The sequence below is a fragment of the Panthera tigris genome, chromosome D3 (assembly GCF_018350195.1).
Source record: "Panthera tigris isolate Pti1 chromosome D3, P.tigris_Pti1_mat1.1, whole genome shotgun sequence".
Classification (NCBI taxonomy): domain Eukaryota; kingdom Metazoa; phylum Chordata; class Mammalia; order Carnivora; family Felidae; genus Panthera; species Panthera tigris.
The window spans coordinates 87,012,194-87,084,282 of NC_056671.1; the positions used below are offsets into that span (position 1 = coordinate 87,012,194).

The following is a 72,089-nucleotide window of genomic DNA, read 5'->3' on the forward strand; positions in this document are numbered from 1 at the left end:
ATGCTTTTAAATCAATGAGTATACATTAAAATGTATAAAGATAGTTTATAATAAATATATTGTCCTAAATAGTCACTTTAGGAAGGATCAGGAAAAAAAAAAGATGCAAAGGGGATTATGCTATATAAATACCCTAAAATACTGTAGAAAATATTAAAATTTTGAAAGTTAAAAGAGTAGTTAAATTTAGTGGAAGGAAACAAATATTTATGAAGAAGATAAAATAGGAAAGATAGGAAGAAATGTATCAATTAGAAATAAGGCAAAGGAGGGGGGTTAGTGTTTCTTTCAGGCAAAAGGAAAAAAAAAAGCAAAAGTAGCTACCACTCAATAAACATTTAAAAAGACTGGAATTTTAACCTTGTCTAGAAGAACAATATTATGTCAAAGTGGGAAGCCAAATTAGAGTTATGTCACAAAAATCCTGAAATGAAATGTTTAGTTATCAAATTTTTACTGAGTGCCTTGCATTTTTCTAAGCACTGGGGATGTAAGAGTTAAACCAAAGAACAAAATTCTCTTTTTGTAGGAGGTCTGTGCTACAGGCTAAGGGAAATGTGGAGAACGAATAACAGAAAATAATTGAACAAGTAAAATGTGTGCTTCTCAAGATGCGATGCCAGTAATACATCAGGAAAAGAAATGGTGATCTTTGAGTCTAGTAGTAAGAGATGGGTGATTTAAAGTTGAATTAGAGATTAAGAAAGGTCTTATTACAGATGTCATTTGAGCAGAAAACTAAAGGAAATGAGGGAGTGAGCCCGGCAGCCATCTGTGAGAAGGGCATACCCCATATAGTGAGTGTACAACCCAGGCCAGCATGTCAGGGGCAGAGCGGGGAGGAGAGAGAGGTAGAAGGACAGGTTACTGGAGCCTTTGGAAGAACGTTGCAATGAAGTCATCTTTGCAGGCCCTGCACTGTCAGCACAGGGCCTGTCACGGGGCACAACCCCACAAACCGTGAGATCACGACCTGAGCTGAAATCAAGCGTCAGGTGCTCAACCAACTGAGCTACCCAGGCACCCCAATTTCACATTTAAAAAATTTAATGGGGGCGCCTGGATGGCTCAGTCGGTTGAGCGTCCGACTTCGGCTCAGGTCACGATCTCGCGGACCGTGAGTTCGAGCCCCGCGTCGGGCTCTGGGCTGACGGCTCAGAGCCTGGAGCCTGCTTCCGATTCTGTGTCTCCCTCTCTCTCTGCCCCTCCCCCGTTCATGCTCTGTCTCTCTCTGTCTCAAAAATAAATAAACGTTAAAAAAAAATTTAAAAAATTTAATGTTTTATTTATTTTTTTTGAGAGAGAGAGACAGAGTGTGGGTGAGGGAGGGACAGAGAGAGAGGGACACACAGAATCTAAAGCAGGCACCAGGATCTGAGCTGTCAGCACAGAGCCCCATGTGGGGCTCAAACTCAAGAACCATGAAACCATGACCTGAGACGAAGTCAGAGGCTTCACCAACTGGGCCATCTAGATCCACTCCCCGTCCCCCAAATTCTACATTTTTAAAGAATCCCTCTGGCTCATGTGTATAGAGTAACCTGGGGCATGGGGGACAGGGAGAAAAGGCAGGCAGAAGCAAGGAGACCATTTAGAAGGCATTTGAAACCATCAAAATGAAAAATATTGATTGTGAGCGATGGTGCAAAATGATGAAGATCTGCAAATATTATGGAAACTGAACTTCATATGGACTGGATGTAGATAGTAACAGAAAGGATTCTTCAGAGGTAAAGTTTTTTTTTTCACCTGAGCAATTATCGAAGTGGAGTAGTCCTTGATAGAGATGGAGAAAATTAAAAAGCAAAAGAAAAAGTTGGCACAGTAGATAGAGAATATGAGAACTTTCGAAGATCTGTCATATACCCAAGATGTGATGTTGAGAGTAAATACAAAATACAGAGTCCAGTTAAGTTTCAACTGGAATCATAATTTGAGAGCCTTCAGGGCCTTTACACTGATGGTAAGAGATGAGCTCAGCAGCAACAGAATAAGTGTAGAGAAACTAAAGAAAATGAGCATGGACTGACCTACTTCTCTAACTTCAGATATGCAGAGATGAGGGTACAGATACCAAGGGAAGCTGAGGAGGTGGGAAGAAAAAAAGCACAGAGAGAACAGAATTGGGAAAATCTTGTATTTAGAATGCAAGTGAGGAAAGTGTTTCTAGGAAGAAAAACACAGCTGACTAATTCATTCAAATGCCTTCAGGGATATAATGAAATGAGGCCCAGGACCGGCCACTATATTTAGCAGCTTAGGCCACTGATGACTTTGAGAAGACCAACTTCAGTGGAACGATGAGGGTGGAAACGCGATTGAGCAGGGTTCGAGAGAGAAGAGGAGGAAAGGGAATGTGGGCAAGGAGGCCACTCTTGAGTAGCACAGCTCTTTGATACGATAGAGGGGGGACCGTTCTTAGAGAAAGGCCCTCCTGAGGCAGGATGAGACAGAGTTTAGTACACAGGTGGGAGGGTTATGATTCTATAGCCAGGGGGACCACATTTCTAAATCAAAAAGTAAAGGCAAAGGTGCGGTTAGATGAGTATGTGTGTGCTAGAAATGTGGCTTGGTCCATTCCTGATAATTTTTATTTTTTACATGAAATATAAGGCTGAGAATGCCAGGAGCAGAGATCTTGAAGTCCTGAACGGAGAAAAGATATGAAGAGCTCTTCTGTGAATGGAGAGAGCTCAACACAGGAAGTTAGACTCACGGATTCAAGGTGGTGCTGTACTTTTCTGTGTATTTTTCTGTAGACATGTTCCACTGTGCTGTTTTAGTGAAAGAGTTGGAGAAACATTAGTCCCACCCAGGGTGATTGCCTTGCCAGGCAAATAGGATGACAGAATTGGCAAGGAAGAGAGTGCAGAATGCGTGCACCACAGTAACTGAGTTGGTGAACTTTGTGTCTACACTGGCCTGAAGGAAAGCCTAGTCACAAGACTGAAGGAGAACTGAGAAAAGATGGCGGAATAAATGGACTGCAGGTGTCACCTGAAAGCATGTTGAAGTGAAAGTAAGAGGCGGTCCCCTGGAAAAGTTGGAAAAGGGGGGTCACAGGGAGGGAGACATGACATTGTAATTGTGGATGAGATACGGCTTTCAGAAATGACCAAGGTCTAGGGCATGCCACCGGAGGCAGGGGGATGGTGAAGTTCAATGGATGACGCATCAACCATCTGAGGGATGGTGATGCTGGAGTATGGATGGTTCGGTATTGAAATAACTACAAGTGAAGGAGGAGTAGAGCTAGACAAAAATAAATGGAGCCAGAAAATCAGATCTGTGTTGATTGTAGGATAGTGTTGAAGGGTGAGGTAAATGCTTTCAAGAAAGAATAGTAGGCGATACGATTTTATAGCACAAAATAAAAGCTAGATGGTTTGAAGGAAGAGGGAAAGAGCACGGTTTGAAGCATCAAAGTGGAGTGAGGTGGACACATACCACAAACCCAAACAAGTGACTCCTGAGCCTGGAAATACATGCTTCTTAGAGAGGTGCAAGGATCACACCTTAGGGGAGAGTCAAGGGGTCAGAAAAAGAAGACAAAGGGAATGTTGGAAAAAGAATTGCGGGGCGCCTGGGTGGCTCAGTCGGTTGAGCATCTGACTTCAGCTCGGGTCATGGTCTCACGGTCTGCGAGTTCAAGCCCCGCATCGGGCTCTGTGCTGACAGCTCGGAGCCTGGAGCCTGCTGTGGATTCTGTGTCTTCTTCTCTCTCTGCTGCTCCCCAACTTGTGCTCACTCTCTCTCTCTGTCCCTCAAAAATAAATTAAAAAATGTAAAAATAAATAAAAATAAATTAAAAATAAAAAAAATAAAATAAAATAAAAATAAAAATAAATTAAAAAATGTAAAAAAAAAGTTGCATGCTCCACTGACTGAGCCAGTCAAGCACCCCAATATACTTTCATCTTTAACCTCAAAAACTGACCTAGTGAAAACTGAGTGTGCTGCTGAAATTAGACTGACTGACTCTCTCTCTCTCTGTCTCTCTCTCTCTCTCTCTCTATATATATATGTATATATGTATATATATATATACATTATAATTTGTATGATATAAAAATCATAATTGTTTCCTATGTTCTTACTTAAATGGAACTGTATGGCTATATAGTCATAAATGACACAGCATATTATTGGTAATAGATCAAAATGCCCTACTATTTTCTAAGATTTCAGCACTAAAACATTATAAAATTAAATATTTAAGATATCTTTTTTTTAAGTTTATTTATTGATTTTGAGACAGAGAGAGAGCACATGTAGGAGAAGGGGGAAGAGAGAGAGAGAGAGAGAGAGAGAGAGAGAGAGAGAGAGAGAGAATGAATCCCAAGTAGGCTCCACAGTGACAGCACAGAGCCTGATGTGGGGCTTGAACTCGCGAACTGTGAGATCATCACCTGAAATGAAATCAAGAGTCAGACCCTTAACCAACTGAGCCACCCAGGTGCCCCCAAGTTAAATATTTTTAAACGATTATTCATTTCCAGATTCTTGTGCATCAAACTTCTAGAACAGAACCCTAACAAGAGGGACTTACTCGGCATATTTCGACACCAACAAAATGTTATCAGTAGGTATCATGAGTCACTTTTTCTACAAAGCATCAGAAACTGATGTCTTTAGCTTACCATAAAAGCTCCTATGTGTAACAGTCGTGAATTATAGTAAATCCGAAATCATGCTTACAAGTTCAAATAGCATTTCATTTCACATGCAATGTCTAACAGGTGTTGTTCAAAGTGACACTTGAGTACTACTTTTTACAAGGCTCCTCAGACTGTAGCATCTGGCAATATATTATTTCTAATTTCAATTTCTCAGTGGTGCACTTGGAAAGTACCTGAGTGACTGTCTTCAGATGAACATGGCCCTTGTGTCAAAATAAAAGTTCAGGCTGTAGAAAATTACAAAATTATGAAGCTCCTTATAGAAAACTGATCTTTTTTTTTTTTTTTTTTTTTTGCAATGCAAATAAAGAAAACAATCTTGGTGTTATTCATCTGTGTTTGAAATCCCTTTGCATTGCAGTAAAGTGTTCCCTAATTGACTGGTAAATCATTCTATGATCAGTTTAGCAAATTGTTTCTCTCTCTCTGTCTGCATTTTTTTTTCTCTGCTGACTCTGGGGAGCATTGGGCTGTTTTATGGTAACTGTTCTTTTATCCTCCTTTTCAACTGAACTGCCATAACCCCTACATCAGATAAGTAAGTTCAAAAGGAAAACAATAAATCTGTGTATGTGAATGCAGATGTTCCTAGAATTTAGCAAATATAACATCCCTTCTACAGTATTATTGAATATGAGACTTCTTATTAGCAACTGAAAAACTCAAGCTTTCAAAAAGCCTTTTTCCCTCCAGAGAAAATTGAAAATAGAATTTTGCAAATAACTAGATCTAGCTTTACAGTAATTGCTCAGACCAAACCAGGGGCTACACTGTTACCAGCACAGCTGTGAGGCCAGTTAATTGTATAAAAAAAATCAGTTACAGTAACTGTAAAACAGTTTAAGGAGAGAATATACTTTAAGCTTTTTACAATGCTATTATGTCATTTGGTAGTTATAGCTATAGTTAATATTATTCCAAACATCTAGATCCGGGTATAATTATGAAGCTCATTTTTTACTAACTGGTCTGTTCATTTGCTTCCTCTTCTCCCTTTGTTGATGCTTTTACCAATTACCCATTCAGGCATTTCCTGTGTGTGCCTTTTAGAGTGACTTTGCTTGCAATCTCTTATGAGTTGATTCTTCTCACTGTGTCATCAATTATGATTGCTTCTCTCTTGGAGCTCATGGAAATTCCCCAGGGACTTCTGGGGGCCCAAAGGGATTCATCTTAGGGTACACCCTGTAGTTTTACATTTGGGCAGAGAAGCCTTCGGATCATATTATCTAAACAACTTCTGTCTATTCCATCTGAAAGAGCAATTCACATCTTTTGTTTGTTCCTCTTTTTTTCGTTCCTCTGTGTCACCTGCACATAGCTGTTTCCAAATCCTTGAAAATTCATTTTCCCAAAGCTACATTTAAAACAGTGGTGCTGATGCCAAAGGAATCATATCTGGCATATACCTTATTGCTTAATATTTTCAGCCTTTCACATCTTTTATATGCCACTTCCACACATTCATTCTCTTTATTAATTTTATACTCACCATTGGAAGAGCTGCTGGCTGAGGGAGCTATTGGTATGAATGAAGCATTATAAAATGTTATTATATTTTATTATTGCATATACTGTTATGCCAATAAACATATTGAAAGAAAACTATTGGTGTTTAACATGTAACAAATTCCCAGCATAATGTTATTTGAAACCTTCATTTAATGCATGACTAAACCTTGTTTCATAGACACAGAAGATTTGAATGAGAACCAGCTCAATTTTACTTATAATAACAAAGATGCTCTCATAAAAGAGGGATGTTCCATTTACTGCTTGGACTCATGTCTGTCACTGGAATGGAAATAATAGCTTCATGCATAAAAACACAAGAGGGGGAAGCCTAGCAGGGCTATAGAAATTTAATTGCATTAAAATTCCTATTATTTTTGTATTTTTAAATAGTTTGTGTTAAATTCCTCATTTTTCTGCCTGACATAATTCACAAATATGAGACAGAGAGTATTCATATGGTTCAGAGGCGAGGCTTAATTATCTAATATTTTCAGTTGCTTTGAGATCACTGATACCTGATCACTTTGTTGCACTTTCGGGGTGGAAATGAATATAGTGTAATTCAGTGATTCACGTCTGAGATTACAAAAATCTTTAATCTCTTTGTAGGGTTAGTGTTGAGAGAAGCATACAGAGATTTAATCATGTTAATCTTACTAATCAATATCAACGACCAAGAAAAAGTCAAACCCAAAGTAGGGTAGCAGAACATTACTCACTAAAGCGAACGTACTTCATATGCACTCACCTTTTGTACACTATCCTTTTAGCTACTGTTAGTTTGAATATCCATTCATTACAAATGTGTGTTTTGAAATTTCGAAATACCATCTAATTGCGAAAACACTGTGGGTACATTTTGAGAGGTTGGTAGAACTCTGAAGATAGTTTTTTGTAGCAGAGAGGTAAAGCAATTTCACTATATATTTGCATGTTTTTCTCTGTAGTTTACTTTGTCAAAAATTCCAGATTTCCACTTCCTGAGGATTGTATATGATTTCACTATGGCATTTTCGTTCTTTGGGTAGACCGTAGGTGCAATGTACCTGAATCTGGTTGGAGGCATAGAAACTTTCCGGGGGGGTGAGGGGGGGGGGAATTCTACAAATCAAAACCTGATTTAGGTAAGTTCGTAGGAGCACTTCAAAGAAAAAGGAGTGCTTGGCATCCATGGTAATTCAAAATTTGGAAACATCTAGTTATTAATAAGTATGGACATTTAAAAGACCAGCGAATAACATCTTTGTCTCCCCTCTTCTGATCTGAGCTCTGAGCCAGTTGGGATACGAGACAAAGTCTGACAAACTCAAAATATTAGCTGTGTTAAAGGTGAAACTAGATTGCAGGATGTGGCTTGACTCTGATGCAATCACACAGTTCTAAGAATTCTTCCGCTGAATTAAACTCGTTCCCTGAGTCCCAGGAGATCCACACAGACTCTGCCTTCCCCTGCAGAGGAATGGCCCATCCTGGTGACTTTCCCTCACAAGTTAGCTGAGAATGCATCCAAAGGACACACGTACCATGAGACTCCGGGGATGGTTGGGTCAACTCTGCTCCATTCCTTCTCCGAAACCCACCTGCCAGAGAAGTGATGGTTCTTCCCCAAGGGAAGGGTGGTTGAAAGATGAAGAATGGAGCTGTAGCTCAACTTCTTTCCATGGAAGAAGCATGAAGAAAGGGGAATAGATGTTCTTCCCTCCAAATGGGTTTTGTTTTGTTTTGCTTTGTTTTGTTTTGTTTTGTTTTGTTTTGTTTTGTTTTGTTTTGTTTTTGGCTGCATTTCTGGAGCATCTTGCCCTTATTCCTGGGAGCCCACAATTAATCAGCTATTCTCCTGGCTTCAAAGCCACCCTTGTAAATGTGGTTTTGTGACACCAGACTTCTGCATTGCCAGTCAGGGCTAGGGTTCAGTGAAGGGCGACGGCAAACCAAGGCAGAAAAGGAAATTGCTTCTAGCTATTTGCCCTCGCTGGCGTTTTCTTGAGGGCACCAACCAGTGCTTCCCTTCCATGGGGGCAGCGGAGGTTCACGCGGGGGCATCTGAACCCACTCCACAATGTCTGCATACTCCTAGAGCCGGTCTTTTCACCGCTCAAGAGACATCAGCACTACCAGGAGGTCACTGGCGAGGCCTCCTCAGCCCCCTTGCTTCCCTTCCTCTGCAGAGCCTCCAGGATCAGCCGAACAGCCATTTTCTCAGAGCTTCCTGTGAGCTCCTTGATGCCTCTCGTCTAAGCATCTAAGTTTAGCAATTTCACACTTACTCTAGGTGTGGTAGCTGTTTTCTGCTTTGTTCCCATCCTGTTCCCTTAATCTCTTTTTTCCTTCTTAGTCCCCTCGTTAGCATATTTTTGTGCATAATTGACTATCCTTTAAGTTAAATTCTACCTGTTAACATAATTGATAGGGTTTATATGTCTCCTGACTAGCCGTTGGCTATTACCTTTGTCCATAATAAGTTTTCCAGTATTCGGGACAGCTGTTTTGGTTTCCTTTTCTCTAGGATTCGTGTCTTGGTTTAGCATGATGCTAATTTTGTGGAAAATGTATTCCTGTTTGTTAACCTACTTCCTTATATGAGACCCTGATGATAACAAACACACGGCAAGTTGGAATGACCATTGCAGAGAATTTTGAAAGTGCCACACCCATTATGGCAAGCCTATACTGCCACAGTGGAAGTAGACTCAGAAACACATTTATCGTGTGCAAGACAATATTAGGGAGGACCCTTGGGATCATGGCTGTGCAAGAGAAGGGAAGCAAGAATGGGCAGTGGGAGAAGACAAGATGTGATGTGGGTTCTCCATCTTGACCAGCCATATGGGCTCTGGGTATCAATTGATCCCTTGGAATTGTCCCCAAATGAGCTGATAGGACCTTTTATCGGATTTAGGACATTCTAGGAAGGGGGTGATTTTGTGAGCTGTCTCTCTGCAGCTGAGGTAATCCCTTGGGGGATGTCAATTAAAGTCAATCTGAGGTCAATGGCAGGAGGGAGAATGGACCAGAAGGTAAAAATATGTTTATCAGGAACTGTCATCCTTAGGTTGGATATTGCTGAAAGTTCACTGCCATGATGGCTTCCAGACTAGGTTGAACGTGGGGGCTGTTGGAGGCAGAAACACTAGGAGTCTCTGAGGGGCTAAATTAATGTGAGATGAAGAGGAAGAGTGGGTTTAAAAGAGGCTGTTTAGCATTTAGTGATGGACGGTATGAAAGGGAAGAGAAATTGGGAATATAAAACTGATTAAGTTTGTAGCATATATGATAAAATGATACTATAACCATGAGTAGAAATTAAAGAGGGGGCAGATATAGTACACTCTATTTGGACAGACACTTTATATTTGAAGTAACGGAAATAAATCCCACTGTAATCCTTAGACACTTGTGTGCTGGGGCCTGAAAATAAAATACAATTTCAGGTTATATGTGGGAGGTATCCACATGTGGTAAAAGTTGAAGCCATAGGACTGGATGAAGACACTCCAAAAATATGTTTAAAGCGACATTAAAGATTGGCAGTGATATATAATTTTATTGGCTCATTGGACCATGTCAGCAAAAACGTCTGATATTTTTTTTCAAAAGAAGATGAATTCCATTTGACATAGACACTTATTTTCTTTTGTGGGACAATGGGATGTGGTAGCAGTAGGGATGGAATATAAGCAGAGACCAGACATTAATTCTTCTTAATTGTCTTCGCATCAGTTTCAGCTTTATCCATCCTGTAAGAATATTTTCGAATTTGGATTTTTATCATCTAGAATTTTCACACTCTCTTCAAATTTGTAAACCCTAAATTTGATGTGCATGTGATTCATTTCTGAAGAAATATCTGATAAAATATCGAAAATGCCAAGGTCAGCCCCTCCGAACTGATACTCATTTATTATTATTATTAATGATAAAATGTTGGAATTGGAGATAATCACCTGTCACTAATCAAATTATTTTCTTCCATCCACTATATACATATCCATTTATCCCACAGTCTATTATAGAAGGCTTCGCTATATGAGGTATTAAAATGTAGCACATACTATAAATCATAGGCCCTTATCTAAGATTATTTGTTTCTTGTGAAAATATGTTGAACCCAGTGATTACAGCTTCCCTGAGTGCCCACACCCCATCACTATATTTATTCTAGAAAAGACATATACTCATTCCTTCTGCAAAAAGCAAACACTATACATGCACATTAAACTGTAGCTCTGAATATTTGTTATGCCTGTTTTTTTCAGACAAGGCTTGTTATGTTAGATGGCATGCACACTTTAAAATTTTTTAACACAGTCAAATTTTAATCCAGAAAAGGTACACTGATTGGTACACACTTAATCAGAGAGGCCCAGTCTCATTACACATGTGCATGCAATTAAGCTGTAAGCCATAGCAATTAAAAGCAAGAGATCTAAAGTTAGATTTCCCGCATTTTAGATTTCCCGCATTTGGATCGTATTTGTTAGTTTTGCAACCTTCAGAAAGTTGCTTAAGCACTGTGTACCTTGATTTGGATCATGTGTCAAATGGGGATAATGTGCTTACCTTTGATACTTACTGTAACATTCGAATGAGCAAATAAATGCAAGTCCTTAGTAGGATACCTTACACTGAGAAAGCACTCAGTAAGTATTCTGTATTATTAACGATCTTAACATTTGCAATATAGGATTCTACTGTCTGAATATAGCAAAATCTATCCAGTCTAGGTTTGATGAACATTTGAATAACTACCAATATGGGACCTTTACAAATCATGCAGCAATGGAGATCATACCCTGATGCTTCTTTACACGAATTTCTCTAATGTATGTATCTATAAACAAAGTAGATTGGTTACAGGTTATATATATCTTTGTTCTTATTTAAAATGATTTTCTGAAGTGGTTGTACTAAGTTGCATTCCGTCAGCAATATATACAAATTCTTCACAAATCAAATATACTTCCTTTTTATTCAGTCTCAATTTTGTCAATTTACTGGGTGTGCAAAGATACGTAAGGATTCACCACTGGGATTCTCAGAGAACTGAGCATTTGTTCATAATGTATTATCGTTTGGATTTCTTCTTTTGTGAAGTAGGTGTCTAAATATTTGCCTATATTTCTCTGAGGCTGTCATTTTGTTTTTGGTTATTAGGAGTTCTTTAAATAGTCTAGATGCCAGTCTTCTTGATTGTATACGTAGCAAATATCTTCTCTCGTTCTGTGGCTTGTATTGCTAGAGGTTGTCTTTTGATGACAGATTTGTTTATTTTAATGCTTCATAAATTTATTAAAGTTGATTTAAATAAATTTGGTTCCATAGTTAGCTCTCTTATTCCAGGAATTGGTGTTTATATGTGGTTTGAGATAAAGGCCCGATATATTTTTTCAATATAACCAATTCTCCCAAAATGTATTGAAAACACTAAAGAAAATAAGCAAAGTGCAGCTTCATGCAGTAACTGGGATAAAGCTGAAATGTGGGCTCTCAAGTGGAATATATATATATATATTTATATATATATATATATATATATATATAAATATATATGAATATATATAAATATATATATACATACATATGTATATATATGTATAAATATATATATTTAAATTATAATCTATACACTTAAGTTTGCTGTATGAATAGATACAGTTTTAACTTGCAAATTTTTAAGTTTTTACTTTAAGTTCTACAATCTACATCTTGTTTTTGTTGGGGGAAAAAATGATGCGGTATAAAGCTGTCGATTAAAATTTCTAGTATTTTGAGATTCCAGTGTGTTTTACAAATGAATAGAATTCCCAATCTATTGTAATTTTAAGGGATATTTTTCATATTTTATTTAAAGATTTTTTTTTATGTTACAATGCGGGGAAAAATACCTTTTACATTTGTTATATTTCCTTACACTTTATGACATCTGTAGTTTTAAAAGTTTCCATTTCTTTTCTTGAATTTTTCTAGGTTCATTATCTTCAGAAAATGACTTTTTTGTTTCTTGACTTTTTACATTCGTACCTTTAGATACTCACCAGTTGACTCTCTTCTTTGGGCCCCTATTTTTAAATCCTGTACAGGTCTTTGAATGTGAAGAATATGAGAGTAAAAATCAGTTTTTAAAAGGCACCTTATATATTTTGATTGACAGATGTTGATTGGAATTAATATATTTTTCAAGAAATTAAAATAATGTTAGTCTCATGTTCAAAGTTTTATTTGTATGCTAACATATAATTTATTTAGCTCCATTTAAATATGTATGGGATATTTACAATATGGATTTTTATAAATCATGTCTGGTTGTATAAGCTCTTACATTCTTTTTCACTGGGAAAGTTCTAGAATCCTATTAAAATCTAGAAAATACAAATACTAATATTTCTCTTTTAGATACAAATATAATCAATTATTGTATGGTCTAATTTATATAATAATTTTTTTTTTCAAAATTAGGAGTACCTGTGTGGCTTAGTGGGTTAATCATCCAACTCTTGATCTCAGCTCAAGAGTTTTGTTTTTTTTGTTTTGATTTTTTTTTTTTTAAGTAAGCTCCATGCCGAACATGTAGCCCAATGTAGGGCTTGAACTCACAACCCTGAGATCATGATTGAGCATCATGATCTGAGCTGAGATTAAGAGTCAGATGCTTAACCAAGTGAGTCACCTAGGTACCCCACAGCTCAGATCTTTATCTCAGAGCTGTGAGTTTGAGCCCTGTGTTGGGCTCTGTACTGGGTATGAAGCCTACTTAAAAACAAATAAACAAACCAACAATCATATATTCACTTTTCTGAAATTGAAGATGCCTTAAAGTGTTTAACATTTACTGATAAATAAATGGATAGGAATAAAGTATTATTATTTAAACTAGATAGACTTATGTTAGAAAAATATAGCATTTAAATGAATTTTTTGGAAAATTTGCAAATTTATCTCATTTATACATTTGGCACCATGATTTCCACTTCCAGAGATATTGTGAGTCATGAGACGTGAAAAACGTCAAGCTTTTTCTAACTAGGCTGTTACACATAGTATTCTTTCTAATTGAAAATTTACTCCTAGAAATCTTCCCATAGCTTAAACCACTTCTGGTTTCAAGTTTACCATAAATTGTATCTTTTCAGAAAAAGCCTTTCTAACAAACATACATAGGATTTGTGTCTTCACCCTATTTATTATCATTCTATTACACATGTATTGAAAAAAAAAAAAAACAGGCTTTGTATTAGATTTCCTAAAGTCTTGCTCTTATCTTAGAGGTCAAACTTTTCTTTTCAAGTGGTTTCCAAAGTAAGAAAAAAATTTCTCTGTCTTAAAAAGGAATTATAATGGTAACTGACCTTTATCAAGCATGGCCTGTGAGGTAATTACTAGGTACAGAGGGGTAAACGAATGGGGTAGGATTTAAACAGGAGGTTGATTTCCAGGGTCAGCTCATTCTGGAATCCTTCTAACAGTGTTGTATTCTAACTTCAAAATAAACACAACACACATGTGCAAAATTTCCACGCAAACCTGTGATTTTAACTTTTTAACTTAAAAGAGTAGATGTCAAGCTTTTCCCTCTGTTTTTTCTAGAAGTTTTGTAGTTTAATGCCTAATATTTAAGTCCTTAATCTATTTTCAGTTGATTTTTTGTGGATAGTGAAAGGTAGGGATCTGATTTCTTTTCTTTTGTTTCTTACTTTCTTTCTTTTTTTTGGATAGCCAGTTTTCCCAAGACCATTTGTTGAAGAAACTCTCCTTTTCTTGTATATTCTTTGCACCCTTGTCAAAGGTCTGCTGACTGTATTGTGATAGTTTGTTTCTGGTCTCTCTTTTCCTTCCATTGTTCTACATGTCTGTCTTTATGCCTGTGTGGTATCGTTTTAATTACTGAAGATTTTTTTATATATTTCAAAATCAAGGAGTGTGATGTCTCTGACTTTATTCTTTCTCAATATTGTGTTAGCTGTGAGGTCTTTTGTGGTTCCATATGAATTTTAGGATTATGTTTGTACTTATGTAAAAAAATGCCACTGGGAATTTGATGAAAGTGACATTGCATTTGTAGATTGCTTTGGATAGTATGGGCTTTTTAAAAATATTAATCCTTCTAATCCATGAAGAAAGGATGTCTTTCTATTGATGCATCTTCTTTAATTCCTTTTATTAATGTTTTATAATTTTCATTGTACAAGTCTTTCAACTCCTTGGCTTAGTGTACTCCTAAGTATTGTATTCTCTTTGATGCAATTAAAAATGGGAGTGTTTTCTCAATTTTCTTTTTAAAGTTTATTTATTTATTTTGAGGCAGAGAGAGAGGGAGAGAGAAAATCCCAAGCCACCTGTATGGCTTGAACCCAGCAACCTAGAGATCATGACCCGAGTGAAACCAAGAGTTGGATGTTTAACTGACTAAGCCACCCAGACATCTCATTCTTAATTTTTTTAAATTGTTTGTTTTTAGTATATAGAAACACGACTTATTTTTGTATGCTGGTTTGTATTTTGTGACTTTACTGAATTCATTTATTTTTTTGACCCATTGTTTTATTTTTACCACTGTACTAAGAAAGAGAAAGGGACAGAGAGAGAGACAGAGCGCGCGCCATATCTCTGCCCCAAAGTCTTCACAGGCTTTCCATTTCACTCAAAATATAGGCCAAGAATGTATGTTTTTGTATAACACAGCTAGTCCAAATGGCAAGGTGCTGAAAATTTAGTAGAAATATATACGTATGTATGTGCATATGTGCATACATATATATATATGTATGATCCCACTAAGAATTTTTTGAATTGATTACATGTTAAAATGATTTTATTTTTGCTACATTAATAAAATGTATTATTAAAATGAATTGCATTTTGTTTTGATTATTTAATGTGGATACTAGAAGGTTAAACTTATGCATATCCTCATCTTACATTTCTACCGGACGTCTCTGCTCTGCACAACCGTCCCCCATTCACATGTATCCAGCCTCTTCTGTTACTACTTTCCTCCTTGCTTATTCTGCTCTGCCCACATGGGCCCCCTTGCTGCTCAGATATTTCAGGTCTGCTCTTCAGGGTCATTGAACTTTCTAGGGTTTATCATTAAGAAGCATCTAAACTTTCATTAGACTGTACTGTTAGGTATTGCAGAATTCAGTCCATAATCTAGGAACTATTGTGATCAATAATCCAAAAGAATTTCAGCATGTCTTGAGGCATGAAAGTATTTTAACTTTTTATTTTTTATTTATATTTTAGAGAGTGAGAGAGAGGGCACAAGCTGGGGTGGGGCTGAGGGGAGAGAGAGGGAATCTCAAGCAGGCTCCACACTCAGGGTGGAGCACATTGCAGGACTCGATCCCAGGACCCTGGGGTCATGCCCTGGGTGGAAACCAAGAGTTGGAAAATCAACTGACTGAGCCACCGAGGCGCCTTTAAAGTATTTTAGCTTTTTTAAATTTATGAAATGTGTTCCCGAGATTTCAGTATACTCAGTTTTAGGGGGTATATAGTGCCTGCTGCCCAACTATTGCTTAGGAATAGTATCTGTTACATGTATGACCAATAAAACATACATGAACCCTGTACCAACTGAAATAGATTCGAGGTCATTATATACAGTACACACTTTTGAGCATGTTCTGTAATTAGGTCAAAATGAAAACAAAATAAAAGATAGCTAGGTAAGCATTCTGGGGCTTTTTTTGCTTTGCCTCAAAGAAATTCTTCTATGTACACTTTCACTGCAATCATCAGAAATATGTTGATTATATTCCATGCTGAAAAGATGAATTAAAGCTTCCTATGGATGCACACTAATTTAGGAGGAAAAAAAAGAAGAGACTTCCAAAAATAATATGATATGCAAATAACGAAGCCTTTCAAATTCCTTATTTATAGAATAAAGATTGAAAGAGCACTTTGAGGACGCTTCTCGATTCATGAGTTCTTAAAATTATTATTAAAATTATTGTTATCAACAACATAATCCTCATTAAATTGGACTTTTCATTCGAGAAAAGCAAATACAGAAATCACGCTAATTTGTGATGAGAAATGTAAGTAGAACAAAAAAAATATTTAAAAAGACAAGCTTCTTGGGCTGTTTTGACTTGGTTTTGAAGATAGTAGAATCATAATAACAATTTTAGATTTAAGTTCAGTCCCCAAAGGTCTTACAGAAGATGCCTAAATATTTTTGCAAATTTGAACAATGGCAATTTTTGAAATTAAGAATGGCATTACACGTTAAATATAATATGAACATTAAATAACGTAATATAAGAAAGTAAATATTGTGTTTCATTTCTCTTGATCTTTATGTGCAAATACATACTTCTTATTCATTGTGCTTTTTAGGAAAATCTTTCCTTTTAACTTTTAATTCATTGGATATACAATGTTTGCTTCTATCACAATCTTAATACATATTATTTAATAGCATAAAATAAATGGATATGTAGAAAGTTTAAAAGCACACTAGTGAATTTGAGAATTTAAAACTCTACTATTTCACAAATCAGAAATAATCATTGTTAATATTCCAATTATTCAGAGAGAGAGAGAGACAGAGATCATATGGTGAATGTATTTCATTCTTGCATAATATGGATGCATTGCAGATACAGATTTATGTAAAATTTATATTCCTTTTTATTTCCACTATATACATTTGGAAATATGTCCATATATGAAGACATGCAGGTGTACCTCATTTTATTCCCCTTCATTGCCTGTGCTTCACAGATATTTCATTTTTTTACAAATTAAATGTCTGTGGCTACCCTGAGTAGAGGAAGTCTCTCAGCACCATTTTTCTGGCAGCATTTGCTTACTTGGTGGTTTTGTGTCACATTTTGGTAATTCTTGCAATATTTCAAACTTTTTAATTTTCACTATATTTGTTATGGTGATCTGTGATCTGTAATTGTTTGGGGCACCATGAACAGCACCCATATAAGACATAGAAGACAAAAAACTTAATGGGTGAGTGTTGTGTGTGTTCTCACTGCTCTATTGATAGAACGTCTCCCTATCTCTCTCCCTCTCCTCAAGTCTCCCTATTCCCTGAGACACAGTATGAAAAATAGGCCAGTTAATAACCCCACAGTGGTCTCTAAGTGTTCAAGCGAAAGGAAGGATCACATGTATCCCACCTGAAAAGCTAGAAATGATTAAGCTTAGTGTGGAAGGTGTGTGAAAAGTGGAGATAGGCCAAAAATGAGGGCTCTTGTGCCAAACAGTGTAATTGTGAAAAGTTCTTGAAGGAAATTAAGAGTGCTAGGTCTGTGAAACATAAATGATAAGAAAGTGAAATAGCCTTACTGCTGATATGGAGAAAGTTTTAGTGGTCTGGATAGAAGACCAAACCAGCCACAATGGTCCCTTAAGCCAAAGCCTAATTCAGTGAGAGGCCTTGACTCTCTTCACTTCTGTGAAGGCTCAGAGAGGTGTGGAAGCTACAGGAGAAAAGCTTGAAGCTAGGAGAGATTGGGTCATGAGGTTTAAGGAAAGAAGCTGTCTCCATAACATAAAAATGTACAAGGGGAAGCAGCAAGTACTGATGTAGAACCTACAGCAAGTTGTCTAGAAGACCTAGCTAAGATCATGAATGAAGGTGGCTACACTAAATGACAGATTTTAAATGTAGATGAAACACCTTCTTTATATTGGAAGAAAACGCCATTAGGACTTTAGTACCAAGAGAGGAGAAATCAGTGCTTGGCCACAAAGCTTCAAAGGACAGGCTGACTCTCTTGTTCAGGGCTAATTCAACTGGTGACTTTAAGTTGGCACCAGTGATCAGTTACCATTGTGAAAATCCTAGGGCTCTTCAGAATTATGCTGATGCACTCTGCCTGTGCTCTATGAATGGGAAAACAAAGCCTGGGTGACGTCACATCTGCTTCCAACATGGTTTACTGAGTATTTCAAATCCACTGTTGAGACCCAACGCTCAAAGATAAAATTCCTTTTAAGATATTACTCGTCATTGATAAGCACTTGGTCACCCAAGAGTTGCAATGGAGATGTACAGTGAGATTAATGTTTTCATGCCTGCTAACACAACATCCATTCTACAGCTCATGGATCAAGGAGTAATTTGGGATATAGCTGCCCCCGATAACGATTCCTCTGATGGATCTGGTCTAAGTCAATTGAAAACCTTCTGGAAAAGATTCACCATTCTTGACGCCAATAAGAACATTCGTGATTCATAGGAAGAAGCCAGACTATCAGCATTAACAGGAGTTTGGAAGAAGTTGATTCCATCCCTCATGAATGACTTTCAGGAGTTTAGGACTTCAGCGGAGGAAGTAACTGCAGATGTGGTGGGAACAGTGAGCCTGAAGATGCAGCTGAATTGCTTTGAGGTCATGATCAAACCTGAATGGCCGAGGACTTGTTTCTTACAGAAGAGCAGAGAAAGCGATTTTTCGAGATGACATCTGCTCCTGCTGAAGATGCTGTGAAGACAGTTGAGATGACAAGGAAGGATTTAGAATATCTCATCAGCTTAGTTGATGAAGCATCAGCAAGTTTTGAGAGGATGGACTCCAGTTTTGAAAGAAGATCTACTGGGGCGCCTGGGTGGCGCAGTCGGTTAAGCTCCGACTTCAGCCAGGTCACGATCTCGCGGTCCGTGAGTTCGAGCCCCGCGTCAGGCTCTGGGCTGATGGCTCGGAGCCTGGAGCCTGTTTCCCATTCTGTGTCTCCCTCTCTCTCTGCCCCTCCCCCGTTCATGCTCTGTCTCTCTCTGTCCCAAAAATAAATTAAAAACGTTGAAAAAAAAATTTTAAAAAGAAGATCTACTGTGAGTAAAATACCATCAAAAAGTATCACATGCTGTAGAGAAATCATTCATAAAAGAAAGAGTTAATTGGGCGCCTGGATAGCTCAGTTGGTTGAGTGGCCGACTTCAGCTCATGTCATGATTGGCTCAGATCACAATCTCATAGTTCGTGACTTTGAGTCCCGCGTCGGGCTCTGTGCAGACAGCTCGGAGCCTGGAGCCTGCTTTGGATTCTGTGTCTCCCTCTCTCTCTGTGCCTCCCCCGCTCAAGCTCTGTCTCTCTCTCAAAAATAAATAAATGTTAATTATTTTTTAAAAAGAGTTAATCAGTGCAGCAAATTTCATTATTGTCCTATTTTAAGAAATTGCCACAGCACCCCTAACCCTCAACAACAACCATCCTGACCAGTCAGGAGCCATTAGCATCTAGGCAAGACCCTCCAGCAGGCGCTTGCTGAAACCTCAGATTATGGTTAGCTTTTTTAGCAATAAAATATATTTTTAATTACAGTATGTACATTTTTAGACATAATACTATTGTACACGTAATAGACTACAGTATGGTGTCAACATAAGTTTCATGGGCACTTGGAACCCAAAGTCATTTGACTCGCTTTATTGTGATATTTGCTTTATTGTGGTGGTCTGGAATTAAGTCCTCGGTATGCTGAGGTATGCCTATAAATTTTCCACTTAGCAGTTTTTTTTTAAAAAAAGATCTCTGCTTATGGGGGCAAAGTAAGTTACAGAAAACCTTACGGTAAAACTTAGGAAGAAAACTTACTTTTTGTCAGACAGATGGAAATGATTTAATATCTGCAAGATTAAATTTGGTACCTTTGCAATAAAACAACCAGAAAAAGCAAGAGCTTTTTAAAAAGTGCAAAAGGATTTGGTTGACAGTTTATGAATTATAGTGCAGGTGTATGAAGAAAAATGTATACTTCCTTTAAAAAAATCAGAAACTAAACAGGAAAAATGGCCATTTCAGATGAAAAAAAAAATACATTATAAGAAAAAATGGCTGTTAAGACACATTTTATCTCTTAAACATAATTGAGACGTTCTTGACTCTTATTTGATGATATCGGTGATGCTCACAGTGATATGATATATATTATCATATCACAGATTATGATAATAATAAAAAAATGAGAAGCAGAAGGAGGAGAAAAAGAAGAAAGAGAAGGACGCCAAATATATTAACAGTGTTTGGGGAGAATATCTTTCTAGTTAAAGAAGAGTAAACCTAAGTTTTACCATTTTATCCTGGTCACTAATTTTAATAATTTCTGAGTCAGTGCAGAGTCAACTTGTCAGGTGTTCAAAGCAAGCTGCCAGTGGTGTCTACAAGGAAGTCTAAATATAAAATTGCCATGTTATCATATTGCTAATGGGTACCACTGAATTATTCAGCACCAATAATAAAAAGGAATAAAAATCTGTCCCATATTTCTACATTATGATTCAGGATAGTAATTTACTTCTAATAACCAAGGTAAATGCCTTTTATTTTTCTCTGGAAGATTTTTTTTTAATCTTCTGCTTTTGCTTTATTTGTTATGTCAGAAAAAAAGGAGTGGGGTAACAGGAAAGAAATTAAGCTAGAGGCAAAAGATTTATCAAGTGGTTGGTTCTTTGTGTCATTCAGTTTCAGGAGAGAGCTGTAGACTTAAGACAAAATTTAACATCAATTTTCTGTTATAGATATGATATCGGGAAGGCTAAAGAAAGCAGCTGGGACAAAAAAAAATGATCGAGTTCTCAGATGTCATCAAAACTATTTTTGTTTTCCTGTTTCTGTGGTCCTTTTATTTTAGCCTAGAGTGAGAATTGAGGTAAGGAGGAAGCAGAAGACACATCAAGGTAAAAGCTATGCTAACCTATCATCTCCAAAGCATCTTCCAGAAAGCAGAAAGTATTCTCAAGGTAGTATTTAGAGCTCCTTGAATGATTTGTCAGTAAAACTTCACTGTTGTACATATCATTTTTATTTTCTATGTAAAGGACATTTTATGGTGTATATGTTTTTTTTTTAAATATATGCACAGTTTATAGGAAGCATTCTGACAGTCCGATTAAAAAATATCATAATCACAAAATGGCTCCTGGTACCTAGTGGCTTAATGATGTTAATATGTATCTACATAAATACTTCATCAATATTTATTTCTTCTAGGGAGCCTATATAGTTCCAAAATGTGTACAGAGTATTTTGAATGAAAATATGTTACATAGAATTTTGATTTGAGTCTACATATTAAATTTTACTTGTGTAAAATAATAATATGGAAGGTTTCTCATAACATTTAGATGCTATATTAGTTTTCTAATCCTACTGTAACAGAGGACCACAAACTGGATGGCTTAAACACAGCAAGCTCTTTTCTCACAGTTTTCTGGAGGCTGGAATATGAGATCTAAGTGTTGGTAGAGTTAGTTCCTTCTGAAATCTGTGAGGGAAAATGTGTTCCATGCCTATCCTCTAGCTTAAGGTGGTTTTCTAGCAATCTTTGATATATGATTGGCTTTTAGATGCCTCATTCTACTTTCTTTTTCATATGCCATTCCATATGTGCTTATTTGTCTATGTGGTCAAATTTCCCCCTTTTTATAGGGACATGGTCATACTGGATTAGGGCTCACCCTAATGACTTCAGCTTAACTTGATCATCTATCTGCCAAGAGCCTATTTCCAAGGTCCCCTTCACAATACTGGGAGTTAGGGCTTCAGCATATTTTGGGGAACACAATTCAATTTTTAACACATGTAGATTATCAAAGGTTCTCTTTAAATTTCTGTTCAAGATGTTTTTTGTGAGTTTATACTTGGAGGATCCCGTTCTGACCTAGTCACTACATAATAATATATTCATTATCAAAATAACAGCAAAATGATAAAAAGCAAAAGTAAAATGACATAGCCACAACCAAAAACAGGATAGCTGTCTCTTTGGACCCCAAGGAGAAACATAAACATGAAACGGTTAGGTGAGGGTACGTGAAGACTGATCCATTTCTGTCAATGGCATTTGAGTAGAACAAACCTTCAAGCATACTTCAACATAGATTAGATGCAGCTAAAGAGATAATTAATGTTTGGGATGACGGAGCTCATGATATTACCATAAATGAAATAGATTTAACACAGTATCAGGTTAAGAAATCAGAATTATTATCTTTAATATATTTATCACATGTAACATGATAAAATTATATGTGAAATTAAATGTATATAATTTAACTCCCATACATAGTAATCAGGAAGAGGAGGTCAAATATGCATATTATGGTAATTTAGAGGAAAGACCTGGGCCAGCACTATATTAATAGTTAGTGGGTAAAAATTGTCTTAAAGAAAGATAGTTGCTCAGATTTAAAGTGCACAGAAGAATTTTTAAAACTCAAATTAGTATCTCTCTGAAACCTTGCCCTTTCTGTACATACACACGCATACACACACACGCATACACACACACGCAGTAGATTCATGATCCTGTATGCAAAAAATCCTAGGGGATCCACATTCAATAAATATTTAATGAGTACCTATTATGGCTAAATATTATTTTGCAATAGGAATTAAAAATTGCACTTAACATATTAGTTATCTGTGGTCACCTGACATTGTAACATCAAAAGGAAAGAAATAAACACAGGGCATTTGAAATGATTAGGAGGGTGCTGTTGTCCGGTGTGGGAATGAGAAGGCAGGCCTGGTGGTACTGGGTGACACAGGAAGGCCCACCTACTGGGACGTAAGATCTGATGATGTAACATCTGATGATGTACTGGGATGTAACATCTGATGTAACATCTGAGCACGGAGGCAGTCAGACTACGTTTTAGAGTTAGCTGATCATATACGGGGTGAGGAAAGAGTTGTGTCAAGAGAAGTCTTGAGTTTTTTACTTAAGACGAGTAAGTAATGACCAGTTCACTGAGTTGAAAAGGAGTGTGGGTGGGACAGATTGTGAGAGAAAGCAAGAGAGTGAGAGTTTAAAAAAAAAAAAACACAAAAGCAAAAAACAGCAGGGGCCCCCTGGGTGGCTCAGTCCATTCAACTCCTACTCTTGATTTCAACTCATGTCATGATCCCACCATTCCTGAGTTCCAGCCCCTGCATGGGGCTCTGGGCTGACAGTGCAGAGCCCGCTGGGGATTCTCTCTCTCCCTCTCTCCCTGTGCCCCTCCTCAGCTCATGTTTGCACTCACTCTCTCTCAATAAATAAACTAAAAAAAAATAAAAAAAAAATTAAGTACTTTTTCATATATTTGAGGAGCTTACAACAATAAGGATAGGGCGCCAGATAGCCAGGAATTTGAAGACTGACATCTGTAGCATACATATCTAATGCATCATAAACGAGGACTAAAATTTCTCCAAACTTGTTTCAGGAAAAACATTGCTCCTAAAAAAGGAAAAAATGTTAATATTTATAATATAAAGTTAACTAGGGAGGTGGGGGCACAAACCATAAAATAAAATGAGCAAAGCCCATGAATTGGCAAATCACTGTTCAATAGTTTTAAATGCCCAATCAAGATAAGTAAAAACTGTATCCCTTTAGTAATTCAGCAAAAGCAAATCAGTATATATGTTCATGTATCAAACTGATCAATAAGGAAAAGAAAAACTCTGTAAGATCCATTGCTTCTCACATAGTTCTAAAGGAAGTGTGGATCGCGACTGCTATTTGTGAAAAATTACATTGCAGTCCTTTTAAAATTAAAAGTGCATCTTGTAAAACAAATTCATTTTGTGATCAACATTTTGTGACTACCTTGTACAAAACTAACAGCCCCCATATGTAAGTGTATTTGTATAAGGAAGTTTATTAAAGTATTGTTTGGAGTGGCTGACAAGAAACAAACACACCAAAGCAGACTACTCAAACAAGTGAATAAAAACTGAATTCGGTCAAAAAAAAAAAAAAAAAAAAAAGAAGAAAGAAGAACAGAAGGAGGAGGAGGAAAGAGGGAAAAGGAGAAAATGTTTATAAAAAGAAGAAAAAGAAAAGTTTATCAATAGAGAACTTGAAGAAAAAGAAATATTGTATGATTATAAAGAAACAAGTCAATTTACACATACTAAAGTTGAGAAAGACTCCTGCTTACATAGTATACCCAAAACATAGGAGATACATATGACTTCTATAGCGCTGTAGTGTTTTGCTAATTACGATATGGATTTATTTTACATATTTATTATTTAATGTTTATTTACTTTTGGGAGAGACTGACAGAGCACGAGCAGGGAGGGGCAGAGAGAGAGGGAGACACAGAATCTGAAGCAGGCTCCAGGCTCTGAGCTGTCAGCACAGAGCCTGATGCGGGGCTCGAACTCACGAACTGTGAGATTGTGACCTGAGTGCAAGTCAGACGACTAACCGACTGAGCCACCCAGGTGCCCCTATTTATTTTTTAAAGTTTCTTTATTTAGAGAGAGAGCGAGAGAGCGTGCACGCGCATGAGTGAGTAGGGGAGGGGCAGAGAGAAAGGGACAGAGAGAATCCCAAGCAGGCTCCACACTCAGCTTGGAGCCCGACACAGGGTTTGAACTAACAAACTATAAGACTGTGACCTGAGCCAAATTCAAGAGTCAGACACTTAAATGACTGAGCCACCCAGGTGCCCCAGATTTATTTTAATATTTTAAAGAAATGTATGTACAGTTTTTCTTCCACCAAGCTAGAAGAGGCAAACCAAGCCGACCTAAGGAATAAAGCCTTCTCAAGTTCTTACAGTTTATTTTTCTCCGGCCTCATTTACCTCAAAGAATCCAAGGGAGGAAGGTTTTAATCTTCACCTTAAGGAGTAGACGTTCTTCATTGCTACGAGAAGGCATTTTAGCTGAAATAAAACCTCATAATTTCCCTTAACAAGCTTAGTTAATCTGTATTTTTCCTCGTTATAAATTAATCAAGTGTTTTAGTGTGGGGCATGTGAACTTTAATGAGGGCATATAAGCTTTATGATTTACCATAATTCTCTGAAGAGTTTTGCAGGGAGGACAGGTTATAGATGAATGTCAGGGTGCTTTACTCAAGAAGTTTCCGGTTACTAGATTAAGACAAATAGGAACCGACATCAGTATTCTCTTAAGTCTGTGAATGTTCTGAGTCTAATACCCTGTGGAACTGTAGCTCGTACCATGCCCCACTTACTAGCACACTGCTGTAAGCTTCAACTGATTTCACACAATTTAAGTTTCTCGGCATCTTCTATACAGCGCCTTTCCTAGACTTCCCAAATCTACCTGTTACATCTCGCTTGACCTGAATCTTGTTTTCAAACTGTAGCTCTCCCTCAAAAAAAATCCACATGTTAAACACTTGACCAAAATGCCTTATCACCCAGATGCCTAGTTTCTTCGTAGTTAGCAAAACCTAATTTTCTCGTTTCATTTTTTTTGTTGAATATTTCCATACAAACTCAGACATCCACCCTCTTTTGTGTAACAACAGCTCTGTTCATAGCTTTATTGCAGTAGATTACTCAAAACACTCAGCTGTACATTTCTCTTTCCACTTGTTTAGGAAATCCTGGTTCCCAGAAAATACGGCATATCTGTTTCTGTAAGAGTGCCCAGTATATATAGTAAGTCAATCTATAACCATTCAGTTGTTGACTAAGCACTCACAATGTTTGTTGAAGTAATGATTTTAGCCTTATAAAAACCTGGAGAATTGTAGTTTATTTATTCATTTTATTTATTTTTTTAATGTTTATTTATTTTTGAGACAGAGACAGAGCATGAACGGGGGAGGGTCAGAGAGAGAGGGAGACACAGAATCTGAAACAGGCTCCAGGCTCTGAGCTGTCAGCACAGAGCCCGACGCGGGGCTCGAACTCACGGACCGTGAGATCATGACCCGAGCCAAAGTCGGACGCTTAACCGGCTGAGCCACCCAGGCGCCCCGTGGAGAATTGTAGTTTAAAAAATCAACTTTTAATATGTTTTCTGTGATAATTTAAACTTACATCACAGGACTTGATGATATGTCAAAAGGAAAAATTTCAGCAAGCGGCATGACTGTGCTTTGTGTTTACGAGAAATTCTGTCGCATTCTGATCAAGAAATTTGAAGCAAAATATAAAACAAGATTTTAAGAGGCTATGTATCCTGACTTATCATTATTTAAGCTAATTTCTGCTTATGTTTAAAAATATCTAGTTTTCTTGGAATACATACCATGTAATTATATTCTTTTTTTTCCCCCCGAATCAAAGGCTTTGTATTGGATAGAAAGATCACAGCTAGCTCTAGTACACCATCATTATTAGTCAGAGTATAAATAATAAGTACTCGTAATAGAAGCACTCTGGTGGAGTTGCCAAATTCCTCGGCTCGAGTAGAAAATGTAGGTTTGAATTTTGAGATGCGATCACGCAAGGTATTAGATATATAATTAAAAAATTGAATGACTGGAAAAAAATAACTGGAGTCACGGAGAAAATTTATATCTAAATTTTCCTTACATGATTATAAGGATCTGAAAAGAGAGAGGGGGAAAAAAACCTTTTTCCCTCTCCTTTTTTCTTTCACTAAACATTACTGGTATTCTGCATTCACATGCACGAAAGCAGATATACTTAAGATAACTGTGTCTGTTTATAGGGTTTGTATCTCTGAGACAAAATAAGTGAGCTATCTTGTCTTCTAACATTTTATCATAACCCACTATGAGCCACATTTAAAGGGTAAGAAAATAGTGAAATCCATATTCCCAGAACACTATAACCTTGGCTGATCTGGGAAGTAGAGGGAATAGCGATACAAGTGTGCAGAAAAGAGGTTTCATCGTTATCCCCATCCACACGTAAAATTTTTGTGTGTCTCTTCTTGTTTGGCTCTCTCTTCTTGTAAACATTAGAAACGGGTACACGAATAAGCACAATTTGCTTTCCTAAGAATGTCTGACCCACCCCACTCCCCATGTATACAATCCATGTGCAATCAAACATCACCAAGTATTAACTGAAATGAGCTGAAAAATACATAAATGAGTGAAACTAAAAAAATAATAATAATACGTGTTTTACATTTGGACCCTGACAAGCTAACCTAAAGCAACGTTTGGAAGAATAAATACCTAAGAATAGTGAATTAAAAAACAATTCTCCACAAACACATCACAATTTTAATTTGATTAAGAATAGGAAATTATTTTATAGAGTTTGGGTATTTCTGGAGTTTCTGATATTCTTATAAATGAAATGTCAGAATGACTGAAATTAACAGCACAGGAAACAACAGGTGTTGGCAAAGGTGAAGAGAAAGGGGAACCCTCTTACCCTGTTGGCGGGAATGCAAACTGGTGTAGCCGCTCTGGAAAATAGTATGGAGGTTCCTCAAAAAATTAAAAATAGAACTACTCTATGACCCAGCAATTGTACCACTAGGTGTTTATCCAAAGGAAACAAAAATGTTGACTTGAAACATGCATGCTGATGTTTATAGCAACATTATCAACAATAGCCAAATTATGGAAAGAGCCTAAATATTCGTAGACTGGTGAATGGATAAAGAAGATGTGGTTTATATACATGCAATGGAATATTACTCAGCCATCAAAAAAGAATGAAATCTTGCCATTTACAATGATGTGGATAGAGCTAGAGTGTATTTGCTAAGCAAAATAAGTCAGAGAAAGACAAATACCATATGATTTCACTCATATGTAGAATTGAAGAGACAAAACAGATGAACATAAGGGAAATGGAAAAAAAGAGAGGGAGGCAAACTATAAAACAGACTCTTAACTCTAGAGAACAAACAGGGTTGCTGGATGGGCAATGGCGGGGTGATGGGCTGAATGGGTGATGGGCACCAAGGAGGCCACTTGCTGGGATGAGCACTGGGTGTTATATGTAAGTGATGAATCACTAAATTCTACTCCTGAAACAAATATTATGCTATATGTTAAATAACTAGAATTTAAATTTAAAAAAACTTGAAAAATTAAAGAAACAAATAATTTTGTTTGAACAATTTATACATATTAAAATATGCTTAATTTTTAACTGGTTTTATTAGAAATGTCTGATTTGGAGACATAGCTCTTTTGCATAGCCGTTGCCTGAGAATTCTTTTTATTATACTAGTAACTTAGTACTATTACTCCTTGGCTATAATATCCTGCTTTGTCTGAAATTATTCTAAATCTTCAAACAATCTTTTTAGAGAGGGTATTTGAGAATTAAAGCTTCTGTAACCCTGGATATTTTTTTTAATATTTTCATTAGCTGTGGAATTTTGGGAAAATTATTACTATTGTAATACAGGTATATCATGTAAAATCACATTGTTTATTGTGTACTTGGATTTATCCCGTAGAAAAATAAGCAACAGAATAAAACTCTAAATCAAAACACTTAAAATGGTGTTTGCCACATAATATCTAAAAAATATCATGATATTTAAAAATATCATGTCCTGTTGGAATAAAACAATAAAGACACCTAAGTCAAAGATTTTTAAACTGGATTCTGTGAGTACTATAGAATTTTACAGGGTCTAAGAATACTGCCTGGTATGTATTGGGGTAAGTGTATTTTTCTTTTTCATGGTTTGGAAAAATCTCGTAGCTTCCATTGTATCTCAGACAGCTCTATCTTCCTGATAGTTTGAGTCATTATTTTAGTATAAATCATGATACGGTACATTCCAAATCCTATGCAACGTCAATGAGATAACTGGTATCTATTTAAAAAGCTACTTGTCTTAAACTATAGTCTGTTCATCTATACTGTCTACACGTAATTTGCTCACTTTAGAAAGAAAAGAAATTCAGTGTGTGGTCAAAAATAAACATTCATAGGGAAGTTTTTTTTTTTAAACATACTTTTTATTTTGATCTATTATCTTCTCCAAATTGTATTCTTTGCATCTTTCAACTTCATGGGGTCTGAACCTATAACCATTTTGATAATTATTTTTTTTTTCAAATATGTGCCAACTTTTCGATTTTCTCCTCAAAACATGGCACTTCCTAATGGGTTGTGCGCTACAGAAGAAATTGTGTTTATCACCTCACTCATTCCATCTTATGCAGTTAAAAGAAGGGATTTTATTTTTATTTTTTGTAGCTCCTTTGCATTGTTGGCTTATATTGAGTCTGTAAACAACTAAAAATTGTGCTCTTTTTTCCCCCTCACATTCTGCTTCTTGAAAGGTTTAACAATTATTTAATATTTTCTATATGCCTGGGACCTCACATGGCATTTTGTAGATAATATTTCCTTTATTTCTCAAAATAACCCAAGGATAGTACCGTTACTGATTCTAGTCACAGCCCTAAGGGTATAAATAAGTTGTCAGAGAGTAAATCCTTCACCTTTTGAGGGTCCTTGAACTTCTTCATGGGAATATGTGGAAATAAGTCCAGCAATATATACCCACATAATTACATCTTGATAGATTTGTGCCATTATTGGAAGTTACCATTTATTTTCAGGTTCTGATTATGTTTGTATCTTACATAATTATTTGACAGCAATGGTTTATTCAGTTGATAAACCCCACAGGATGTGCTAAACAGCAGAATTAATAAAACATCCGGGATGGACTATTGACTTAGGTCATTAGCCAATTTCCTCTAGTTGATATTAATTCATTAGTCATTATCCTTGGTATAGCTACATAATTAGGTATGCATTCAGTAATGAAATTACCGCTTACCCCATATATTCACAAATATATTCTGAAATAATTTATCTTCTGTTTGATCTTTTTCTTAAAATAACTTTAGAAAGTAACTTTGCTAGTGTTCTAGGTCTTTTATTAGGCACATATCAATTAACTTTGAGTCTTTATCTGTTTACTGCCATTATCATTTTCTTTTTCCGTTTTTGGTCTCTCTTGAACTGTGATTACTATTAAGAGAGATTTTTACCTAAAATGAGAATATCCATGTCAAAAATTTTCTGCCAGATATTTCCTGTGTCATAGTTCAGCTAAAAATATTTAAGTTTAATGATTCTGTTCTTTCCTGAAACTGCTAGATATTTTATCCCCTATTAAATAACACTGCTACTAATGAAGATAACAGCTAATGTTTGTTGACTGTAAATTTGTGCCAGACAATGAGACAACATTTATATTGATTATCTCACTTACTTCTCACCATAACCTGTGAGCCAAGTCTAACTGTTCTCCCCTTTTCACAAACTTGAGGCAGTACGTGAGGGATCTCCATAGGATTAGTGTCAAATAAAAGAGACTTTGTGTGATGAACCTACTTCTATGAGAAAAATATTCATTCAGGAAGTGGTGACTTTATGATTGTGCCTTATTTTATCTTGTTTCCCATCACCTAATGTTGGTTCCTAGTAAAGTCTGTATGAATGAGTGAATATGAAAGCATAATTTCCAATAATTACACAGTTCGCTTCAGGACACATCTGTTTTATTTTAAGACACGTTATATATAGAGTCAAATGGCATCGCTCTGCTAATGAGTGGGAAAAAAAAATCATTCTACCCTGGTCATGGCCAAGTCAGCCTTCCTGCAGATGCTATCTTCCGGCATGACTAGACATGCGTGTTGCATCCTCGAATATGACTTTTTCAAAAGGTCTCTGAATCGGAATGCTTGTACTTGACTCTCATAGCTCTTAAATTGATAATAGCTCTTTTTCTAATAACTCTTTTCACAACCAATGGGAAAAAGAAAACTAGAAGAATCTTTTACTGTCACAAGAGTGACATGAGGAGTGAAACAAAGTGGTTCCAAAAGCTACAGACTCTGTTTTAATAAAAAGGTATACTTTTCTGTGTTTTATTTCTTAAATTGTGAGAAAATATACATAACATAAAATTTACCATTTTAACTTTGTTTAAGGATACAGTCCAATGACATGGATACATTCACATTGTAATCTAACCGTCACCACCATCCAGCCCCAGAACTTTTTCATCATTCCAAACTGAGGCTCTGTACTCCTTAAACAATAACTCCTTATTCCTCCAAGAAGGAACTGTTGTAAAGAAACCTTATTTTGAAGATCATTAAACAGAGAAAAAAATTACATTCTAATAAAGTGTCAATTCTATTTTTTTTAAGATTTTATTTTGAAATAATCTTTACGCACAATATGGGACTTGAATCCACAACCCCTAGGTCAAGGGTCACGTGCTGCATGCACCGAGTGAGTCAGCCAGGCACGCCTGAAGTGTCAATTTTTTTCTTTTTTAAAGTTTTTCTTTTTGAGAGAGACAGAGAGAGTGCACATGTCCAGGAGAGGGGCAGAGAGAGAGGGAGAGAGGGAATCCCAAGCAGCTCTGGCACTCAGTGTAGAGCCTGACGTGGGGGTCGAACCCCTTAACTGTGAGATCATGACCTGAACCGAAACTAAGAGTCCGTGGCTTAACTGACTGAGCCATCCAGGCTCCCCTATGGTGTCAATTCTAAAGCCCAACCCATTTGTATATGTTCTGTGAAGAACTACCTGGAAATAAGTTTTTTTTTTCCTTTTTATACTATATTGCATAGATTAATTTACTATATTTCCTTGCTCAAAAATGTTCACTGTAATTTTATACATTATAGTTAATATTTGATCGAAGAGGGTTAGAACCAAAGTCAATAATGGTTGTTTGGGTACATGTAGGAAAACCGGATCTACTTCTATAAAGATGAAAAGTAAAGGAGATCAAAGTAATGGTATGTCATTTGTATTGAGGAGGATACAATACAAATACAGTGGCCTGGAAGAAGCACTGCTCTTGATAATGGAAACGCATTTGTGGAGAACCGAGTTTCTTTGACGATAAATGCGGTCAACGAATCTGGTGCAATCCTGATTCTGTGATAAATCTCTTAAAAGTGCAGAGCAGAGGCATACCTGGAAATCAATTGTTTGATCCAATTAAGAAATGATTTTATATTATTTAAGATTTTATATATTTTAATACTACTTTTTCCCTTATAATTCTTTAAATAAATACTCCTCCTTAGAAATATGGCCAGATAACTCCATTAACTGATCCAGGGAATTCTATGAACAAACTTGGCGATATACTGATTTTGCAAGTACCAAATATATGGAGTCAGTGATCTTTTTTTTAAATGCTTATTTCCACTTGACTAAAATGGAAATAAAAAGGAATGAATCAATTTATTTTGATTTATGAAATGTCATGACCTATTTGGATAAACATTATTGAGATCATTGCCTGAAATTCCTAAAAACCTCTTACAGCCTAGGCACCTTTATTCACTCTTGAGTTCCCTACCAAGCTCTTTTGCATTTCATTTAGGTAGTAAAAGCAGTCAAGCTGCAGCATTCAGTAACTCTTATTTCACCCTCCATAAACTCCACTTTCTGCCTTCAAGGGTACAATAGCATTAGCAGTTGGCTTTTTTTTTTTTTTTTTTTTTAAGACCTAAAATGTCTTAGGTTTCAGGACTAAGCAAGTTGTCCATAAATGTATTTTCTAGGCCATTTGTTACGTCCGCAGTAATAAATGTCCACGTTTGGCAATTCTCAGTAATAAAATGTTTGCATAAGCTTACCAGACATTTAAGTCAGTGGAAGAACTTTCTCACATGTTATATGCAACGTTCTTACTGTATATGGTCTAATATTAACAATGCCCCAGGTTTTAATGGGTTTTATTTGCAGTAGGCCTGCCCTAACAGCAAAAACAACAAATACAAAAACAAAACCAAAAACCCTTGCAAGAGAAATAAATGTGTTTTGATTTATGAAGATTCATATGGCCATTTTTATTAGCCTCCTAGTCTTGTAGTCAGGTGTATTTTGTGACAGAAACAAGCATTCACAATAACCTATCATCTGGAACACTGGTTTTAGCTTTTCTCCTTTTGGACACCTAAATATTCCTCTTAATATCTAGCACTGACAATATTCGGGTATCAAATATGCCTTGGGCCTGACCCCTGAAGATAACCCATTACACAATTTGCAAGGCATATTTGCTATAAAGTTGAGCTAGATTTGAGTGTTTTGCCAAATTTATGTTAGAAAGCAAACATTTTCTGATGTTTGACTTCTTAAAAATTCTGTCTGTGTGACAGAATAAAAGCCCAAGTTTGAAATCCTGCAAGAAGTATATCGAATTTGTCATTTAATTACTCTTTTTATAAATGGTAACTTTCTTACTTGAGTTTTCTTCAACATATTGCTTTTTGATTATTTTTGTTGTCCTGGGAAACTAGAAATCTTGATTTTTAATCACTTAAACTATTTCAGGGTGAGATGAGTATCTATATCCACATTCATATCTATATAAATAATACAAAAATAAGTGGTCAACTTGAACTGATTATTTTTAGGGCAAATCCAGAAATTTGAACATTTATTTTAGATGCACGGAAATTAATATATCATTTTCCTTCCCTTGATGTTTCTTGGGAGGAAGAACTTAATGAATATGTTAATTTTTAACTACAGAGAACTTTAAAGTTCTACATAAACAGGTAAGGAAATATGTAGTCTCTACTTTTAGCCTCTGTTGAGGAAAATGTAAGGATTCAATTTTTTTAATGTTTATTTTTTTTTTTAATTTTTTTTTCAACGTTTTTTTATTTATTTTTGGGACAGAGAGAGACAGAGCATGAACGGGGGAGGGGCAGAGAGAGAGGGAGACACAGAATGGGAAACAGGCTCCAGGCTCCGAGCCATCAGCCCAGAGCCTGACGCGGGGCTCGAACTCACGGACCACAAGATCGTGACCTGGCTGAAGTCGGACGCTTAACGGACTGCGCCACCCAGGCGCCCCTTTAATGTTTATTTTTGAGAGAGAGAGAGAGCGTGCACAAGCAGTGGAGGGGCAGAGAGAGGGAAACACAGAATCCAAAGCAGGCTCCAGGTTCTGAGCTGTCAGCACAGATCCTGACACGGAGCTCGAGCTCAGGAACCATGAGATCATGACATGAGCTGAGTGTCAGGCACTTAACCAACTGAGCCACCCAAGCACCACATAAATTTAAGGATTCAAATTAAAGCTCTTTAACCCTAGGAAACCCCTACATCCTGAAATCTATCAAACTACATGGTCTAGGATCTAGGACAGTTTTTGGGAAACAGTGTACTTAAGAATACATCGAAAAGATGTAAACATTCCGATATTAAATCTTAATAAAAAATGATAATCTACAAAAAGAAAAATTACATGAATTAAAAAATCATTTTAAGCTAATTTCTATAACTAGGATGACAAGGATAATGACCACTAATAACAACAATGGAAATAGTACTTACTGAATTGAGATCACATATGAAGTATGCATATTCTAATTTAATTCAGTATTTGAGTCCCCGATGTAAAATTACTGATTGGAATTGGTGTTGCTCTGCCTCATTGTTCTTTAATCAGTTGGAGTCCAGTCAGGAAAATAAAAACTACTGTAGATATTTCTAATCCAGGCAATTTTCACATAGGAGTTGGTTACAACTGAGTTGGAAAGGCCTGGAGGAGCTAAATTAAAAAGAGAGTTGTTATCAAAGATCATGAAACTTTTACAGCTTGGATGGAAACTCAGCCCACATGGACCGTTAAACTGCTGGAGGTCCCAGTTTTCACCACAGCTGCTATTAGAAGAACATCACCAGTGATCTGAAAATGGGGGCCCACTCTCCTGCTGAGAGCCCAGACCCCTGGGGTCACCATCGAGTCCCTCAATGCTTCTGTTACTAACATGGGAATCACTAGGAACAAGAGGATAAATGATGCTTCCTTTCCTTACTCCTTCCTTTTTCTCATAAACCTCCATTGTCAGGATGTGTGAGAGAGTCAGCTCACTCATGAGCGTGCAGGGAAAGAGTTTAGTTATCGTTGCTTTTTGTTTTGTTTGCTTGTTTGCTTGTTCATTTGGTTTTATTTTTTGGCAGGCTTACATCCCTGATGCCACAGACAGCAGTATGTAGAAGGAAAATGCAAAGCTGAGAGAGGATAGATAGAACTCAGCACTCATGTAACCATGCCTAGTGAAAGAAGGAAATCCTGTCATTTGCTAATGAATCTGGAGGATATTATGCTAATTGAAATAAGTCAGAGACAGACAAATACTGTATGATTCCACTTAAATGTGGTGGTTTTAAGAGGTTGGGGGATGGCGAAAATGGGGAGAATTTGGTCAAAGGGTATATAGACTTTCAGTTATAAGATGTATAAGTTCTGGAGACCTAATGTACAGCAAGGGGACTGTATATAATAATGTATACTTGAAATTTGCTGAGAGTAGATACCAAGTGTTCTCACCACTATATGTTCTCACAATATATAAAATGAGGTGCCAGATATATTAATTAGCTCCACCCTTCCATAATGTATACATATATCAAAATACGTTGTATACCATATATATGTATATATATATATAACATATATCAAAATACGTTGTATACCATATATATGTATATATATATATATATATATATATATATATATATATACACACACACACATACATACAATTTTTATTTTTTAGTAATAAATAAAACTGGGGCAAAAATTTAGCAGAAGACAAAGAATCTTACACTTATCTTTGAATAGATAAAGAAAACCCAAAATTCTGAGTCACTTTTCCTGGACCACTTCGAACAAAATGCAAAAGGAAGTCATATTTACCTGAGTAATTTCTGGTGGACAGCAATTTAGCCTGTTGCCATTTTACCTCTGTTCATGAAATACTACCCGTGAAAAGAGTGTGCCGCCTTTGAGGAGAGCCCAGTTAAGATGTTTCGTGCATTTATTCATCTCACTTATCTACTTTTCTTGATTAATCTGATTCACTTCCATGACTTAAACTAGCACCTATATATACTTATTATTGGTCTCGATTAATTCCTTAATGATTCACAGAACTTTTTCCAGTGATATCTTCCTTAAAAATCACATCTAAGTATTCATCTGCTTAAAGAAGCTTTAACGGAGATAGACCAATACTCCATACGATGTCGTGATTTTTTACAATTCTGTGTTAGTCCATTCAGGCTGTTAGAACAAAAATATCATAAACTGGTTGGCTGATCAAGAACAAGCATTTATTTCTCAGTGTTCCCAAGGCTGCGAAGTCCAAGGCTGGGATGTCCAAAGTGCTGCCAGATTCAGTGTGTGGTGAGGACCTAGCTTTAGGGAACTCTACAGGGTCTTTTATGAGTCCACTAATCCCATTTATGAAGGCTCCAACCTCACGACCTATGCGTTTCCCAGAGACCTCACTTCCTAATGCTATCAAATTGAACATTAGGATTGCACATATAATTTTGAGTGGCACAAACATTCACTTCATAGCTTATCTGATTTTTTTTGGTAGTGATATTATTAGCCTTATCTTTAAAAAAAAACATATCTACTATAGATATTTTTCTTTGTGGTTGCCATGAGATTTCATATAAATTCTCTGTCTTTGGACAATTGAATTTTTACTTAGATATGATTTATCAAGAGCTTTTAAGTTTGCTATTATTAATAGAATTACTAATTATAAATAGAATTACTAATAGAATTACTATTAGTGTATAGTTTGTTTGGATTTTCTCTGTAGACAATCATAGCCTCCAAAAATATGTTTTTTATTTCCTATGCTTATTTTTCTATTTTTTTTTCTTTTTTTTTTGCTTGTCTTATTTCCCTGGGAAAGATATCCAATATAATGCTAGATAGAAATAGCAATAGGGTGTAGAAGTGTTTCCCCCCACCAAGGGAAAATGATTTAATTAATCCTTAATTATGAATCATTGAAGTATTTTTTTGTTTGTTTTTCCTTTTCAGATACCTATTTATCATATTAAAGAAGTTCCCTACAATGAATGCTAACAGCAGCACTTCTGTTGAGGTAAGAATACATTATTTTTTTCCCTTTTTTCCTGTTAATGTTCTAAATTATATCAATTGGCTTTCAAATGTCAAAGCATTTTTCTATTCCTGCCATACACTCCAATTTCTCATGATGGGTTTTGAGTTTCTACATCACTAGATTTGATCTGCTAATATTTTGGTCAAGATTTTACATCTATATTTATCATGGAGGAATCTGCCCTTTGTTGTTGTTGCAATGTCCTTGTCAGGATTTGATATTGAGATTTTGGATTTGATTTGAATTAAGGATTTGATGTTTGGTTTATTAAGGTTAAAACTTACACAAAATGGGTTGGAAAATGTCCCTTTTTCTGTCCTCTTCAAATATTTGAATAATATGGATTACTTTCTTTATGAATACGATTTATCGTCACATTGGCTTCTATACAACACCCAGGGCTCATCCCAACAAGTGCCCTCCTCGGTGCCCATCCCCCATTTTCCCTCTTCCCCAATATTGGATTACTTTTTTTTTTTTTTTTTTTTTTTTAATTTTTTTTTTTTTTCCAACTTTTTAAATTTATTTTTGGGACAGAGAGAGACAGAGCATGAACGGGGGGGGGGGCAGAGAGAGAGGGAGACACAGAATCGGAAACAGGCTCCAGACTCCGAGCCTTCAGCCCAGAGCCTGACGCGGGGCTCGAACTCACGGACCGCGAGATCGTGACCTGGCTGAAGTCGGACGCTTAACCGACTGCGCCACCCAGGCGCCCCATTGGATTACTTTTCAAAATTGGTAAAATGGCTGATGAAGTTGCTGGAGCTTGAACTGTTCATTCTAAGAAAGTTTTTAATAACCAATTTTATTTTATTAACATATTAAATTATCTTAAAATCTACTTATTCTTTTGTAAAGTTATAAGTTATGTTTTTCAAAGTATTTAGTCATCTTATTTTCACTTTCAAACTCGTTGATTCAAAGTTGATCATGATATTTCCTTAGTATCTGTAGTATGCCTGATTTTTGTGAGGTGGGGTTCTTTCTATATTAAGAGTCTCATGCTTTTCCAACTGAGCTGAGTGCCCATGGTTTCTATTTTATATTCGAACAGTATTAGTTGGGTTTATCAAATTAATTAATATTTACAAAAACTATTCCTCACTTTTCTATTTTATGATGTAAATTTTATTGATTTCTACTATTATTTCGCTTTATTGCTTAAATCTGCTCACCTATTCCTTTTGAGATTCTTGAAATGGAATTTTAGATCATTGATTTTAGAACTTTTTGACATTAAGGCTCTTGATTTCTAAGCAACTGTTTACCTACATGTATAGGCTTTAATGTATTTTTATTAAGATTCAGGTTAAAATGTTTCCTAACTTTTGTGACTCCTTTTTTATTTTGTTCTATTGGTCATTTAGAAATAACTTGATTTTTTTCTAATGCTTCAAGATCCCTCACCCTTTTTTTAATTGCCCGTTCTCTTTTCCCACCAGGGTCAGAGAGCATACACTGAACAATAGCGTTCCTTTTTAATCTATGGTTTGCTTTCTAAACCGACATACGGCCAGTTATGGACAAAGTTACATATGTTCTTGAAAAGTGCATGACCTATGTTTTTTAAATGATTTTTTAAATATATTTTTTTATTTTTTTAAGTTTATTCTGAGAGAGAGAAAGTGGGGGAAGGGCAGAGACAGGAGAGAGAGAGAGAGAGAGAGACAGAGACAGAGACAGAGACAGAGACAGAATTCCAGGTAGGCTCCTTGCTGTCAGCTCAGAGCCCGGTGGGGCTTGAACTCACCAATGGTGAAATTATGACCTGAGCTGAAATCAAGAGTCGGACACTTAACTGACTGAGTCACCCAGCGCCCCTAAATGATTCTGATAATCATAGGGATCATATTTAGTATTACATTGTCTATATTATTATCAGTTTTATATTTTTTATTGTCTCACATATTTTATATGTCTTTATGTTTCTTGCTGTCTCTTTCCTAATCACTTTCTTTTTCTATTTTCCACAATACTAATTCCATAGATATAAATACATTTCCCATTCTGTTAGAGATTGTAAAATATATTATTGAATTAGCCTACTCCTCTGGAGTGTATTTTTATTATTTATACTCATATTAAATTACTCTCTGCTTATAGTAGCTTAGCATAGAAATGTTCTCATTTTATATGTTATCTCACAAATTTTGTGACCCGAATCTTGCAAATTTGTTCGCAGTGACGGCTATCAAATTTAATTTCTTGTTGTTGTTGTTTTTTTTAATTTTCTTTACATAATAATTTCTTAAATTGTGTAAAGTTAGTTGCAAATACAGACACCTGTGCTGACTACCAGAATCTAAAAGAGCAGTGACAGGGAGGGCGGGCCATAGGGACTGAGGAGTTTCAGAGAGGTTACTCTGATGGTTACTTCTTGATTACATGTTTGAATATAGTTACTTTGGAAGTATCTCTCTGCTCTCACTGCACATTCACAGGCTTGCTCTGGATGGATCCATATGGCTTCTCAGTCTATTCCTGATATAATGACAGGAGGCTGGGACATGTAAGGTTATCCAAACTGTACAATAGGGCACGTGATGTTTCAGAATTTAGGAACAAGTTGGGAGGAAGGAGACAATGAGGACTTTGTATTTGACCCTGTTAAATTGTACATTCTATCTAAGATTATTTTCACCTTATTTTAAGGGTTTAGAATATCATGTTTTGGCTGTCTTCTTGTTTACATTATATATTTGAACATTATGAAACCTGCAAATTTGGTACAGGAGATTATATTTGCTAAGTAATGAAATATTACTTAATAGAAAGTAATTTATTTCCGTAGTCAACAAAATGTTCCATTTATACATAAATGAGGAGACAAATTTGAAAAGCATCCTGTAAATGAAAATGAATTCGCCTAATATTTTCAGTACCTCCTCTGTTATGCTCTTTCTCTGCAGGCACTTACTTTAATATCTTATATCTTGCTATTAGTGTCATCCAGTTAAGGGACTAGAAAAATTTATTTGATTTAATATAAATTGTTATATATGTAATATATACCTATGATTATTAAGTATTAAGAATGTCATGTTCATTAAAGACCTATTATTCACATTCTTCTTTGGAATAGTAAGATTGTATATGAGAAGTGACTGGCTTTAGAGGTGTCTTAAATACTTCATTTTTTTTATAAATTAAAATATACCTTCAACAGTCTATAATCTATAAATTTCAAGGTCAGACATCTAACTGCTAATCTTTAAATTCACTCCATATATCTGACTATTTTATACTTACAATGAGACAGGCATTTCAGAGAAGATAAATAATAGCATGCCTATGAAAATATTTGCTGATGGAACATATTGTGTTAAACTAAATTATCATAAGTAATTATTCTTCAAAATAGTCCATTTCATTGTCATTGTTCCCAATTGTATATTCTACTCAGCTCTCATTTTCTTCAGCTTTAGAAGGTTTCATCAGGTGAATACATTTTAATGAAAACACTTGTTCACAAGTGTTTCTGACTGGCCTGTGGTTATTTGTGTATGCATCTGGGTAGAGAGCCACATTAGGTGCAAGCGGGTCTCGGTTTCAGGCACAGTGTAAGGTAGGCAGTTTGCCTTCAGTATTTTATCCACCTTGTTTTGTAGGTTCTTATGCCTTCTTCAGTGTTTCTATGTCAAAAAAACCCCAGTGCTTACTTGTTTTTCTTCTCCCGGTTTCTCTCTCTGGAAGTTAACTGCAGGACCGGTCTATGGTTCGATGGGAGGGGACGGCATCCCGATGCTACCTGGCCGTGATTAGCTCTTGATTCTAAACTCGGTTTCCACAAGCAGATAACCTTGGGAAGATATCCAGCTCTCTAATGTCCGTCTGTAAAATGGACATCAGAATAGGACCAAACACATCATTTTGTTTTGGGAACGGGATAATACTCATTAAGATTTTAACGTAGCGATCCTTCGCTCCGTGTTTACTGCTGGAGTGTTCCAGTGTGTGAACTGTTCTAACGATAGTCTCAGCAGCGTACCTGTTCAAACACAGAGTAAGTCCCTTGTTCTCTCAAATAACGGTGCAGAGTGGATGGTATAGCAGAAAGGTGGGCTTTCCTTCTTGCAGTCCTTTGGCCACCCAGCCTTCTTTCTTCATCATCCTCCTTTTCCTCCTCACCCCAACTTCTCCCTTTCTTCTTTTCCCCAGTGATGATAATGATGATGATGATCCTTCTTTATAGTATCGTTGTAATTTACTCTCTAGAGTCTCTGTTCCTTTCAGAATTCTGTCTCACTAGAGCACTACTAATCTGATACTGTAGTTAGACTAACTGGGTCCTCTCGTGACGGTTATATGTCCTATCTTCCAGTGTTCACCTTTTATGTAAAGCTTAATGATCCTTATACAAATGGATACCAGATAAGCCTGGCATCACCTGGGAAGTGCCAGCTGGAGAGATGTGACATTCCCCCTGGTTTGATCCCTATCAGTCTGGCCTGTATTTTTGGGCTCTACTCTTTCAAGCTACCTATGTGACTTCTCAGTCATTCTTATCGATTCTTCAGTGACTATGCTAATAGAACATGGAGTTTTGAAGCAAATTTTAGTTCGTTTGTTATGGAAGCTCTGAAACATTCAGTACTTTTGGTTCTTAAGGATTACTTCATTTACTAATTATTTCATTAAAAACAAACCCAAAGCAATCAGAAAACAAACCTCCACCGGTTTTTAACTGCAAATCTGTTAACCTAGTCACATGACTTCCCTCGTCCCTGTTATGATGGATGAATGCACTGCTCTCCTACCTAAGGCCTCGTCTGCACTCGAATCCAGCCACTTTCTGAGGGACAGATATGCTCATGTGATTTTGAATCCCCTTTGTGTAAGTACATTTGTAATGTGTGGGGCTCTTCAAAGCATGGAGCTCAGGGCAGGGGCCCCCTTGCCCAAGAGTTCAGCCAGGTTCTGTCTGCATCAGATTGTTCTGAGTTAATTGAATCAGTCCAATCAACTTGGAAAGTTACTCTCATTTCTCCTGACCTCACAGTAAAATCAACCCTTTCTTTTACCCTTAACTTCTAGGGTACCATATCTCCTGTTGGTGCTGTTGCTTTGTTTCGTTTTGTTCTTTTCCTCTCCCTTCGTGTCTGATCCTTTCCACTGCTTGCTACACGCATCTTCTGGTCTGTTCTTTCACTGTAACCTGCATCAAGTATTTTCTTATACCTTTTCTGAAAGACCAGCATAATATTTGATGGCACAAAAAGGGATGCTCACACACTTACTTACCATTCACTTTGCAAGTGACCATCAAATCAATGGCTAGGCCACTGGTGCTCAAAAAGGAATTGTCTGAACAATTTTTAAAATGTACTGGTATCTGGGCACTTCTCTCAGAGATTAAACTTGCTCACCGGTGCTGCCCAGATGCTGATAGATTGTAAAGATCATTTGATGATTCCAATTTAAAATGAGGGTTACGAATCAGTGCATTAGATTTCAGACACATACTCATGACTAGTTTTATATATGATTAGGTCGAGTGGGCTGGGATGTCCTAGAAAGTCAGCTCCCTAAACAGAAAAACAAACAACAAACACTAAAACAACAGCAATAGCAATAATAACAATAAAACCTTAACTGTCCTACTAAGTGGTCTACCCTTAATTTTCCATCATTAGTTGGAAGGAAACCAGCCTGAAGTTTCCTCATACAAGCAATCAGCAGACTGCATTCTATTTACAAACACTTGGAGAAGTCACTTGATTGGTCTGGTAGAGGTCAGATACATATCACTATTCAGTGACGTAGGAGTAGAAGGCCGAGTTCAAAAGTGAAAACATGGCTCTTGTGTGCAAATGTCTAAGGAAACATTTGTAATGAAAAGACTTATGGGAATATTCTAATGGAACAATTTTCCACTGGTCTATTTTAATGTAAAAAACAAAGAACATTGGGGCACCTGGGTAGCTCAGTCAGTTAAGCATCTGCGTATAGCTATCAGCTCGGGTCTTGATCTCATGGTTCGTGAGTTTGGGCCCCACACTGGGCTCCACGCTGGCACTGTGGAGACTGTTTGGGATTCTCTCTCTCCCTCTCTCTGCCCCTCCCCCCCCCAAGTAAACAAATAAGCTTAAGAATACAAATAATATTTATGTTTTGCTTTTTCAATTTTTTTTCACTTATTTAAGCATTACATATGGTTTTGCAGAATTTCTCAGAATGGCATCTGCTGTTCCCAAGTTTAAAACTGGGGATATCATTATATTTCCTTACATTAGGAGCCTATTCTCATTAATACTTTTACTTCACTGTAATGCATCATCACATAAAAATAAAGAGGTCATAAGAGTTAAAGTGAGTTTGTACTTTTAGGTATAAAATCTACTGGCAGTACTTAGCATGTCAAAGACATTCCATCCATGTTACTTCTCTTGATCAAAGTTATGTGATGACCAGTTTCTTCAGACTTATTAAATCCTAACACCCCTGCTATTCAGGGCTCCTTCGAGGATATTTTAAGATATTTGTTCACTTTCTTAATGCATATTTACACCAGGTAAAATTGAGGAGTAGCCAGGAAAATGCTAAATACAGTCTTATGTCAGAAGTACACACAAAAAAATTTGTCAGCAGTGTTTTCTCAGGCCATCAAGGAATCTGCAAGATAGAATAAAAAAATTATGAAAACACATTCCAGAGCAGCTGTGTCGTGGAAACCATGCCACTGGCTCCCTCATTAAATGACAACCAGAAAATTTACCAGTTAGAAAATTGTTTGCCTTTAAGCATGGGAGTTGTTGGTAGAAATGCATATCATAAGTGTGGGTTGATGGTATTTTCTCTGATCCGGCAGGATTCAATCTGATAAGATAAGGTATGTAGGACATTTAATATGTCTGAGAGTGACTTCTCACATTTCTCAGGCAGAGAATGCATCTCTTTCTCTGTTCACTTACTGCAAATCTGACATGTAGACAGTCCATCCGAATCCCCGTTTGCACTATTAGATCGTAATTAAAAGCCTGGAGACTGCACTAGAATCAGATGACCAGATGCTTCAGTGAATTGCCCCTCCTGGTGTAGTCTCATTTCAGATCCCAACTTGGGTCCATAAATCAAAGTCTTTTAAAGAAATGTTTCAGAATATAATGTCCCTACCGTAATCCATAAAGATTTTTAATTAAAGCTTTTTAAATGAAGACACATAAGTCTAACTGGAGAGTCATTTGTTCTCTATATAGTTTATTCCTTTAGGCGATATCTGTATGGTATTTCAGAATGAAATTAAGCAGTAGACACTGATGTAGGTGGCAACATTTCACAAAGTTTCATTTTAAAGCGATTAGTTTTCTAATATTTAAAAGGATTTTTTAATAAAGCAGCACTGACAAAATCCTCTGAATTATGTCTCCATAACCCCGTTTTTAAAAACACGGTGACACATCACTGCTCACCAATCAGAAGGGGTAAAACAAAAACAGCAACAACACTACATACTGCGGAGAAACTGTCTCCTTTGTACATTGATAGTGGTGACATAAAATAGGACAGCCTCTTTGGAAGCAGTTTCGAAGCTCCTTACAAAAGACACATACATGTAACCATATGTCCAAGCAGTTGCACTCTTGGGCCTTCATCCCAGAAAAGCGAAAACTCATGTTCATGCAAAAACCTGTGAATGAATGCTTGGAGCAGCTTTATTCATAATAGTTCTGACCTAGAAAGCACCCATACTTCCGCTAACAGGCGAATGGGTAAACAGACCGGGACACAGCCATAGTATGGGGTTCTGCCCATCGATGCAGGGTTGACGTACTGTCCAACAGCTCTCAAGAAAATTATGCTCAATTCAAGAAAGAAAGAAAAAATGCCATCTCAAGAGGATACTCACTGCATGACTCCACTTCTACGATATGCTGGAAATCACACAGCTCTATAAGTGGAGAACAGATGAGTGGTCGCCAAGGGTCAGGACGAGGGATGGACAATGGACGAGGAGTAAGGGAGATTGGTGTGATGGCAAAAGGGTGATACAAGGGATTTCTGTGCCGATAGAGCCGTTCTGTACCTTGACTACGCTCATGACAAAGTTGCGTGGAACTAAATGCACAGACGTACACACACGTAAATGACTGCAATTACAGTGGGGAAATAGGAATAAAATCAGTGGCTTTTAAGCAGCATATCATCCTCGTTGTGATATCGTATAAGTTTTGCAGGATGTTGATAGTAGAGGACTTAGGCGAAGGGTAGACAAGATCTCTTGTATTATTAGTAACAATTGTATGCGAATCTGCTCTTATTTCAAGATTCAAGTTTGATTTCTAAAATAAGGCAAACCCGTGTTATGTTTTATCTGAAAAAGCCTTAACTGCCTTCCTAATTCACTCAGAATATAAGTGTAAATTCTTACAGTAGCCCAACAGAGCCTTATTTGATCAGAACCCTATTTGTAGGGCCCCATTCTGGCCAGTAAGTCACCCACTGATTTATTTAAGTCCAACCTCACTAGGCTCCCTGCTGCTGATCAAAACCGTTCAACCTTTGTGTGGGCTGTCGCCTCCGACTGAATCTCTTCCTCTGTGTATTTGTATCACTACTTCTCTTACCTAATTGAAGCCTTTGATCACATCTCCTTGTTGAGTGAGACACACATAAAACCGTCGCCTTTAAATCACAGCCTCCACAATCCCAGTGTACTGGGCATGCCCAGATTCCTCTCCCCCTCCTTTTGCTCCAGCCGTTGCTGTGGCAACCGGCTGGGTGCCGCTTTAGCTGAGGGCACTGTGTGTCTGCGACTTTCACTCTTGGTGCGTGCCTTCCGCTTCATCCTGAGAAACAGGTGCAACCCAACTCAACTGTGCAGATGCACTTGGGAGTGTGGGACACCACATCTCAGGGAACGTCCCTTTCCAGTGTGTGACGGAGCCGGTGCCCAAGCGTTCCCTCCACGGGCTCCTTGAGTGGACGATGCTGACATTTGCTCTACAGGACTCTTTGGAAGGCACTTGGCTTGGCATCTGGACTGAGTTTCCTTCCTTCCGTGTTTGATCCTTCCCATTGCTGTCCCTTGCATCATATGCCAAAATAAGTTGCCTGCAAACATGTAATTTATCTGATTATTCTTCATTTACAAAGCTAGGAAATCTTGGCTCTCTCTAGCCTTAATCACATCTATTTTTTTCTTTTTTTTTTCTACAATTATTTTCATATTGTAAAATGATGCACAATTGACTGATTTATCCTTTTTAATTTCGGTTTTCTGCCTTTCCCTGTAGAATGTAGGGTCCATGAGAGTAGAGATCGATCTTTCTTTCTTTCTTTCTTTCTCTTTCTTTCTTTCTTTCTTTCTCTCTATCTTTTTTTCTTTCTTTCTTTCTTTCTTTCTTTCTTTCTTTCTTTCTTTCTTTCTTTCTTTCTTTCTTTCTTTCCCCCAATACATCCTAAGTACTTACAAAAGTGCCAATTGGTATACCAATTTTCAGATAAAAAATTATATATAAATTTTACAAATACTTATTCAATAGAGTAATTGGATGTGAACCTCTCATATCTAAAGAGAGAGGTTTCTGAGGAGCATCTTAGAGAATAATACATGGCTTGGGCACCTGGTGGCTCAGTCAGTTAAGCTTCCGATTCTTGATTTTGGCTCAGGCATGATCTCACAGTTCGTGGGATGGAACCCTGCTTCTGGCTCTAGCTGACAGCATGGAGCCTGCTTGGGATTCTCTCTCTCTGCCGCTCTACCTACCACCCCTCTCTCTGCCCCTCTCCCCACCTCTCCTCTCTCTCTGCCCCTCTCCCCGCCTTTCTCTCAAAATAAATAAATAAACTGTAAAAAAAGAAAAAAGAATCCTACATGGCTCTCTGCACAAGCAGAGCTCCATTGAACGAAAAGACTGTGAAGGTCGATCACGGATACGTTTCATGGTCAGCACCACCTCTCAGGCACCATTGTAGATTATCCAGAGACAGCACATTTCTATGGATATCACTATTCTCCCAATAGGTGCTAGAAGTTGGAGCTTCAAAGGGAGTCAGTGAAGGATAGTTGTGGAAGATGGGGAGTTGGAAAAAGAGAGGAAGAATGGTTGTGACGGAGAGGTGAAATCCAATAAACCCACATGCAGCACCAGAACTTGGAGACAACATGAAAGTGAATAAGCCTCAGTTCTCACCCAGGGGAATCACAACTTCCTGAGGTGCTGGGGCAATTTCAGAAAGGACCCACTTACGTAATGGCTTCAGTCAACTTCAACAGCCCCGCCACACAGAGATATCTAATCTAAGACTCAAGGAGCACAGAAAATGAATGTGATTGGCGAATTTTTCAACCTTAAGGAAAAGAAGTGTGCTCATAGACCGGTGACACAGGACTGTGCTGTAAAAAACTTGCTTGTGCAAGAAATTTAAGGAAGAGAAAGAACAAGGAAATGCAAAGCAAGAACCAGAAGGGCTAACAGCAGAGGTGCCTGTGGGAAGGACAACTAGACCATGAGAAGGAGCTGTGCACATATTGATTAGAAGCTAATAACTGATACCAGGAAACAGAATCAGAAGTGGTCAAGAGCGAAGAGAATGCCCAAAGAACAGTGGGACAGGAGTGCCTTTCTCCCAGAGAGGAAAATGGCAGCCGGGAGCAATGCTCAGCCTTTTACACCCTGCCCCCAGCATCCCTAGCTGACAGCTTCACTGAAGGAGAGCAGTAGCACCTGTGGGGGCCAGGGGGAATGTGGAGGCTGTGGTGATGGGCATGAAGGGCAAGCAAAGTAAACCCTCCAGGTCTCCATTGCCTAAAAGGGTTGCTTTCATTTCGGGGCTCAAAGGTTGAAGGCCTACCAGTGTGATTATCTAAGAGTGTGGGACCTTTCCCTGCGTCCTGGGACCAATGAGGACACACTGCATGATTCCCTGACTTTCTGCTGGGACAGACAGAACCCAAACTTCCTTCACGGTCCTCTGTCGTCCACAGTTGGCCCTAATCTGTGTTTCCAAAACCATCTCCCACTCTTTTTCTAAACTCTCAACCTGTTGACTGATCGCTCCCAAAACACAGCCCATGCAGTCTTGTCCCTGTCATGTTCATGCAATTTCTTTTCCAACTAAAATATTTTCCCTGATGGCCTCTATTTAAAAACTCATACCTTCCCCTGGAAGACCAGATCTAATACTTGAAAAGTCTGCCCTGGTAAGTTGAGCTGCAGGTGAACTGATTACTATCGAAGCCACTGGGCGCTCTATTTGCCTCCTACCATGGGACACCTTGTGTGATTATTTGGGCATATGTTTTTTGTTTTATTATTATTATATTATTAGCCCTTGAAAGTACAAGATACAGAATTTACTTCTTCATACTTCTCTCCAACTCACACATCCTAGTGTTTAATTATCTAAAAACTAATGAGTGACTGGAAAAATTGAAATCCACATTTAACTTGAATGGGTGATCTGGGAAGTTTTGATATATTAGTAAATTATTTGTGTAGAGGCCATAAGTCAAGTATCTTTATACAAATTCTTCAGATTTGTAGTAGGTGATTATCTTGAAACTAATACTAGAGCATTATTCATGGACTAAATAAATAATTAATATGGTTTACATCACTATTTTCCAGAATGATAATCTTTAGTCTCTTTATTTTGTCTCTAAACACATAGACTTAGTTTCTTCAGTTTCTCAAATAAAGAGAGCATAATATTTTGGGTAATGAATGAGCTTTTTTTTAACTTGTTGATAACCTTTAACTATTTCTGTATTTTATAGGACCCTTTGTTTATATATCATTAGAAGTTATAGTTGTCATTTTATCTCTTACCCAAATATATATGTGGTCTCATCTAAATTTGCATTGTTCTCCATATATGGTCACTTTCTTTCTCATTTCAAACAGATTAGCATTCCTTCTAGCCCTATAGCTATTCCCAAGTTGCAGAAAAACATTTTTTTTTCATGTGCTCTGCTTCTTTACTTCCCATTTACATCTGGATTTTGCTGGCACACCCACAGCAACACTTTTAATAGATTCATCAATGATGTTCTAGTGTCAAAACTCCAGGACAGATTATTCTTATCTGACTAACCCATTTTTTCCATGTTTCCTTCCCTCTCCTTTTCTTCTTTCTTTTCTTTCTTTCTTTCTTTCTTTCTTTCTTTCTTTCTTTCTTTCTTTCTTTCTTTCTTTCTTTCTTTCTTTTCCTTCTCTCCTCCCTCCCTCCCTCCTTCCTCCCTCCCTTCTTCCTTCCTTCCTCCCTCCCTCCCTCCCTCTCTTTCCTTCCTTCCTTCCTTCCTTCCTTCCTTCCTTCCTTCCTTCCTTCCTTCCTTCCTTCATTCCTTCCATGTGAATTTAACTTAATTTTTGGTTTGACCTCTTGGTACAAAACAATTTATATTACTTTTTTTTTCAAAATTGTTTCAAACCTATACAAAAGTTGCAAGAACAGTGCAAAGAATCAAAGAATGCCACATCTTTCTCTCCAACTTCCCAACTGGTAATAGTTCATCACATTGTTCCTTTACTTTTTCTGCACACACATACACCATACTACCCCATCAGCTCTAAATCCTCTGACATGAATCCTCCCCAAACATGAGCACTCTCAATTATTGACATCACACAACCCACTCATGCAGAAAATAAACTGACAAAATGCTACAATTGAACCAACATTTCTCACTTAAATTTTGCTGACTTGGCAACGTTTCATTTTCTCTTACAGGACTTTATTCTGGAACACACGTTTTATTTGTCTTAACTATCAGTGGCCCTAAATCTAGAACAGTCCTTCCCTCCCTCTTATCTTTGACAGTTGTTTTAAAGTTTGTTTGTTATTTATTGAGAGAGAGAGAGAGAGAGAGAGAGAGAGAGAGAGAGAGAGAGAGAGAGAATCCTAAGCAGGCTCTGCACTGACAGCGCAGCTCAATCTTAGGACCATGAGATTATGACCTGAGCTGAAATCAAGAGTGAGAGACTTAACTGACTAAGCCACCCAGGTGCTCCGTCTTTGACAGTCTTTGTGAGTGTGGATTTTTCATTCTGTAGGATGGTCCTCACATTTGCTCATCTGAAATGTTCTTTTGATCAAACTCTGGTCACTCATTCTTGGCAGGAATATATACTTAAATGATGATATGCTCTTCTGGGCACATCACACTAGTAGGTACACTACATTGACCTATCCTTTGCTGATTTTAAAATTATTTACCTGGGCAAGTTGGTGTCTGCCACATTTTCATCAATATAAATTCACCGTGTTCCTTCTTTCCCACTTTGGTCTGGAGGGGTATTCTGACAGTATGCCATTATACTTAGCATCAACTTGCCAACCATCTTGGCTTCTATTAAACATGCCACTTGTATCATTACTGTTAGGGTGATAGCCAAAGTACGACTTGTGATGATCTCTTTCCATCATTACTTTTACTTTTATTTACAGGCATTCACTTCAAGAAGGAGCTTTCTCTCTATCCCATTAAGTTAGTTTTAAAATTTGTTATTTATATTATGGTTGTATACATGGACTTATATTTTATTCAGTGTGCTGTAATCCAAAGTTCTCATTCATTTGTTTTTTCATTTGTTTTTTCATTATTCACTTTGATACTTGTATTCTTCTAGTTGGACCAGCATAGCTTCCCTCAAGCTAGTTCCAGGGCCTTTGGACACATACTCATCATTTTTTGTGCATTTTTTTTCCTATATGGCAAAAAAAAAAAAAGTTTATGGATCATCTTGTACTTTCCTATTCCCTGCCTGGGAATCAACTATCTCCCCATTGAGCCATGATGGATTCAAGTGGAACAAAGTACTTAGAAATCAATATCCATGTGTCTGTTCTTCTCATTTAAAAGGACATTCCATAAACTATTCGCTTCTGGATGATGTAATATTGGTAGGACCAATGGATCACATGGTCATGGCATTACTCTGTGGGCTTCCGGGTCAAAGAAAATGTTATACATTATCCTATGTTGGTGATTTAGACTCTTTGAGCTCTTGGATGATGATGCTGCACAAGATTCTGTGAGCCAATAAATAAATCAAGACCACATCTGAAATAGGTGGTCACCTTTATCAGTAAATACCATTGCCCCCTTTTCAGTGGAAATATATAATCAACCTGCCGCTAAGTGTCTAGTGGGTCTCCTTGACAAATAATACCATGTCAGGTTATTAGTCTTTGTTGCTTTCCGTAGTAGAACTCAAACAAGTCATTTCCTATGCTGCTTGCTTCTTTGGACCCTTTTCTGTTTTCTTTATACTTTTTCTTTTTTTCTTTTTCTTTTTCTTTTTTTCTTTTTCTTTTTTTTTTTGATAGTTATGATGCTTTGCTCTTCTATCAGTTTCTTAAACAATGTATTCTGAATTGACCTTTTTTTTTAAGGTAGCACGATGTTATTTCTAAAAGTTCTAGGCAATAGGTTTAACTCTGATGTCATCATTTACTAGATATATTGTCTATAATTTTGAGAAAGAAGCCTGGTTGAACTCGCAATTCATCTGCTCTGTGTTCCTGAGTTGTAGACCAAATGAGGTCATGGACATAAAAATACTTCACCGTGCATACTGTTAAAAGACATAAAAACACCTCAGGTGTAATATGGTGGACTGATAGAAGACGGTAGCAAATGTTTGAGAAAGAAATCTGTTCTAAGAATCAGAATAGTAAAATATACATTTAACGAATGAATTTAATACAATTTGCCATTGCCAACTACTGTCCTTTTTAAATAATATATGGTGGTCATGAGTAATAATTTGATGTGATATTTCACCATTTTAGTAAAATAATCTTTTCTACTATCATACATGCTGATGTCAAAAAGCTTAAAATCAAAGGAGGTTAAAATTTATGTTGTGCAAGATCAAAAATGTGCTTGTCCATGTATTTGTATTTATGCACGTGTCTCCAGAAAGAGAGGCTAAGAACTTAAAAGTCATGGTAAAAATAATGCAAAAGAAAAAAAAGTGTATGTTCTCATTATATTAGATCTCAGGTAGTGGACAATCTCTCTGCAATATGAACAGATGAGTGTGAATTCAGTGAAAACACTACAGATGACTGAATATTTCTCACATTTAATTGCGACTGAAAATTGTACGCAGACCCTAAAGAATGTACACCTGCAAGATTGCATGTGAAGTATGTTATGTGAGAATCTTTGTTATCTTACAATGACAATAATGCTGTGGAGAAATTCAGTAATGAAACATGAATTTATACTTCGCACAGTCACAAATTCCCCACGTATATGAGAAGCCATACTTACTTCCTGTTAAGAGGATTATCTTGCCTTAACTAACACTCCTTTCTCTTTTTTCCCTGCTCCTTCATTGCTGCTTATGTTTTCTATTATTTGCTCTTTTCCTGATGTGATTTCTCATGAACTATGCAACATTCCCCAATTTGTTAAACCTTTCCTCATATGCACTGAAACGTCCCAACGCACTCCCCTCCTTTACCCTACTCATCATTTCTGAGAAAAAGAAGGATCAATAAGAAATTACGTATGTGCTATTTCACTCTTTAATGTGGTTTAACCGCATATATATCATTTTTATTGATGTGCTAGTGCTTCTGAGTTTTGTTTTGTAAATTTTATTTTACTATCTACTGAACAATATCCCTTATTCTTAAATATCCCTAACGATACAAAAAGTCAGAAATATGTTCAAGTGAAGTCAAAAAGAAACACATGGGAGATGTTTAATATGTAGATCTTATTCAAGCATGACAAGTGATTAGTCTGTCTTCAGGTTAGAGTGGCTAATCCCAATAGTCAACATTTCTTAACTTTCTCTATTCTATTGTTGCTCTATATTCAGAAGTTTGGGAGATATCACAATCATACTCGGGAATTTGCAAGCAAACTATGTTTTACCCCATGAACATAAGACCTAACAACAAATTTATGATGTGTCATGTCACTTAAAAGGAAAACAAAAAGTAGACATCCATTTCCTTATTTTCTTATGGTGAGAATTCATTATCCCAACAGATTAACCATACTTCTAAATAATTCAATTTATTAGTATACATATTTCTTATATTTGAATGAAATACTATTCACCTAAATTCTAAATATAGAATTTAAAACCTAAATTTTTATCTTTAATTAGTTTACAATTACATATGTGTAATTATATATTGATATATAATTAGGTAACATTGATAAAATATTAATAAATCTAATTATATATTATAATATATCATTAATGTATATTACATAGGCTTTAATATATACTCATATAGTAATAATAGCTTAATGTACATGCTATTATATATATTTAAAGTGTCCTAAACACAAGGGACGTAGAAACAGTCCGTAGATCTAATACCAGAAGAGCCACTTGCCTCAGAAGGAAATAGATTTCCAGGGACCGAGAAAGTGTCTGATTTTGCCTGTCACTCTATCCACTCTTTTATGTTTGTTCTCCAGTGTGCTTGTTGGCCTCATCTCCTTTTCCTGCCCTTCTTTTCTTCTCTCTGTTCGTGGGGGGAACCATGTCTGCCCTCTTATTTTTCAATGGAAACAATAGTCTCTGATAAGTTTTCTTTTAACCCTCCTGATTTCCTGGAGAAGCTGGTTCACCTGTAGTCAGGGTATTAGCTCATCTAGTTATTACAACAACATGAGTCGAATATAACCATTACTCCTCCTTTAGAGAAAACAATAGTTTTATACAATTTAACCATGAACATATGTCCCCACTACTTTCTCAAGCCTACTAAATTTATAGAATTCTGTACTGGGGACCATAAAGTGAATCCTAGTATTTCCTCCAAACAGGTGTAAATGAAAATTAATGTTCCATTTCATACTTGAGGTATTTGACATTGATGCCAACGTGCTGAGAGCCCTCCCTACATGACAAAAAAAAAAAAATACTATGTGTTCCTGTGCTCCATTTCAAGTATATGGCAGAATATTTATACTTAGAAGAATTTTAAGGCTGACAAAACAATGAACAAAAATATTTTAGTTTTGTTGACGACCGACATTTTGTTGTTTTGCTGTTGCAGTCATCTTTCTTTTTCAGAGGAAAGATGCGTGCCCTCAATAGGCCAGTGATGGGGAGGAGGGTGGATGTCTGTCAGATTATTCTCTCAGGGTCAAAACATGGAATTGCTTTCTTGTTAAAACTTCAGAAATAATGTCCAGCTTCTCTATGTATATAATGGCTAACATAGTTCGCTTAATAAAAAAATTAAAGCTTCCTAAGATTAAAGAGATGGCCTAAAGGGAAAAAATATAGGAAAAATATCATCCTTTTTCTTCTTTCCTATTAAACATGTAGTTAAAACTAGTTGATATTTTAACATAAATTAAAATTAGACATTCAAAAAAAGAAAACAGTTCCTGAGCTACACCCATTTCCTGGTTGACAGATTGTGCAATTTCAGGTCATTTTTATCCCCATATAATTTAGGTGCAATTATGACGTTAAAAATAGTGAGAATATGGGAAATTTGTTAAAAAATAAATGATCAAAGTACTCACTTCCTTTCTGTAGTGGGGTAAGGGAAGGTTGTGACAAACTAAGGTAAACGTTTTCAAATAATAATGTTGCCTTTTGATAGATAAACCTGTGTGAAGGACTGTTGTTTTGTTTTGCTCTGTTTGTTTGTTTTTTTTTTTTTGTATTGTTGGCTAGTTAAAATAACAACCTTACTCTCAGCATATTTGTAACTGGAAAGGAGTATCATACCCATTCAACATAATACAAGTGGAAAGACTATCTGAGAATTAAGTTCATTAAGTTCAAAGGCATAATTAGTTCATTCAGTATCCACTGTTGATTAAATGTGCCATGGTTAGTGACATTACAGATCACCGTGTGTGTGTGTGTGTGTGTGTGTGTGTGTGTGTGTGTGTGTGTGTGTGTATTTCAGTAGTGATGCAAATGTCTTCAGTCCAGAGGGCCAAATAATTCCAGAAACTGTGGTTTGTAGCCCTGTTTACATCAGTTATTTTTTTCTCTAATCACCCCAGCAATCCTATCCCTCTATTAATGTCCCAGCTTCCAGAATGCTCCTGGAACTGATTATAGCACTTTACTGGTTCCCTTATCCATCATCAATTAATGAGCTAATGAGGATTTTGTGTCATGGTTTGAGCCTTTGATGATCACAAAGTCAAATGAATGATGGAGATTTATTCTCTAGTGGGTGAGGCATGACAGAGAATCTGGTTTCCCTGTCTTTTTGTTGGTGTATCTCTCTCAATACTTTTAAGCTCAAATAAGTTAAGAAATCCATGCCAATGGGAGGAGAGCAGTTCTTTGAGATTTGATCCAGTACTTTCTGTATGGCCTTTACTCCTTTATTAATTCATGCATTGAGTTTTGCTAAGATTTTATTTACATTCAATCCAATATACTAATTTAAAAGGTAGTTTCTTGAGTTTTGGTAATTGTACGTAGGCAGCCATTACAATATTCAGAGAATACACCAAGTTTCTTTATTCTAAATGCTTCTTTGTTCAGTTTTGCAGGCAATCTTCCCCTGATCCAAGAAACTACTGATTTACTTTCTGTTATCACAGATTTTTCTTTCTTAGGCTTCCATATAAATTTAAGCACACTTTACATAGTCTTTTGTGTTTGGCTTTTCCCCATTAGGATAATGTTATTCTCTGTATTAATATCTCATTCATTTGTATTTCTGATTAATACTATGTAATATGGTAAACTCCAACTAGCTATACACTAGACAGTTGTTGGGCATTTTTGGTTTTTCCAACTTGTAGCAATTTAGAACAGTGTTGCTATAAATATTTACCCAGTCATCTTTGCATGAGCACATACTTGTTTTCTTTTTTTCTCTCGGGTAATAACTTAAAAGTAGAATTTCTGGGCCAGGTAGTAAGTGAATGTTAAAATTTGTGACACTTCTGTACTATTTCCAAAGTGGCTGTGCCGTTCTGTTTTCCAACTAGTATCAACGGTGCTCTGCATTGTAACCTACACTTGGTATTGTCAGTTTTTTGAAACTGAGCAGTTCCAGGGAGTAGTATATCACATTGCGGTTTTAGTTTGCATGTCTCTGATGAGGAATGATATTTTAACATCTCTTCATGTGCTTAGTGGCATTTGTATATATTTTTCAGTGTTCAAATATTTTGGACATTGTTTTATATGGATTGTTTTCTTACTATTTCATATTAAGTGTTCTTTATATCTACTGGTTAGTAGTCCTTTGATAGATGTTTTGCATTTTTTGTCTATCTTTTGCATATAAGCTTTTTGTAACTATGTCTTTCAAAAAAAATAGAAAAGATTTTTCTAAATACTTATGAAACACATCTTAAATATTTTTTGTAGATAGGCTTTTTTTTTCTTGTTTAAGAAATCACCCAGTCAATGTTAGGTAAAGTTTAATGGATTAGCTCTTACATTTAGTACAATGAACCATTTTGAATTACTTATGTGTATATTTATGTGTATGATGTGAGATCAGTGTTTTTGTTTATTGTTTATTTCCCTTTAACAGACACACAGTTGTTCCAGGAATATTTGATTAAAAAAACATCTTTTTTCATTTAATTACTTGGGTGCATCTCTCAAAAATCTATTGGCCATCCAATTTTGTGGTTGATTTTTAGAATGTCTAATTTATTCCATTAGTGTTTTGAAAGCAATAAATTTATACTAAATGTTAAGGTCAAATTGCCTAAGCTATCTACATATGTTCTTCTCGCTTACAATTGTTTATGTAGTATGTTGTCTGCCTTTCCATTTGAATTTTAAAATAAGCCTGTCAAGGGGTGCCTGGGTGGGTCAGTTGGGTAAGTGTTCAACTTCAGCTCAGGTCATGATCTCACGGTCTGTGAGTTTGAGTCCTGCATCCAGCGCTGTGCTGACAGCTCAGAACCTGGAGCCTGCTTTGGATTTTGCGTCTCTTTCTCTCTCTATCCCACCCCACTCACACTCTCTCTCTCTCAAAAGTAAAGCATTAAAAAATAAAAAAAAAATAAAATAAGCCTGTCAGTAATTTTATAAAACTCTTCTATCAATGTTGGTTGGCTTTACATTGAATTTATAGATCAAATTTAAAATCTTAAAAATATCCAATCTTCCCATTCATGAACATAACTTATTTCCATATTTAGCTATCTAATTACCCTTTGCAATATTTGAAATTTTTAGGTTCAAGTCTTGTAAAAGATTTGTTGAATATATTCCGAAGTGTTTCTAAGGCTAGTGTTTCTAGGTATTTTCATGTTATTGGAAATAGAATATAATTTAAAAACCTATTTTCTGTGCTCTTTTTTTAGAAGATAAAAATAAAATTGAGGTTTGTATTTTGATGTTGAATGCAGTATCATGGCAAACTGCACTCCTTTTTATCAGATATTTTTCTTTTTTGATTCTTCATAGTTTTCTGCATATACAATCATGCTATCACATCCCTTTCCACCTGGTTTACTTTTAGTCTACTGTTGGTTTTCATTGCTTGATTGCACTGGCTAGAACCCTCTAGCACGATGTTAAACACATGTAGTGTTACTTTTATTTACTTTTATGTTGTTTGATATTAGCTATATTTTTTTTTATTAATGAGGTTAGAAAGTTTATCTTCTGTTCTTATTTTATTGAATTTATATCATGAAAGTGACAGATTTTGTCAATGCTTATTTTGTGCTTATTGAGATGATTGTATGTTTTTCTCCTTTATTCTACCATTAATAGATGAATGAATAAGGAAAATGTGGTTTAAATACAGACAATGGACTGTTATTCAGGCTTAAAAAAGAAGGAGATCCTATCTTGTGTTACAGTATGGGTGAATCTTAAGCACTCTGTAGGCAAAGTGAAATAATCTAGTCATAAAAAAGACAGATACTGTTTGATTCACTTATAGGAAATATCTAAAACTTTTAGAAAAAAGAGTAGAATAATATGGGGGCTTGGGGGTGGGGAGAAGAAAAGGAGAGGTATTGGTCACTAGATATAGAGTTTCAGTTTTGCATAGTAAAAAAAAAAAAATGTTTATTTATTTTCGAAGGAAAGAGAGAGCATGAGCAGGGGAGGGGCAGAGAGAGAGGCACAGAATCCAAAATGGGCTCCAGGCTCTGAGCTGTGAGTGGCAGAGCCTGACGCGGGGCTCAAACTCCCAAACCATGAGATCATGACCTGAGCTGAAATCTGTCGCTTAACTGACTGAGCCACCCAGGTGTCCCTCAGTTTTATATAGTAAAAATGTTCTAGAGGTTTGTTGCACAACAATGTGCCTACAGTTAATATTACTGTACTGTATACTAAAAAAGGTTAAGATGGTAAATTTAATGTTATATGTTTCTAATAACAAAAAAACATACCATATAATTCTTCTAAGTTTGTTATTTTCCAAGACAGTTGACTAATATAGAATTTTTTCTTGCCATGTAATGCAAAAAATTGACCTGTCAATTTTTCAAAAAAAAATGCTAGTATTGGATTGGGATTGCACTGAATTTATAAATTGAATTGATTGTCATTTTCAAAACATTGTTTTTCAATATGTGTTTCTAGTCCATCTCTATTTATTTAGGTTTTCTTTAATATCTCTCAGCAGCATTTAGTAGCTATTCATGTAAAGACCATGTAAAACTTATGCTAAATTTATTCTGGAATTATTTATTTTATACTATTATAGAATTTTAGAGCTTTGCATCAAATTTTGAAGCACACTGTAGTAAATTTAGCAAATTGTCTTAAAACACACTATTATAATTGAGGTATATTCATTTGTAGAAATAGATGACCAGAATACAATGCTGAATGTATATAGCATAAATATGTATATACATAGGCACATACATACATACACAGGTACATATATGCACATGTATAACATATACACATAATGCATTCATTTAATATATGCATAATTATTAATACATAAATATTTATATGAATATTTATAATATTTTATATAAAATGTTGTGGTATACTGTTGCTTTGTTTTTCCCCCACCAGTGAATTGATTTCCCATATTTCTGAATCTGGTAATGAAGTTAAGGAAATAATTATTTATATTTCACCCATTCTGAATGTATCAAGGACCAGCCCACTTCTTGTACAAGATTGAGTTTTCCTAAGTTTTGCACCACCCCACTTACCAAGTACTGTGCTTCTCTAGCTTTAGCTAGATCTCTGATCTCTGATTTTCTTGGATTCTGAGTTTTGGACAGGACAAGACGTCACTTTAAAATTTGGATTCAACCACTGCAAGTTTAGGTTCTGGCAACCATGGGAATTTATGAGACTGAATCTTTTCTGTAGTTCAGCACTGTCTTCACGGCACGTTTCTCACACACGTTGTGTACGTATGGGTGTGTTCATAGAACTGGGCTGGCAGGGGAGTTGTCAGGCTGAGGAAGTAACAGATGTGTTTCAGAAGCTTCCAGGTTCCAGTCCATTGCTGGACTCTATGCCGTGGTTAGTAGTGTGGCTGGCCTGGCTTCAGTGAGCAAAGCCTCAGGTTTCTGGCACGACTTCTCAGTCTGACCTCAGGCAGGCTCACGATCTGATCCCAAGACACACATATTCTTATCTGAAAACTCCTGTCTCTAGAAATTATTCACTTAGGCTTCCTTTCATCCTGTGCTCTTGTTTTGTTTTTTGTATTTTTTTTGTTTTTTTTTTTTAATAAAGTTTACTTATTTATTTTGAGAGAATCCCAAACAGGCTCCATGCTATCAGCGTGGAGCCTGATGCGGGGCTCAATTCCGTGAACAGTGAGATCATGACCTGAGCCGAAATCATGAGCCAGCCACTTACCCAACTGAGCCCTCCAGGTGCCCCACATCCCCTGCTATTTTAACAGTTCCACAGATGCGAATGATATTTATCACATTCTTATTTTTGTTGGTGTTAATCAGTAGAAAGAAATTCTTCATTCTTTTATATCTAATTGGGCGGCTATCCTATATAGTTTTAGTCTTTTTTTTTGTAGTAAGGTCTTATTATTTTTATTTATTTTTGTTGATTCCTGTCCTTAGATTTAAGATTAATGAAACATCATTAACTTTAAATAGATTCTCAATTTTTTGTAAATAATATCTCCTTTCAAACTTGACATGCTGAATAAACATTGTTAAACTCTAGGCTGTGATATTCTTTAGTTGTTTGTAAAACATTACAAAAATTCAGAGATAGGGTCACATATTATTCATCTGATGTGTTCATTTTTTCACAGTGTTCTTCAGAACCTTTATATATGGGAAATACTAATATTTCCGAATTTAGATAAGATAAAATTCTATTCACACCATTCAGAAGTGTGGAGGCTTACTAATAGAAGCCAGGTGTTACTACTTGCAACCTAAGGTTTTATTTAGCAAAGAACCATTTAAAAAAAAAGAAGCAGAAGAAAGAAAGAAAGAAAGAAAGAAAGAAAGAAAGAAAGAAAGAAAGAAAGAAAGAAAGAAAGAAAGAAAGAAAGAAAGAAAACCCAGAAAGCTGCATTGTTGACAGCTTCCAGGCAGCAAACGTTGCTGTACATTGTGAAAGGTAAAGATCATCAATAACATTGATTTACCCTGGTAACATTCAGGTCAGTAAATGTTAAGGACTATTGAAGAAAATAATGCTAATTAAGTAACCAATATTACTGCAACCCACAGAGATAATGACATTACATTTGTCATTGAATTAAGACTGTATCTTGCAATGCAGTTTTCTTTTCTCTACATAAAAAGCATGCTTCTTTATGAATTAAGTAGCACTGTGGAACTGATTTGATTTTGTCACTCCATTTAGGAACCTGTAGAAAACCCACTTATTTTCTCTTCTGAAGCACTTATTTAATGCTAGGTGCTCATTTTACTTCTGTTGTGAGGTGTGTCTCAAGAGTATACTCTATTACTGATATATTTAGTCACAGAAGAAAAGTATATTGAGAGGAGTATAAATCAAAAACAGGTACACACAAATATTTCAAAATATTGAATTTTTTTCTGCATTTTTAAAATTTTAATCTGCCAACATACTGTCATCAATGTATCAAAGGTAGAAAAGCACTTGGAAATGCCTTCAGCATGCAAAGGGATGCACTGTTGAATTTGCAAAGGAAATGTTCTTTTTTTTTTTCTTATTTGAACATAGAGAAACAATTCTCATTTTTTGTGGGACTTATACACAGGGGATATAGAGAGACAAGATTACATTCATATCAAAAATTACTGGGGCACCTGGGTGGCTCAGTCAGTTGGGCATCCAACTTCGGCTCAGGTCATGATCTTGCGGTCTGTGGGTTCGAGCCCTGCGTTGGGTTCTGTGCTGACAGCTCAGAGCCTGGAGCCTGCTTCAGATTCTGTGTCTCCCTCTGTCTCTGCCCCTCTCCCATTCATGCTCTCTCTCTGTTAAAAATAAACATTAAAAAATTAAAAATTACTTTAAAATTAAGGGTTTAAATTGCTGTTTTTTGTATTTAAAAATATTTTGCATCACTTTAACATAACTATACCCTAGATAAGCTTTTGCAAGTTAAGTATTTAACAGTTTGAAATTTTTTATAACTAATAATTTTACGTGTTTAAACTTCTTTAAATTTTACTTTCCTCTTCTAAATCCCATTGTTTTTGGTATTTATATTGTTTTAGTAAACAAATTAATAATTTTACTAGAAATAAGGTACTGTTGGCTTTAAGAGAAACTTCACTGTATTTTTCCAGAGCAGGTTGCAAACTCTTGATATTGTAATATTTAATTGTAGATTCTACTATAATTTAGTTTAATATTTTAATTATAATTTAGTATTTAATGGAGATTCTGGATAATAAACCACAGCACCTTGATGTTGTTTATACAAGTCATTTGAATAAGCTCTCAAACTAACGAGTTTATGTACCAGCCATGATTCTTCCTTTCTTAAAAATAACAGATACTTATTCTGGCTAATTAAACAGAAAAAAGGAATTTGGGAAAGATATGAGTGAGCTCACAAAATCTATTAGAAACTGAGGACTGAGCTTGAAAAACAAAGAAAGAGAAGGAAGGAAGGAAGGAAGGAAGGAAGGAAGGAAGGAAGGAAGACGAGACAAAGGGAGGGAGGAGAAGAGACAAAGGGAGGGAGGATAAAAGGGAAAGGGAAGATAGGAGGGTATGGGAGAGAGGGAGGGAAGACAGCCAGCCTTGGCCTCAATACATTGCCTGAAACAAAGTCAAGACCCAAGAACAGTCTAGTTAAGCTTCCTGTATAGGTAACAGCAATAATTCTTGACTCAGAAGATGAGTAAATCTTACCCTTGCTGATCTTTGCATCACCACTAACATTTATAATTCTGGGAAGAATATTCACTTTTAAACATTAGATCACATTTGAATGCACTGTATTTGAGTACGCCAAGATTTTACTCAATAAAATATTTCCCCAAATCAGTAAAGTTGTTCAGATGGATAGCTTTAAAAATAGTAGGTTACCATAGTTTGGTTTTTTAAATTATTTTTTAACAAATCAGTAACTATATCGTGTGTGTGTGTGTGTGTGTGTGTGTGTATACACACACAATCTTTACATTCAACATATACAAGATAGTGTGGAAAAATAGTGAATAAATTAAAGTTTTAATATTCAACATATAAATGTAACCATAGCATGGTTGCTTTAGGGCACAAAAATCAGAAATTGATGCCAACATAAATATTTTTTTGTAAATTTCTGTTAAGTTCACCATATGAAAGCAGTATTGATCTGGACGTAAAGTTTTTCTCTTGTATCCTCTGGTTTCGTATAGAATTTAAAACCATGAATAATATACAATTTCACAGGTGAAATGATGTTTATTGTTGATTTAGCCTGCTAGGTCTGGATGTGTTGAGGTTTGTTCGTTTGTTTAATATCTCAGTTTTACTCCTGGAGAAATACCAGAGAAGCTCAGGTGCTGACCAAGATAACATAACTACTTTGTGCATGTGTGTCCAATGTTCCGCTTTATATATCACTATAAAAATGGAGAAAATACATTCTCCTGGACTAATTCCAAGGGTTAAAAGATATTTAATCCCCCCAGTTTTGGCCCCTGGATGTAGTGTAATTCCTGTGCTGGGCGTGGTGTATTTCCTGTGCTGGGCATGGTGTACTTCCTGTGCTAGGTGAGATTACTTCCTGTCCTGGTGTCCAAGAATGGCTTCTCTTTCCCAGAGTAAATAAATAAAGAGATACTAGGAGATCATCCAAAAAATGCACAACTTTGAAAGGATATTCACTGACATCTTTTTTAGTGCTTAAATGTCAATGAGAGGATAGTTTAAATGATGAATTAATTCCTTCAGCCTGCTCCCTTTCAACAAGGTGAAACAAAATTTGTAACTTGCATAGGCGTGAGCATGTCACATCCTCAGGTAAACAAATTAGGACACTAGAGGTGTTGGTATAGACAGAACATTGAGGAAAAGGAGATAGAATTCTAAGTTGGTGAGGGAGGAGGATAAAAATAGTCCAGAATACTCTAAATTAGTTCATCCAGTGGGGCATTCTGGGAGACCGTGAATTTGGTGCGTATGGGTGACTGGGTATATGCAGCACATCTCTGAGCATCAGTTGCCCAGCCTAGGTTACAGAATAACTAATGCAGTTTCTTGAGTCATTTCTAAGCATTAATTGAAATACTTTCTAACCATTTATCAACTGTTTTTATAAATTGCTTTCTTCACTTTATTGGTATCTCAAAGAAAATAATGGCTAAATCATTATTTTGAAAAAACAGTTTTTGAAATAAAACATTCTGAGTTTACAAATCACAGTTTTAAAATGTGTTTCATCTGTTGTTTGACCCATAAGTTATTCAGAAGTGTTTTGTTTCAAAATATTTGGAGGTTTTCTATTTTTTTTTTTTTTTTAATTTGAGAGAGAGAGAGAGAGAGTGTGTGTGTGTGTGTGTGTGTGTGTGTGTGTGTGTGTGTGTGTGTGTGTGAGAGTGGCAGGGAGAGGGGCAAAGGGAGAGAGAGATCGAATCTCAAGCAGGCTCCACGCTGAGCCGGTCTCCATCTTACAACCCTGGGTTCATAACCTGAGCCGAAATCAAGAGTCTGACCCTCAACTGACTGAGCCACTCAGGCGCCCCAACTGTTTGTCTATTACAGGCTTCTAATTTAATTCCATATGGTCAGAGGACAAACTTTGGAGGATGGGATCTTTTAAATTTACTGAGATTCGTTTTATGATGCAGAATGTTTTCTCATGATAAATATTCCCCATACACATGCATGTTTTTGTACAGTTGATGAACGGAAGGTTTTGTGAATGTTAACTGGGTCAAGTTAGTTGATAGTGTTAAGTCTTCCATATCCTTAATGGTTTTCTCTGTGCTGGTTCTATCTATTATTAAGAGAGGTGTATTCACACAACAAATATAACTGTTAATTTGCCCATTTCTCTATACAGTTTTATCAGTTTTAGCTTCTTGTATTTTGGCCTCATATTTTTAAGTGCATACATATTTAGAATTGTTATGTGGCAAATGTCTAATGACACTAATCCACCATTATGATATCAGACAGAACATTTCACTACCCTCCAGGTCCTCTATCCTGTGCCTATTCACCTACCCTCCCTCAACTCCCTCCACTGGACATTAAGAAGTAAATTTTTTTTAAGTTCATTTATTTATTTTTAAAAGAGCGAGTGAGCGAGCATGAGTGGGGGAGGGGCAGAGAAAGGGAAAGAGAGAATCCCGAGCAGGCTCCACGTTACCAGCGCAGAACCCAATGTGGGGCTCATACTCACGAATGTGAGATGATGACCTGAGCCGAAATCAAGAGTCGGACACTTAGATGAAGCCACCCAGTCACCCTAAGAATCCCCATTTTTTTTTTTTTTACTGTCTCTGTAGTTTTGCCTTTTCCAGGATGTCTTATAGTTGGACTAATACAGCCTTTTTAGATTGACTATTTTACTTAGTGCTATGCATTTAAGGTTCTTCATGTCTTTTCCTGGTGTGATGGCTCCTTTCTGGTTTAGCACAAAATAATATTCCATGATCTGGATGGACCACTGTTTATTCATCTGCTCACCTATTGAAGGAAAACTTGGCTGTTCTTTTTCACTTATTTGTGCCTCTATTTAAAGTGGATTTTTTGAAGGCAACATAAAGGTGGGCCTTGATCTTTTTCTTCCAGTTTGAAATTTCTTTCTTTTTAAATTATATTTTTTGATTATTGATATGATACCATCTTATTGTTTTTTTGTGATTTATTTTCATTCCAGTCTGGCTTATTAGTTATACCTCTCTGTTTTTGTTTGGATTAGTACGGTAGATATTGTAATAAATTTATCACAGCTGAACTTTAAAAATAATAACAATACACCCCTTAAAATATGAGGACCTTACAGCACTATTCTATTGGCTCCCTCTTGTCCTTTGTACTAGTAACATGTAATTTACTTGTACATATCTTTTAAACAGAAACAAATACATTGTCATTGTTTTTGCTTAATCATGACCTTCCACTGTCACCTAGCTTATATAGCATGCCTGTTCTTGTCTTGTCTCGTTCCTGTGTACATCATGTGTTTATTCTCTGCCTGCTCTTAAAATTCTCTTTATTATTGTTTTTTGACAACTCGGTGTTAAATTATAATGTGCTTTAGTTTTTCTTGTCTTTTTTTTCTTAAGGAATTTTCTAATCAATTGAGATTTTGGCATTTTGTGTTTTTATTTTTTGTCATATTTGGAAAATTTGAGACTATTGATTCTTCAGTACTTTCTGATCACCTTCCTCCTCCTGGGAATTCAGTTGCACATATATTAGACTACTTGATGTCATCTTGTGGGTCATTGATTCTGTCTGCAGATCTTTCCAGGTTTGTTTTTGTCTCTGAGTCATTTTGGGTAATTTCTATTGCTGGACATTCAAATTCATTGACCTTTCCTCTGTGTTATTGAATCTTCTATTGATGCTAGATACTGTTAATTAAAAAAAAAGTTTATTTATTTTGAGAGAAAGAAAGAAAGAAAGAAAGAAAGAAAGAAAGAAAGAAAGAAAGAAAGAAAGAAAGAAGCAGGGGAAGGGCAGAAAAGAAGGAGAGAGAGAATCCCAAGAAGGCTGTATGTCTTCTTCACGGGGCCCAACACAGGGCTCAGTCTCCTCGCCATGACTGATCATGACTTGAGTGGAAATCAAGAGTCAGATGCTTAACTGACTGAGTCATCTAGACATCCCCAGATACTGTAATTTTCTTTTATATTTTCTTGTGTTTTCATTTATTTATTTTTGAGAGACAGAGAGTCTCCCTTAAGTGGGCGGGGGCAGAGAAAGGAGACAGAATCCAAAGCAGGCTCCAGGCTCTGAAGTGTCAGCAGAGAGCCCAACTTGGGGCTCGAACCCATGAACCGTTGAGATCATGACCTTCGCTGAAGTCGGCTGCTTAAGCCATCATGTCTGTTATATTTATTTTCTGTGTCAATTCGTGATCTGTTTTTATTGATTATTTCCTCTTTTCTTATTTTCTATTGGTCATAATTTCCTGCTGTTTTTTTGTTCCTGGTGATTTTTTTTATTGGTTGCCAAACTTTGTGTTTTTAGATAATCAGGTGATGGATTTTGTTATATTCCTGAAAATACCGTTGAGTTTTGTCCTCAAACTACAGTTACACTAGTGAGCATCAGTTATATTCTTTTGAAATTGCTTTTGTGATTTTTAGGGGAAGTTTGAAGCAGCTTTATTTAATCTAGGATTAATTTTGTTACACCATTAAGATGGAGAGTTTTAAGTCTCTCCCCAATGTGCCTTGGCTTACAAGGACTTTTGTTTCTGTCTGATGGGGAGAGGGAATATTTCCAGGCTTGTGTGATGTTCATTGGCATTATTTCTCATCTTTTCCAATGGTTCTTTCCACATCCATGGAAAGTATGTATGTGGATATCAAGAATCAGTTATGTCTGCACTGAGACCAGGGCTCAAGGCTACCTTTCTCTGGAACTCCTGAGCTTTTTCTCTGTGTGACTCCTTCTCCAGTATTTTATCCTACAAATTTTAACTATTTTGGGTTTCTGAACTTTCAACTTTGTTTCTTCCTCTCAGTAAGGAGGACAGATTCTCTATTATGTATATGTATATTTTTATGTTACATTCATTTATATGTGTTTAAGAAAGCCTATTTTTAAACATCTTATAACTGTGTTAATAAAAAAAATGATGATTCTTCTCACTGATTACCTCAGTTAAACTTCAAAAAATCACTCTGTGTATGACCACCCTGTGGATAAGTATTCTTATTTTCCCTGTATAGTAAATGAAGAACTGATATAGAGAGATGAGATTTTTGACCCAGGTCAAACTGCTGGTACATGTGCAGCTGGCATTTGAAACTCCTTCCCCTCTGTGTAGCATTTTAAGTCCATTCTGATGCAGTTTCAAGAGCCAGATTAGCTACTAGGAAGACCCCTCCCTACATTGTCTCCATTGTCTAAAATGGGCGAGTTTAGAGCTAAAGTTTCTGTCTCTCCAGCCAGTGGCCTATCTTCTTTTCTATCTGTAAAAATCACTTAACTATGTCTCTCTGAGCTTCCATGAAAGTCATCACATGAAAACTATAACTGCTAATACCTTTTTGTACATAGGAAATATCTTTGTGTAAAAATGTTGACATATTTCAGTACATATTTGCTTAAAGCAATTGGACTAATTTCAGCATTTTTCCAACACGCCACTTATTTTGAACAGTGATTGTGAGACTGTCTCAGGAATAGACTTAAATTAATATACTTCCAGAAATCTGTTATTAGCCACTGATACCTATAAGTTGCTTCCTATGGTGTCTAATCATGGGACTCAGCAAGTATTGTAACTGATGGCATTTTTATTAATTAGGATTACAATTAAATAAAATGTTAAATATATCAATCACTACTACTTTTGATTATAACCTTATACGTGTAAGGATAAAGCTTTGTGTTTGATTGTCACAATATGCATTAAACCCCAAAGGAAAGAGTAGAGAATTTAGCAAGTGTAAGGTAAATTCACTATTACTGTCTCTGTCCTTTTTCAAGAAAGTAAGTAACTGTAAAAGTTTTTTTTGGAATTAGCCTTGTGCTCTGTGTATACCTAAACTCCAGCCACAAATAGCAAAGTGTTGTAAGGAAAATTATTGCCTCATAACAGTCTTTAATTTTAATTGTACCCATATAATCAGATCATAGTTTACCTTTCCCTCCTGAAAAGGATTTGTTTCTAATCGAATTTTGTTTCTTGTTATTTTGCATTTGAAGTCAGCTTCTACTCCTAACTTTTGATTAAAAAATAATTTGGATCTCAAAAGTGTTTTTAATATTGCCTGTCTTAACATGGATATAATAATGCCAGTGTCTCTAAGTGTCTCTCCTCTATTTAATAAATTAAATGTTGAACATTCTTCTAATTTTAATATGGCTAATAAATCCTCCCATTTAATATATTATGTTTTGTCTTTCTGCAGTAAATCTGATATTATTTATATGCAAAGTAAAATACAATAAAAGAAAGATAGGAAACAATTTAGAGAGATATATGCTTACAGGAAGGAACAATCTAAAATGAATAAAAAGGAGCATATTTGTTGATTCAAACTGTTATCAAATTCAGGTCTTTTTTTAATCATTCAGTCTCTCTTGTATCTTTTTCACTATTTCAGTTTATAGAAATAGACCCAGTGTCACCAAATACCAAAAGAATGAAGTTTAGTCACTTCTTAAATTTACCATGTCTAATTAGCAGAATAATTTCTGTCTGCCGTAAACTATGGATATAGTCCATATATCCCATGATGCTATCTCACTTGTTAACTGTGCCTTCAAAGTATGGGTCATTCAACTACATTTGCCATGCTCATACAAATATGTAACTGCACATTGATATCAACATTTAAAATATCTACCTAAATTTGATTCATTAGTTAATGTAAATCTCTTGGACATTACTTTAGGACAATAAACGTAAACATTAGTCTTCCCTTTTAATGGCAGCATAATATTCCTGGCATGGATATTTAGTTTACTTTTACTGGGAAAAATTCAAGTTGTTTCCAATATATTTTATGATGAGTAAGTCTGGAATAAATGTTTTCATACCCATTCATCTATTTACTTATGCTTTTTAAAATATAGTGCGGTAAATGCCATATTATTCCCACATTAATGTATGGAATTGTTTATTTCACCTATTCATTTCACTTAATCAACAGTCCTGAATATGGTCAACTCTTATCGAATATATAATGTGTGAACATTATATTTAATCACATGACAGAATTGCATTTGGGGCACTTGGGTGGCTCAGTCCGTTGAGCATCCAACTTCAGCTAAGGTCATGATCTCACGGTTCATGGGTTTGAACCCTGTACCAGGCTCACTGCTGTCAGTGCAGAGCCTGCTTCAGATCCTCTGTCCCCCTCTTTCTCTGCCCCTCTCCCTCTGTCTTTTTGTCTCTGTCTCTCTCTCTCTCTCTAATGAATAAACATTAAAAATTATGCATCTCCATTTTTATTGTTCCAAAAGAAAACATCCAGAATATGTACCTATCTTATTTTCTACTTGAAATGATCTGTCATGAAGATTTTCATCCACATGTATGTAAAGGGGTATCTACAGGCCCATTTGTTTACATAAATATTAAGAAACCAGGGTTATAATTATGCGAATCCTTATCTTGTAATCCGAACCCAGATATATACCTATTATTGAATCTGGGCAAATCCTCTTACTCCTGAGAACAATATGAACAATATACACAGTGGAAATCTAGAAAGCCTGTGAGTGCACAGGGTAGAAGACTAGTTGTCCAGGCTAACCACACTGATAATTCACTGCATTACAGAGCAAGTCAAACTGTATAAGGCCACGGTTTTCTTCTTTCTATAATGAGGGAGTTGGGTTAAATGAACCTAAATTCCTCCACGGAGCTTCAACATCCTGCCCTGCATTTTCACAGATTAATTGCTCCAGTAGGATCCTTCCCTAATCTCCCAAATTACTGGAGAGCGCTGAAATTAGTTTGCTCGTGCTGCCTTAACCAAGTGCCACATACTGGGCAGTGTAGACACAGCTGTTGGCTTTCTCACAGTTGTGGAGGTGGAAATCCTGGAGTAAGGCCTCAGCACGGAGTGGTTCCTTCTGATGCTGTGAGGTCAGATCTGTTCCAAGACTCTCTCTTTGCCTTGCGGATGGTTCTATTCTTCCTGTGTCTACACATCATCTTCCTTCCCTTTACATGTCTGTGTCCAAATGTTCTCTCCTTTAAGGACCCCAGTCGTATTGGATTAGAGTTCACCTTCATGACCTCATTCAAACTTAATTATTTATGTGACGACTCTATATCCAAATATGCTCACATTCTGAGGCACTGTGGATTATGACTTCAATATATGAAGTTTGTGCGGGACCCGATTCAGCCTGTAATATCCACTGATACATAACATATTTATCCACTGATACATAACATATTTGTCACATACCAGATATTCAGATACATGAAGATCATTTTCCTGTGCTCTGTTTGCCTATTGTGTAAATTTTTGTCAAAACTACCTTATAATTATTTTAACTGTATAGACATTCTCAATACTTGGCATTCAAGGTCTTTATTCTCTTTTCTTTTTTTTTTTAATTTTTATTTAAAACTTTTTTCAATGTTTTATTTATTTTTGAGAGAGAGCGAGAGGGAGGGAGGGAGGCAGGGAGGGAGGGGAGCAGAGTGCGAGCTAGGGAAGGGCAGAGAGAGGGGAGACACAGAATCCAAAGCAGCTCCAGGTTCTAAGCTGTCAGCACAGAGCCCCATATGGGCTCCAACTAACAAGCAGTGAGATCGTGACCTGAGCTGAAGTCAGACGCTCAACCGACTGAGCCACCCAGGTGCCCCTTTTTAAAAATTTTTATTGTTTATTTTTGAGAGGGAGAGAAACAGAGATTGAGCAGGGGTAGGGGCAGAAAAAGAGGGAGACCCAGCATCCGAAGCAGGCTCCAGGTTCTGAGCTGTCAGCACAGAGCCTGATGTGGGGCTCAAACTCACAAACTGTGAGATCATGACCTAAGCCAAAGTTGGACACTTAACTGACTGAGCCACCCAGGCGCCCCTTTATTCTCTTTTCTAGTGTAATTAGCTCTTCTTTATTTACAATTTTATATTAATGGTTGAATCATGTAGCAATGTGGGGCAGCTGGCCATTTGTGAGGAAAATGTTGGGAAGTGAAAATTTTGGATTATTCAAATTATATGAGATTAGACTTGTATACATTTAGAGATACATTAAAACATTGGAATATTTTATGTAGAAATAATGAGAATGAGTATGACCAGGTAAATCCGTTTTTCACTGAATCACACATAGGAGGGAGAAATGAGGAATCTTGAAATCATTTCAGAGGAAGCAAAAGAAAACTATCTCAAGATAGAGTGCTAATAGAATTTACAATTCCAGGATTTGTTCAGTTTTTTGGCTATACAAGTCATGAGAAGTTAAAATAATTTCCTGAATAATTGTCATAAATGTTTATGTTTAAGAGGAGCTAGCTCCCATCTGAAACGACAACGTGAACATAATTTGCCACAAAACATCTTTTTGTGGCATATTCTAGCAAACTGTAAAACTCAAAGCTATTTCTTACAAGTGGTTTAATGAAATTTACTTATCATCTGTTGCTTCTAGGAATATACCCTCTATGAAAAAGTTCATGCTATGTTTCCCTCTTTCCAGGAGACAATTATTTCTCTATGTTTTTAATGTTGTTATTATATGAGATCATGCTTAGTGGGTAAGTCGCTTTCTACAAATCATTTCGTTTTTGAGATCTTTTTAATATTTTTTTTGAGATTTTTAAGAGTGTGTTTTTTTGTTTGGATCATTATAGCCAGACAGTATTTTCACTGAAAAGTCATGGCTGGCATTGAAATGATAGAAACTTAAATACTTTTGAAAATCCGAGATTAAAAGCATGACTCACAGTTCGATACATTTTACAGATAAAAGTTGTTTTGTAAGAAGGATAGCATGGAAACAACTAAGGGTGGTGTGGCAAGGAGAGACTAGATGATTTAAAGATTTTCTTTTGGAAATTTTTGTTAAGCCCATAAATCTCTCATTTGTGTGCTAAAAGAGTTATAGTCTAAACAACAAATCTCAGAGCAACATAGTACAGTAAGTATATGAATACCCAAGTACAAATGAATAGTAGATATTTTTTTAAACCTTGTGTTTTTAAATTGAACATCAGTGTGTTCCTAACATGAGTAAAAAGGTATCAAATCATCTTAGGTCTATATTCACATATGTATGTGTGTATGTAAAAATTATAACTCTCACTAAAAACTATTATGGTTACTATTGCAATTGCTGCTTATGGTGCTGTTGTTTTGGGTCTTTTTAGCCCA

The 72,089-nt window shown here is 36.2% G+C and overlaps 1 long non-coding RNA gene across 1 annotated transcript; it reads right to left on the minus strand.

Annotated features, from left to right (window-relative positions):
* Positions 1-31,669: 31,669 nt before the first annotated feature.
* On the minus strand, positions 31,670-45,459 carry LOC122232759. Its single transcript, XR_006210152.1, has 3 exons — positions 45,368-45,459; positions 34,204-34,420; positions 31,670-31,821 (listed from the first exon to the last, which is right to left on the minus strand). It is a non-coding gene; the product is annotated as an uncharacterized LOC122232759 (long non-coding RNA).
* Between the last annotated feature and the right edge of the window lie 26,630 nt (positions 45,460-72,089).